The 72,089-nt window shown below is 42.2% G+C and overlaps 1 protein-coding gene across 1 annotated transcript; it reads left to right on the top strand.

The window, feature by feature from the left end:
* The first annotated feature begins 33,033 nt into the window (after positions 1 to 33,033).
* On the top strand, positions 33,034 to 57,562 carry LOC136774304 (zwei Ig domain protein zig-8-like). Its single transcript, XM_066728495.1, has 5 exons — positions 33,034 to 34,498; positions 44,919 to 45,124; positions 48,913 to 49,141; positions 49,646 to 49,945; positions 51,529 to 57,562. The coding sequence occupies exons 1-5, from the start codon at positions 34,438 to 34,440 to the stop codon at positions 51,627 to 51,629; spliced, it is 897 nt and encodes a 298-aa protein (XP_066584592.1). The 5' UTR covers positions 33,034 to 34,437; the 3' UTR covers positions 51,630 to 57,562.
* Positions 57,563 to 72,089: the final 14,527 nt, after the last annotated feature.

The following is a 72,089-nucleotide window of genomic DNA, read 5'->3' as shown; positions in this document are numbered from 1 at the left end:
AGTGAACGCTATATGATGGTGAGATGTAGGTTTTTTTAAACTATACTAATTAGAAGTAGTTCTGTCCTGTTACAAACTGAGGATTATTTGGAGTCACAAAGTTCAAGCATGTCGTTTCGTTTAATGTATAATTTATATCTCACTAAATTTTAACATGCAGCTAGGATGAAAGGTAATTTTCGCTTCTACTGTACGTACACATCTTATCAAAATTATTCTTTTCACACCGAATACCGCGGAACCCTTTGCTACGTATGAATTTTGTAAATTAGCTCAATTTCCCTCGAGTTAAAATATATGAAAAATAGTGGTTGCACGAGCAAAGCTATAATAATGGAGCTAGAGGACCTATCTGCTTTGCACAATTGGAATGCAGAAATTTCATTTGTATTCTTGCAATTTGCTCGAATACTGCTTGTATTTACTTGTGGGCTTACTCCAACTATACATAGTCTATTAATTCTTTTCTCCTTTGTTGCTTAAAGCCTTTAACTATATGGCTACTTGACTTTCATGCCACCCTTCTAATTGTCAGTCATATGTATTTTTTAGAGGAGGCCAAACGCGGTCCAAAGCAAGAGTAAGCTAGCCCAGAGGGCTGTGTAAACGAAGACCGCAGTGGGAGATATTATAAAGCTGCTTTCACGTCGTGCTCTGCCATTGCGCAGAGATTAAAAATTTCTTTCCTCGCGATGACCACCGCTCGTTTTTCGCTATGTATATCTATCTACCTTTCCAACATGGCTAATTGTTTCTGCCAAATTAAATTTCAAAAGATCCAGCTTGACCCATTTTGATAATTCGCGCTAGGGAGCGTAGCAATACAGGCTATTAGACACACCATTCCGCGCTATTTGGTAATAAACGATACAACTGCTTGTTGATAAGGCCAATGGGACGTGAAATGACGTGTAGCACTTTTTCCATCGGTGCAACCTATATGCATTACAAGCTGCAAATAAAAAATTTCATAGTCGTTCGACGAGTTATGGAGACGTATTTTAGAACTTGTTCGTTTATCTTCTTTCCCTCGGAGCAGTGCCTGTGAAATTTTAGTATATTGATTGTGTCGTAATACCAAACAATCTTTGGAAATTTGTGCTTTATCAGTATTTCACCGGGGGAGGGATGGAATACGCGCTATTTAGATTTATAGGACAAAGCACCATTAACACGTGCCCCCTGCGTCACCAAAGCCAGTAGTGACTGAACGACCACGATGTACATTGACTCCAAGTGGGCCGGTAAATGTAATCAGCGTAAATTACCTGTAAGCGTACATAGTTTAAGTGACAAACTTTCTCTTAACTGCTCCATTATGTTATTTCTCTCTCTCCCTCTCTCTCTCTCTCTCTCTCTCTCTCTCTCTCTCTCTCTCTCTCTCTCTCTCTCTCACGGTGAAAATAATTACACGTGAATTTAAATACACTGCAATGTTTTTATTAAATTAACCAGTAACGATTGAGCTCCTAACCGCTCTTAGCTTTCAAGCCAGAATTGTTCGGTATAATTGTGCAATTAAACTTTTCTGCATGCGTTTCGTGTAAACTACGATACCGGAAGTTGTTCCATTAGACTCACAACTAGGTTGATTTAATGGTGAAAAATGCAAGTAATAAAATTAAGATAACGCGAAAGCTTGATAAAATAGTGGAATAAAGTGGGAAGAAATCTCAAACCCTATTTCCTATTAAAACTCGCGGTTGCCGGTGTCATTATCCAAATCCTGAAGCGACGTTTAGTGCAACGGCAGATGTTGCGTTGCCACGAATAATGTTCGCGTTGATTAATCACGAGTGACGAGTGCTTTTCGCGTCCGTTACTGTCGGCCGCAATCGTCCCTAGGAACAAGTGCGTACTCGCGCCACAGCATTAATGTTTTCCTCGAGTATTAGATACCACGTGCACCAGCCGATGATGATGCGTAGGACGAATCTTGCCAGAGTCCAAACCATAAACACGAATAATACTCCCTGGCCAATAACCCTTGGCGAAATCTGGTCCGCGTAAAACCCAATGCGATCGCGATGAGAAAAACCACATGGCTTGTAAGAACGTAACTCCACTGCGTTTATTCTTTCTCATGAATTAATCATCGCCATCCCATCAAACTTGACGATTCCTGCAATGAAATCTGGCAATATACGTAGCCTAAAGCTGCAATAAAAAACATCTTTAAGGCCACGACGTTATTTGCCAAAAGGTAGCTTTTGTAGTCTCCGAAATCAGTACGAGTTTTATCGGGGTTTTATAGAGGAAGTAGTACGCGATAGCCTTAATCAACGTAATTATCACCAAGAATAGAGGCAATAACACGGTTAACGAGATAAGTATTAAGACTGAAACTACCGGCGCCAACAATGTATTTATCAGATGCAGCAGCTCGCATTTTCCATGAATGATCTCCAGAGAGCAGATACGAGTGGAGAGTAATAAAAATACATGTGGGACCAGGAGGTTTTCCAAATTATCCCAAGAAACGTTAGAAACAGCTTAACTTGCTAAGCTCGACGCGAACAATACAGGACTACCCGCTATTATGCGTCGATACTTTGCAGCTGTTACAAACTACGTATCAACTTTATTCCCATCCAAGAAAATAGCCAAGTATCCCAGCGCATCTCCAACTTCCTTTCAACCTCCTACACGTACCTATGTGTGTATAGCGCGAGGTGAGAAAACTATTTTCACCACTTGCCCACTCTAATCCTTAAGCGTATTTTATCCCTCCATTTATTAAATTTTCTTCTCCTAAAGAGGAGACGTATAATAAAGGAGGAAAAAATCTACTGATGTAGTATACACAGTTTCTTCAATTATTCCTTCTCTAAATTAAGTACGGAGTATTAAAAAGAGATTGCGTTTTTATGGCAGAGCCCGAGTATTTTTCTCTTCGGGGCAAAAAAGGGGCTAGATTCGCTATTCTATGGTAGGAGTTGGAGGAGGGGGGGGGGGGGGGAAGGTGTAACGCTGTAAAACTAGATTTTTCACATTGATTATACGAATATACGGATTCATTAGGAAACATATGAATAGAGATTAGACGAGGGGTGTGTGCAGGGTTCCAAAGGGGATAATAAAGAGCGAGTTACGAGACAATAAAGAGCGTACGAAGGTTTCGGTGAATATTCTTGGGAGATATGGGTCGGGTATTTTATTAGTGGATGCGCGTGTCCATCTAGATTGTTTAGAGCGATGGTGGGAAAACGCCGCGTAAACAGAGGCCAATCAAAGGTTATGGGCCATTAAGTAGCAGTGCAAATTACGCTGCGTGTGCATCGTGCGCGCAATAAATGCGCAGCGCGATTTTCCCGACAGGCCGCGTAATCTTTTCGCGTCATTGATCGCCAAGCCGCATAAATCACTGCTTGTCAACAACGCGAGGCTGTAACTTAGCTGGGAATTACACGGATCGTTTCGCGATATCGTGTCCTGCAAAGCGCATCAAAAATGTGTCCTCCTCCCCCAAACCCTCGTATACACTCAACCTCACCAGCCGACCTACCCCAACTATATATACACGGCTCCACGCTCGCCTCTCGCAGCCCCTGGCGAATACCCCGTTCTCGCTCCTATCTTGCTGAACAAACCGTTTCCCGCGCGACCGGAGACTGATGAAGCTTTTTCGAGATCGCTGTACCGACAGAGTCAGCGAAACACGAGTACATTAACCCTTAACTTGACGCGAGAAATAAATTTCTTCCGCAACGAAATTTATTTGGATTTATAAACGCGCCCACCATGCAAAAATTCTCCTTGCATTCTTTTCGCTAAATAAATTTCATTATCCGAACCACCGCTACTATATATATATATTTCCGTACTATAACGAAATAGATTTGAATTGTCCTTTAGCATGGAATATATTCCACAGAGTCGAGACTGATAACGCAGTGCGAAGAAAAATGGAATAAGTGGAAAAAGATTGGACGTTAATAAGTAGTGTTGATTAATCCTCCCTTGTATCGAGGATTGTCCTTTTACCGAATTTCACAGTGCAGCCATTTTCTTCGTATAAATCACAGGCGATATCTCCGAGGAGTAGATTGGGTGTAAGGAAGAAAGGGAGAGAGAGAAAGATAAGCACATAGTATAGCAAAGTGATCAATCCTCGAAACGAGTAGCGCATCCTCACTCGAGTTTTCGACTAGAGCTGGTAATCCTATTCCGTTGGATAAAATCAGGATTTACGGCAGTGTCATTTGAAACCGCGTACGATGAGTTGTTTAGACTAGCGTAAGTTCCGCTACTTCCGTTTGCCTATAGTTCTCTCACCCTCTAATTTAGCTATATATATATATATATATATATAGCTCACGCTGCAGTTGGGCTCGTTGAGAGTCGGCTCGATATAGTCTGATCCTCGCGCAGCAGCCCACCGAGCATCCGAATAAGCGTAAGCACTCGAGCAGCCGAGGAGTCTGCGGAGAAAAGATGAGTGGAGACGAGGAGCAGGAGAGAGAGAGAGAGAGAGAGAGGGATATGCTCGAAACGAAAGAGATTGGTATCCGGCGATAATGAAGTCTCATAAATAAAAATTGCAGAGACCCCTCGACGCCGGAGTCGCGGACAAAAGGATCGTTGCGGAAAAAAATGTCCTTTTTGCCGAGGAAACTTTATCACTTTAGTTTCTTCCTCGTCCGTTCCGTTCTTCTTTCTCGCCTCGAGCTCCATCGTTACCCACACCCTTAAACTCTCCATCCACCATCAAAGTTCCTTCAGCCCGAAACTGGCCCGTTTTCATCCGATGGCGAAGATGTTCGTAGGTTGCCACAGAACCCCACCCACCACCACCCTGTATTCTATACTGCGAAACTTTGCACTTGGCCTGCCACGTCGTTCGAGAACGCTGCTTTTTCTCGATTAATCGACAAACCTCGCACGAATTCTTCGCCTCTCGAATATCATCCAACTCGATAATTTATCGGATATCAATGTGGCTACCTTCATGAATAATCGTTCGTCCCTGGGAAGCAAAATCGTTAAGTATATTCCCCTGCTGTATATACCTAAGGAGGAAAGAGCTGCGTTTCTTATTCCTTATTTTTCTACCGGTTTTAAACAGCTTTCACCAACAGCATTAGCAATATTTGCTACCATCCCGCGAGGATCATTTTTACACGTCGTGGCCGCGTGCAAATAAATGATTAATTAGAATAAATTGTTACGCGAACCAGATAGAGTCGATTAATCAGAACATTGGACTTTCTCTATTTTTCCCTATACAACTGGATAGATAATAATTAATGGTACCCAATTGAATGGAAATAATTTTCTCCACTGTATAAATGGTGGTAGTTTTGTCAAGTTGACGGGCTAAGAGATTATCGGTAGCCAATTAGCGTCAACGGGTGTTTTTATCTTTGAATATAAATAAACTGCAGTGATAAAGATGGGATATAGGAAGGATCTGCGCAGCCATGCACCTTGGACCAATTTCGACCTGGCATCTTATACACCAACGAGAAAATTATATTCACAGGATTTCTGAAACGATCATTAAATAGCCATTAGTCCAATCGATAGGAACTTTCCGCGTTGCAGCGCGCAGCAATAATTCCAAAGCTGCGCTTTGTTAGCCGGCTACACATCGAAAATCCCCCAATCGCGATTATCAAATTACCGCGATCTATGCCAGCGAACCGCACACGATTTCCAGCGTTTCAACCACCATTATCTTTTGGCAGAGCCCTTTACGACCATTGCTAAATATAACGCACAATCACGGACTGTTATCGATAGTCAAGGAAATTCTCTGTTAAAAGCGAAAGGGAATTTGTCGGATTGCACAACTCGGTCTTCTTTTGTTTCGATGCTACCCGTACCCAGTAGGGAGCTTCCGTAGCAGAGCTAAAATTACTTTAAATCCCGAGTGTATCGAGTCGTTGAACAAAAACTATAGCAATCCAGGTGAAAGTATCAAAGCAACACGTGTCTTTACCAAATTATATCGATCTAGGCTCAGAAACAGCGATCCGGAAGTCTTCGGAGTAATCAACAGTTTTGGCTTTACCATCGGACTTTAATAAACGATGCAGTAATCCGAGCAACGTGAATCTTTCGGTAATGAAAATTATATTTCTCTCCGGAAGATTTGATAAATGAGAATGCATAAAGTTCATAATGTTACCCATAAGAAGATCTTAAGGAGAAGAGCTTGAAAAACTCGAGATGGAATGGGGAACGATCCATTATCTCGCTACTTCGCTTCATCAATCCCCTCCTCTTATAGGGGTAGAATAATCCTGATTCCTCAGACCTATACCAGCCACAGCTTTCAATGGATTGATATGAAAACGCGTTAACCTTCGCTCTACCAATTCTGGACGAGTTGAACCATCGATGAAAATTGCGTAGAAACAACAGATCCGTGAGTTTGTTTGCGGGTTCGCTCAACGATATCTCAGATCGGTCGGTGGTTGATCCCAAAAGTGCCATATATAGGTTCCAATCCACGTCGCTTCTTGGCAATGAGTGACGGATTGGGAATGGTCGAAACGTAGATGAGGGGTGCAGGGGAGGGAGCTATCAGGAACTTATTTATACCCGCGAAAGAGATCGATCGTTATGCATTGTCGGTCTCCAGTTGGCTATTAAAGCGAAATTCGCCAGAGGGATATAATCGTAAATAGTTGGTCCATCGATAGTTGCGGCTACGTGAAACCTGGACTAGCCGCGCGTTCCTTGCGCACGTAATGTATTTCGCAGGTAGAGGGTGCTACTGGGCACCAGTGAACGACGAAATTTTCGATAGCCATCCATTACGGAAGAAATTGAACGCACACCGATGCATCCTATAGCGTCTTTCGAGCGCATACAACGCAATGCGTGTCCTGGCTGCCCCAACCCATTTCCCTTATATACACATAGATACGTGCTTTGTACACTGGAGCTACTCGGTTCGTATAACGAACGATACTGTCTGCGCCACGAAAGTGCTACTAACTTGCCGTTGAATTAAAGCAAGATAGGAGAACCTTGTTGGTACTTGGTCCATTCCACTCGAAGGAGAAAATCGTAATATAATTCTCCGCTGAAACTCTGTACTTTGATCGCTTTTAGGCTGGGTATCTTCTTCGTCGCGCGTGTCATCGATGGTATATATATATATATATATATATATATATATATTATTTTTGACAATATTTCTTCAACTCGAGTGATACGCCTGCCGGACTCTCGAATCCTGATTATGGAATCCTCTTATCCCACATATTATACTCATTGAAATGACTGGAATATCAACGAAGCACTCAACGATGTTAAACAATTATTGGGAACTGTGTAGAGTACGCGCAATAAACGGCCACGAATATCAAATCACGTCCTTGATGGGAATATCATCAAATGAATTCACATCGTGATTCGCAAGTATGACCCAATAGCGTTGGATAATTAGTCGAAGACCTTGCAAAACAACAACCCTCGAATCAGCATAAGTAAACTAAGCTGGCAGCTGGTGCTCCCAGAGTTAATCAAATTTCCATGTTAATGAGCAAGCTACCGATGACAACTATTGAATCAAAGCATTGATTTTCATGATATTAATGCTCAGTCGTTTCGGCGTGTGTTCTTCGTCGTAACTTGCATACGGCTTGGGGGATTTCGCATTTTAGAAGGCGAAATTACTCGGTGGTAATGAAACCGTTCGGTCGGTGCAGGTTACATGGTGTGAGGTATAGGTATGTGTGTGTGTGTCTCTATGTAGGAGGAAGGTTTAGGAGAGAAAAGGGGGAGGGACTCGATAACATTGTCGCGCAATGGTTATTACGTGCAACTACGTAATCAGCGAGAGGCTGTAATGAATTAATCGGGTTATCGGTGAAGACGAGCAGCCTACAGAGGACACAGCTACGTATCGCTTGCTGGAATGCAATGGCAATTGCTCCTCTATGAACCCGATTGCTTCAAGGGACTGATGATACACCCCGACTTGATGGACGACATCCTCTCCTGCCACTTCATTGCGTTTCCGCGCCTACGTTCAATCTGTAAATACGTATGTATTATATATGTAATCCTATAGCACACTAACAAACCTCGCGCAAAAGCACACACACTCCACACAATCAATTATACAATACATAAACCAAATCCTACTATCGTTAATTTAAGTGATTTATCTGTACAGCTTCAACGTGCCCCTCAATTTCGCAGCTTTTCCGGATTAAAGGTGAGCAAGGAGCACGCGGTTTGTGCTTTCCAGCAAAGTAGTACCGAGGCACGAAGGTGGGCGAAAGTTCGCACGAGCGTGCAAAGTCCTTGCTTATTTATTCTTGTATAGCCTTGCGTTATTTTTATAAATATTATATATACGACAAACGGTACACCACGCACCACTGGTAAACATGCGACCTTGTCATGTATTAACAATGTTGAGACACGTACCTTATGGGAATCTGCAATGTAAAGAGCCAAAGGTAAAAAGTGCCGAGGTACCATATTCGCATGCGATTCTCTTATACGCAAAGAGCATTTGTTACATCGAATTTAATATACATACATCTGCAGTATTCGCTCTATTTGGCAATGCGGGAAATCATTATAGGTCATTCGAATTGCCAAAAATATTCTTACAAATTTCACCCGGTTGATTTGCGTTGGGTCTAATTAAGGCAACAGACTGTAGAAATGTTTATTGGATAATAATAATAACAATAACAATAACAACAATAATACATCATACTCGAAACTGCACAGAGGAATTTGTGTCGCGCAATTAATGGCCTGGGCAAAGTTAATAACATAAGTTGACTATTCATTACCGTTACATTGATGAGATTACGCGAAACCATCTGAAACAGTGCACAATTCGGTGGTTAGATATTTGAAACAACCATTAGATACAGTTTAGCTTTCGAGCATATTTATTTAACTGCAGTGTTTCGTAATTGGTTTGGCTATGCTTTCACCTGCATACGAGTATCAGGTATTGCGAGATTGAACCGTATCAATCCAATGGATCGACCAAATGGCACTTGCAGAAGTTTGCTTATTCGCTGGCCATGCGTTGGATACGCTGGAAATACGGTGGTAATTCCCTTTCAACAACGTTGACCATTCACCACAGACGAATAAGGGGGTAGAAGGAATTAGCTACTCGAATGCGATAATTACGAATCACTATTATTTATAGCACGGTCTTTTGCTGCGTGCCGCCCCTTGCAAAAGCCCCATTACCAGCAGCATCCAACACGCGAGTCGACTATTAGTTTTCCCAACTCTTCTATAAATCCGCCAGGAGTCCCGCATGCACGCCGAATATTATTTCGCTCTTGCATTATCGTATAATGATCGGTTGTTTGCATAAATACAGTAAAAGTCGCGTAAATAAACGTCGAACTGGCTTTCTGTTTATAAGCGAGTTAACGCTGGTCGAGAGGCAAGCTTATTGAAATAATCGATTTTACGTCCTTTCTAGAGTCTCGCGAGCGAGGAGCCGCAACATGTTTATCGTACGGCTTGGAAAAAGGGAAATTATGTTTGGACTGCATTGGATACAAATAGAGAGGCGAGATAAGAATAATATAGGGCTAGGGAGGGGGAGGGGGGGAGGCCAGATTGAAAGCATTTGCCTAATACACGGGAGGAAGAGAAAATATACGGACAAAGAAAAGCGTGGTGGCGAATGGAAAGGAGGGAATAAGAAGGGTAGGAACGGGTGAGAAGTGGTTGGACGAAAAGAGAAGATGCTTTAAGGCAAATGGTGGGAGAGAGAGAAAGTACTCGGGGGAAAAGCATGAAAAGCTCGCGGAGAGAGCTTCGGCCCGACCGTCAGAGATTTGCAATGCTAACCAGGGACTATATTAAATGGGAATTAATTTCTTGCTAACCGTCTGGAGTAGCTAGATTTGCACTAACTCGCCTAGCATTACTACGGATAATCCTGTAGCATTTACTGCACTCTTGGGGTGACCATCGCTAAAGGATTTGCACGCTTTCTTATTATCAAAGAGTCACCGCCAAAGGAGCTTAAAACGACTCGAGAAGCTGTGTGTATATGTATAGTCGCGCTTACACGTGTATTAACAACCAGCATACTTCTTCCAAATAGCCAGCTCCCTTTGGAAGATCCGTTAGCAGTCCGATCTTCAAAATTTACAGAAGAATCCTTGATTCGTCCTTTCGATCGGACAATTTCCCGAGGCTAAAAATCCCTTGTCGCGTAAATCATCAAATATTCAAGAATCATTTTTAAATCAGCCGCATCCGGACAGGCTGCATTCGTAAAGGCCAGTGTGGATTTTGGCGGATTTTATTTTGCATATTTCGGCCGGAGATTTAGCGAGATAAACGCGAACGAGTTGGCAAAGCGGTAAATTACGCAGCCACTGGGATGAGTTAAGTGATTACTAGTCGTCGTGCGACAGACGCGTTTCGGCATGAGTAATGGAATGACCGTGATGGGACTAACATCATGGACAACGTGGCCAAACATTTTTTACCCCTCTCTTTTTAACCTCCGCGCGCACACATGGAAATCTACATTTATTTTTCCATTCGAAAGATAGTTATCTTTACTGCGAACTGATAAGAATTACTTTCAATTATGAAAAACTTGTCAATGCACGCCACGCAAACTTCCCCCTTTCAAACGAATAATCGAGAATTTTCTAACGAATGTACGATCAAAGTTTAAATGAAATTACGTGATTGATTAATTGGAACCAAGTTTGCCAACACTTCGGACTGAAATGAAAGATCTGGAGAGTGTTTTTTTATATTATAAATTATGGTTTTATATTAACCAGCTGATTTATTGGTTTTGGTATAAGAGAGAAATCAGTTTTAAAGTGGTGCTTTAACGAAAAATACTTTAACGAGTATTGTAAAAAATATAGGCGAGGATTAAGTTGAATAAAATTTTATATACGAGTAGTTAAAGTGGGTTTCGCAGTTGGTCCTCTCTAACCTCAGCGATTACAAAGATTTTCATGGCGTTGTACATAATGCAGGTAAGCGTCGTTTGCAATAATATTTCACAAAATGTATTCATAAATCAAGTGCAACTCGTGCGTCGACGATTGGTCGCTGTTTGAAATTTTCTGAATCGCCATAGCTCGTTACTTCCTAGAATTGTGCGGCCTCGCGTAAATCGAACTTTTAAACCTCGAGGATTCTTAAAAATCAACTCGCTTCTTCGATCCATTAAATTGCAGCTATAGAAATAACATTGTTTTCGACATCCCAAAATCCTAATCTCGCGCAGTAACTTTAAAACATTCCTTTGTATCTCGTAACAATAGGTTGCAAAGAGCCTATATATACTAAGACTTATAAAAATACATCTTGAGCTTCTGCAGAATAAAATAACAAACATTAATTCATTTATAATTTCCTGTTTTTTGCAAGTCAATGCCTCAGAATGGGATAAAAATCATGTAAGTAAATCAAACTGTTAGAAATAGCAAACGTGCAAATAAAGGCGTTTCCGCTTCTCATATTTCCGGCAACTCCAGCCGATAGCCGCAGAAGCCAAAAGTAAACGGATACTAAATTCGCCACCATCGGTCGTGGTCGAAGAATGATGCTAATCGAAATAAGTAAAATCCCTTTGAATGCTGAAAAGAATCGTGCAAGTTGACGCGAGGAAATGGTGCCACACTTTAAAGCATCGATTTTATCGTAAAGTACTCTCCCTGCCTAGCTAAACGATAAATAAGCTTGAGCGAACAATCGTGAATGATATAGCAAGAGCAATAAATTAGACGAATAAGCAAAAGCTGAATCAGAGATGTTAAAATGATTCGAGCTGATACACGACAAATTATGACTCGTTACAGGGGGGGGGGGGGTAAATTGGATCGTTGAGGTGAACTCGATCTGAGATCTTTGAGTCGCTCCGGATTACGTGTGTCGTTTTCTAGGTGGAGTTTGGATAAGCCACCGTGGTCGATACCTTGGCTTCACTGACAGCGCGCGCCAATAGGTCGGTTTACGAAATCCCGGTAGTACAATCCACCTAGGAAGTATTTCAGCTTCCGACCGAGCGGATCCCATGAAACAACCAAGCGGTTTGATAATGACCGTAATTAATACCGTAAACTATAGTCCGTAGAGCGACTGATCCCTCCAAATCTGGTTTCCCGTTTACACCACGACAAATCTAGGTCAGAATGTTACGGGACACTCCCAAATCCAATATTGATGGACTGCAATCGCAAATCCACTGTCTTCGCCTAAGTAAATGTATTCTTCTCCACATTCAATAGTCAGACTCTTGTGCAAATCCCATTTGGGTTTCATCTCTCGTAGGCTAGCTGCTCAAAGATTCGACCTTAATTCAAACATCAGTCTCATCCATCTTTTACCTATATATTTGTTATTATATAAATATAGTAGCATTGTTTTGTGGATGCTGCCCATTGGAAGAGAAGCTCTAAAATAATTTATCTTATCGGATCATGCATGGATATGGAAACATCGGAAACCGGTGGCTCCGAGGCTGCAACTTGCCAATATTAATAGTCGACGTCCAGCATCGTATTATCACTGACACCGTGGCACCTGGCGCAAGTGTGCCTTGTCAATTCTAATAACCGACGAATAATCCCCGAGTCAGCCGAGTCGCGGGATTTGTCAATATTACCCACTGGCAAAAGTACCAATTGACTATTATCGTTCTTCTTTGGCCGGTCGATCCGATAAAACCGCTAAATCACACCTTGAAGGGATTCCTCGTTGTTTCTGATTATGTTGGAAACGTCGTCTGAAAAGCTGAAATATATATACTGTATAATTCAATATAGATATGATATATATATATATATATATATATATAGAGTATAGAAAAGGGAGAGAAGATTATATGTCGACCTCGACTCTTGCGGTTTCTACAAAATTATGGTCCAGTTCGCTCGAGGGACACTCGAAGAATCTACTTTCATAGATTTTCCACTTTGCGAGTCAATAAAAGTCCCTGCGCTACCTCTTCCGCTCGGACCCTTCGCTCCCCGGTGTTTCTTCACTTCCATCTCTGTTCTCTTCTCTTTTAGCAAAAGCTGCAGCCCCCACTTTTGTGTTTCCTCTTGACTACTCGCTCCTCTCTTATCTCCAGCCACGGCCTCGCTCGGGTGTTGAATCTACGGTCTAGTTGTCGCCATGGTAAAGTGAATCTCGTGGTAAACGGAGCTGGAACGGTTGTGGATCGAAGCTTCGCGATTGGAAATCGATCGGTAGGTAGCGCGCACGCCGAATAATTCGTAAGGACGCCTTACCATTTGACAAGGACGAATACCCATACTTCCATTGTCTCCCTTATCTGACTGTTGAGAGCAACCCAATAGGAAAATTTCACTCCTTAGGACAGGATCCTCGTGGATTTGCCTTATTCCCCGAAGGAAGCCCACCACTCACCAGAGACGTGTGTAGACAGCCACTGCGTTATATCTGCCTAAAGGACGTTTATTGTACCCTCGACTACTGTCCTACGGCCTGCTGACTATTGAATCCTCCGATTAAGATCTATGCAAATTTGTCAGGAAAATTGAAACGGGCCAACCTCAATCTACTTAACTCGAGACCGCAACTCCCCATTGTATCAATTACCGAACCTCAACAAATTACCCTACATTTACTTGGAAATTATTTAAATATACACTGCATTTACTCCATTTACATATACATACGCACACCATGTTAAAGTACGAGAATATTGAATTTTAATCAAACACGATCGTCCATCAAGTATATATAATTATAATTTTACTAATCAGTGCTGTTACCACTAATATCGCGTTTGCACATCGGTAATTTTTATTAAAAAGAAATAACGTTTTATAATTTTCCCAGCGAAAAAACATTAACGTTAAAATTGAGAGGTTAAAAATGGTACACATAATAATGGTATCAGATGCCGGGCCAATTAAGCGAGAGATAAGCCAGCACAATCCCAGGCAGTCATAGTTGGCGATACCAAGGTAGGAATTCCAGCAGCAAATAATTAACGAGACATAATAGTTGAGATAACATTTGCGAAGGTTCGTTTACAGAGTTGGAAGGGATAGAGATGCCATAAAGGATGGGCCAATAAAGACGGATGAACGGTAAAAGACTGTGGTAACGGTGAGTGTTGAATCCTCGGAGAGAGGTGAGAGAATGGATAAGAGCAGAGAGAGAGAGAGAGAGAGAGAGAGGGAGTGAGAGAGTTGCAGGATACCTGTGAGAGGGTTGATGGAATCGTCGAAAGGCAGCAGTGCTGGAGCTAAGAATGGTTTGGTTTAACGAGCGACGAGCCCTTTGTCTAGCTTATCTAACTGGCAAACGACAGAACGACAGGCTGTCACGCGACGTTAGTGACTTCCTGCGAAGAGCAAATGCTCCTACGAGTTGCGACACGGACGCCCTCAACCCTGGACCCTACGCGTCCTTCCAATGTTCCACGATATATATTCCTACACAACCATGTACGCATGCACACGAATTTAGGACTTCTCAGGCGGGCTGTACTTTCCAGAGCAGAACTAAACAACGCAATATCCGCGGATATCTCTTCCTGCAATGCGAATTCCCATGAAGGTAACGCGCGAAGACAGGGCTCATTTTATGGACGTGGAGACGCCGATAATGCGAGACTGAAAATTTGGACGAACGAGGAGGAAAATAGAAGTGTTCTCGATCTCCGGGTGATCTCTATAAACACGAATATATCGCGACACTATATCGCTTTGGAAACCGTCGACCGTCAAAAGGAGGAAATTTCATAGAAACCTCTTGTTCTAGGATCTTTACCTCTTCCCTTCCACCTTTCTCTCTCTTTCTCTCTCATACACACACACGCACACACACTCCTTTCCTCTTTTGTTCTTTTCTTCAGTATCTCCTTGTAATGTTTCTCTTTTTATTACCTTTTCTCTCTGTTACATCACGTATATTGCGAGCCATCGACGTAAAGCATGTGAGCAGATCCGAGAAAACTTAATTTTACATCTAACGAGATCAGAAATTTCATTCCGCTACAAAGAGATCAAATACCACGTACACCATAATGGCAAATCATTTCTATTGCGCAAAAAACGCCTAAAAAGGAACCTGTTTTGGTCAGAAGCCTTTAGTGGCTGACTTTTTCAATTTTGTACTACTACCGCCACCACCACTACTACTACCACTACCATCGTATTATTACTTCACCAATAAAAGCGTTAGACTAACTTGCAAGAGATTTCTTTTATTCGTTGCGAGCAAAACCAGAAATTGACGAGAGGCTTTTAGCAAAATTTTCAAGCGAGCTTCCATAGTAGAATTCTAAATATATATATATATATATATATACACTGTATATCAAAACGGTTAATGGAGTTATTAAATAAGAATAATATTACCCCTATAAACAAATATATTTTCGAGGAACGAGGAGTAAAACGAGACGATAATCGATGAAAGAAAATAAGAAGGAATACAATTACGTACGGCAAATGGAATTTAACCGGAAATACTTTAATTGTTGGCTGGTTGTTTGGCGAACAGCAATCTTTCGTCGGATAAGCGAGGAACGACAGCGGTGACGGGTTGTTGGGAGAAAGAAAAAGAATGGAGGATAAGTGGCGCCGCGGGGACGCGCTTAGCTCGTAATTTCGATGCAGAAAAGAAAAGAGAGGAAAGTACATTTTCCGTTGGTTTTCATCGCGAGGCTGACAGCTAATCAGCAGTTTCCACTGATTTCGTAATGCCGCGAGGATCTAGACTGGAGGTTTTTTACGACACACCTGTCTACCATGTATAGAAAGAAGCTCGGAGCAGCAGCAGAAACGGCTAAAGTAGCAGAACCAGTGGAATCGTTGGCTGAAGCATAAACATGATCCATGAACATGAGGCAAGAATCCTATACCGACAATGCCGTCGTCCCACGAACTTTGGCAATTTCAGCAGTGCACGCTATTTTCAAGTGGATCGAGCAACTTGCCGCTGCACTCTCGTCCAGTTCCGCGCTCACTCATCCTCGTCCGTGATCCACTAAACCTCGCAAGAAACTCTCTTCGCGTGAAACCACGGTGCATTTCTTCCACACAAGCAGACTGAGCTACTGACCCGCAGCACCCTGCTGTGGCGGACGTAGTGTGTGGCGCAGCTTAGGAACATTCGCTGGAAAACAGTGGCAGGTTTCTTCGTGTATACCAGTCGATCGGTGAGGATCGTAAGTTGCACGGTGTGCACGAGTGCACTGCTATATATATATATAGATACATTATATCGCACTCTCGCTCAACGCTTTTATATTTTTATTAAGAATAGTTAGCGGTGAAACGTTTTCCTTGTTATTCCGTAACGAGCGCCTGGCGTGGTAGACTTATCCGAGTAACCTTGTTATTTCTTTATTACACAAATGAACCTCGGAATCTCTCGGGGTAAACGTAATTACTCGTCCATGAGAGGTAAGCAGGTAGATGGGACGGTTGGTGGGGGTAAGATCGGTAATTGATGAGGTAACGAATTAAACTGTAGCGGAGTTGGACGCGGGCCCTAGCGTGTCTGTTTTGATAAAAAAAAATAATTGTTGGAGGAGAGAGGCTTTAGGGAAAAAAGTTGCGAATGCCCTGGCTGCGCGGAGATGGACGATAGAATAGATTAGGATGGAACGGGATGGGATACAATAGAGGGGGGGGGGGTGGGGGGGCAACCGGGATGAAATTGCAAGTGTCGAGTAAATTACCGTTCGCTTGTACTTGGGATATATTTCTCGGTTTAACGGCTAGCCTCAACCACTCCTCTTCAACGTACTCTTCGCAAACCTTTTAAAGCTCGCTTGCCAATCCCTTCTGTACCCTGATGGCAACGCGGCAACCATCTAAAACGTATCGTCAAGCTGCTGGCACCGTTCTGATAAATATGCTGCAACCTTATATCCCCTCTTCTCCACGCGATAACGTTCTCTCTATCTAAATTCCTCTCGCAGCTCTAAATTTCAAGATTCCTATCATCCACTCTCTCTCTCCATCTAATATAGCTCCGCTATTTCACTTCTTACTCCGAGCACCTATCTTCAGCACCGACAGCGATGCCATTAGAGTTTAACGCCGATGACTACCGTTTGGCTGAAACTTTCGGAAATAAGATATTCCTTCATGCGTGCTTTGATTACCTCATTATTTACAAGCTTTTCATCCCACTGGCTTTTCATGCCAATTTCTTTTTGGTTAAGCTTGCCGAAAAGGGATGATTTTTATAGCCTTCTATTTTCTAGGCGATAAGGAAGGCCACGCTCGGACGATCTATCATTTTAGCACGTCAAAGCGACGAGTTCTCTGGAGCTAGATGTGGGAGAGGAAAGCAAAGTAGAGTAGAGTGGAGTGGAGTAGAGTAGAGGAGAGTAGAGACCGCAAGAAGCGCGATTTACAAGGTACGATTGCCCCTGGCAGACGGTAGTCGGGGCTGTAATTTGGATAAGTGGCCGCCGGGGGAGGCAATAATGGATACGTCCGGGTGAAAACACTCTGTCGGAGGCGGGCACACACATCGCTGCCTCCTGGATGACGTTAGGCACACGCTCATTTATAATAGTCGCGATCCGAGCTTCGCTCAACGCAAGCACATAAATTCCCGGCTTGACGAACATTAACGAGGACGACGAGGACGACGATGCTGCTGCGCATCGCTCCAAATACCTTCCAACATCGATGCTAACCAATTACGCAAGCCCAGATACACAGATCGAAAGTTCCACTTTGCCAAACGAGTTCCAAGATAGGTTTTCGATGTACCCGGAACTTTCAATACCATCAACTAAGTAGCCAAACTAACCCATCGCCAACTCGCTCGACAAAACTCGGCGAAGAGCGGAGTAAAAAAGTCCGCGAAAAAAGGGCGAGAAAAAAAATTACACACAACGGGGAAAAGATTGATTTCCGAGCGGGATCCCATTGGCCCGTTACCCGTTACCAGCACCGAATCTCGATACTCGTCAAATGTGTTGATTGATTTTGCACAATTGTTTGTAGCCCGCCTGACAAATTCAATACTGCCAGAGCAAACGTATTCCAAAGGTTCTATTCTATTTCCTCCATAGATTTCGACGCCGCGAGCTTTTGCTACCTCATTTTTTTATTATGCTTTCTCAATAAACGTCCAAAACTACTTTCCTGCAATTTGCCCAATTTTTTTCATTGCTTTTCTCCTTTAATATCCTTTTTATCAAATTTCACGCTACATTTCAGTCGATTGAAACGTAAAAAGGGTGCTGCTCCCTTCATGCCTCCCCCCCCACCTACTGAGATTGGATACTTGATATCTGTATCACAAGGTGTCGGGATATCGGGCTTGTTATGTTTAAAGGGTGCCAAATGAAGGGGAAGAGATCGCGCTTATTCCGTATAGCCTGCTTTTGTGTATAACGAGATAGGGTCGTATCGAATACCAGCTCTACGTATAATTCTTATTAAAAATACTCCTATAGACTTTCTTCGATACGGACATATATAAATGACAGGGCTCGATGTTACGAGGGAAATTTGCAGTATAACGAAGAAAAAACGGGAAGGGAAGCGAGGTTAGGGTAGACGACAGGAAAATGGAAAAGACACACACACATGGATCGATGGATGGACGGGGTAGTAACGAGATTAAAAGATGATAACGTTTTTACGAGGGCTCGATCGAAGCGATACGAGTGCCATCGTCCAAGTCGCTAGAGAGGACTGTAAAGCGTTATACGACACGACTTAAACTCATCCCCCAAGCGAAAGGGGGTGGTGAGAGCGAAAGAGAGAGAGAGAGAGAGAGAGAGACCGTAACGCGTAGTGCGCGCGAGGGTCTCTGCCTGAAGTTACGAGTAAATTGATAGAGTCGGCATTATCGGTATCCATTTACTACTGGCAACGTTCAACCGAACCACCACCCCATTCCACCGAGCGACCCCGTTCCTTCTCCTATCATCTGACCCGGATATGACTCGTCAGTCGTGGTCTCAAAAATACCACAAGCCCCCCCCCCTCCCCCCTCCTTTCCCTTTTCCCATATCTTCCCTTTTTTCTCCATTTACCCTTGCACACAAGCCAACCCCACCTACCTATACCTTACCCTATACACATATATATATAGTTCATAGGTGGTACAACCTCGACTCACCAACTAGACGGACACACGTAGCCTCCGGGGATATCTTTCAACAGTTTTCACAGGTCCGTGTGCCGCATCAAAAAGTTATAGTCGAACATTCCGCGTCGCTGACGCAAATGGAAATTCTGATTCACGGCGCCGAATCCACGCTGTTTCGAATTCAATCTCAATTACGCCTCACTTTTTTCCGCAAGGATATCCGGCGTCGAGATGCTGCTCGGCATACGCGACGAATAAACAGCATGGCGATGCACAAGCCCCTCACTTTTATTCATTTTACACATTTCAGGAATAAAGCTTTGTGGCCCGTGCTCGTATAAAGTACTTGATAAAAATACATTTGTGCGTTAAGTGTCTTTTGAAATACTGCGACTCTTTGCTTGTTTACTCAACGCGCATTATAACGTTTATATGCTGCGCTGCATTGTAGTTACACGTGCATATATATGCATATACGTATAATACTGCGAAGAGTTCATCGAGGTCCTTTTTTAATCCCATACTTTTCATTTCCATTCTCTACCCTCCCCATCTCTCCTTCCGCAGGTACACTGTTTTATTTCGTTACTTCCCCCTTGTATATGACGTCACGCTTCGCCCGGGGAACAAAGAAATCCTTCGAACGAGACCGAGCGTCATTGATTAGCCGCTTTATTATTCGTCTCGAAACGACATTATCAGCTCGATAAACATTAAATAATTATATATATGTTAGCACGAGTCGTATCCACTTGTGTAGTATTTTACAAATAAAACGTTATAGCCCCCTGTTTGCAGCGAACCTTTAACTTCGAGTTGTAAAACCGTTTATGCGAATTTATATGGAGTTTTGTATTCAACTACCGGCGCTTCGTCTCACGTGGCAAGAAATATGAATACGCATTTTATGTAGCAGCTTTAAACGGTCCAGGAAAATACCTGTCCGTTGTTACCAGTATAGCGGCTATCTATACCAATCGTCTATTTACATCGTTGCACTGGCCGTTAGTTTTTCTACTACGTCCGCGCGCTCCGGGATACAGAAATATACGCGAATAACAAAGATATCCCCGAGAAATTGGTTAAATTTCATATCAATAGCTGTTGAAAATTAGATCCACCTTATCCCTCTTCTTTGCCTATCGCTCACTCTGCTATATAAGATTCCAATAAAGCTCTAGGTCGAATTCCATCGGAATATAAATGACGAGGCCATCAAGAGTGATTTTCATGCGAGAGCACTCGGCGCTCGAATACTATGAATACTTAGGTTTACCGAGTCATTCAAAAGGCTTGACTCAAATGGGATTTGAAAAACTCGCAATATTTTTACTATTCGGAGTACAGGGATGCTTAAAACCTGAAATAGAAATTAAAGATTTCCTGAGAGTCAAGGAGCGGGAGGGGGGGGGGGGATAGAGAGGGATAGTGTGGTAGTAGCAGAGAGCAGCGGCGGCTGCGGAGAGGGAGAGGAGAATAAGGGGAGAATGAGAGAAAAGTCGGAGGGAGATGTAAGGCAGAATGAGCATTAACTTCCAACTGCAGCTAACCTGACCCCACTCGGTCAACGAGATTTATATGTTTACGCGCTTCCATGGTAACTTTCTATTTTCTCCGGCTCGCAAAGCCCTTTATTTTATTTTGTTGGAGCCCCCTTGGCAACCCCCAGACGCCACTGACTGCACCGGCGGCACCACGCTTTTGCACCGTTTCCATCCTCGTTTACCAGGGTTCGTGTGATCGTGCCCGTGCACGCTGCCCTCCAGCAGCAAACCACCAGCTTCGTTTGGCGAACCGCCAAGGCGTCACGCCGAAACTGTTTTCGACAGTGGCACCTAACAATATTTTTCCCCGCTCGAAGCTCGCGATCGTTTCTCGACTCCACCCCCTCTTACAACCCTTTTACAGTCTTTCACCGTGATTCGCGATATCTGCCACTGCCACACCTATTACCCTGTCTGCATCCTCACCCCGAACAAATCCTGCTTCGATTTTCCTCGATTGCATTTGATTTTTTTCTCCTTACACAATCCCCCCCCCCTTTGAAATACATACACTGCACCTTAACCATTGTTGCCTCTTGGCAGTGATTTTCATGATTCTCGTATGCCAACGATCAGCATTGAAGAAAATTCGCGTTGTTATGCAGGTTTTTACAGCAACGTACTCGAGAACCTTTATACCGTCGTCAGGATATTTTCCCACTCGATTTTGCCCAACAAATGCATACAACGCTGTAACTCGATAGCATTGAAGTTTGCGGAGAGTTTGACTTATTTTCGTGGGGAGGGGGTGGGGGGTGTATGGCGTTGCTTGCGTTATTCGCAGTCGATCCCAAAGTTAGCAGGGTTAGTCGGACCTTGGCTTTCCGACAGTGTATCCTTTGGCACAACTGGCGGTTTCCTACAAGTTGATCCGCTCTCCAGTCCCCAGGATCCAATGTGCCTCCCTGTAACTTGCGTGAGCGAGCTACCACAGTGCACCGTTTAGCTTGCTATATATATATATATATATATATATATATATATATATAGATGTACCACTGCAGCATGGTGTCGGAAACGACGAGCGCGACGCCGAGTTAATTAATCCCCGTAAGACTCGAGAATACAATTCCACCGTAGAATCTCCTTATTTTCGATTCTTTGAGATTCGCTCCGAAGCTTGCTTAAATTAACGCGACTAGGATCGTTTGTTCATGACGGCGAAACTGGCACAAACAACCCTATAAAACTCAGTCCCGCTGCTGGAGCGCGAGGCAAACTTCAAACTCGTTTATTTCCACGTCGATCCAGCCTCGAAAGGAAGTCATTTAATACCGAGCGTGGTACGTGAAAACAATTCGGAACTGATCATGTTTTTATTAGTTGTCTATATATAGATATAGAGGGAATACTGCACGTGCAAGCTGCGCACCAAAAGCACGAGTATAATAATTGACGTACAAGGAATATGGTTTTAATCGTAGTAGCTGAGGGGAGAAAGAAGAGGTTGATGAGGAAGAGAAGGAAATTTGGAGCAAGAACAAACAGTTTGTACTTGGAGGGCGGATAGTTGGGTGGAACCTCTTGAGAGTCAATTTCCTAGACTGAGATTACTTACCGCATAAGGAGGGTCGCGATTAAATCTAGAAGCAACGCAGACGTTTACAGTACCTGCGTTGCATTGACTCAAAGTTCACCGGTTGGTTTAGAGAGGAGTCTGAGCGATCGAGGTTTAATTCTACCAGAGACCAGCGGCGTAACTTGGCCGAAAGTACAGCTCGAGAACGTCCATCCCGATTGGCCGCGAGTTCGGATTAGTTAAGCAATCGATAGTTGGCTGCAGTGGACAGTCTCGATTTACAGAATTTCGCGGTATCTTCGAATTCAGTACGGCGAACGATAGCTTTATTGGATTTACCTCGGAAGATCAAATAAGGCTAAAGGACGGTCAATCCAACCAAAAATCCATAAAGCTTCCATCCAGACCCGTCTCGTCTCGTCGCATCGCGCAAATCCTATAACCGTAGGTACTCTGTGTGCGTCCGGGTGTATGTAGGTGAAGTGACAAAGCGCGACGCACCGTTGCGAAAACAAAGCAAGAAATCACGATGCTGATAGGGCAAAAGCGTGTTTGAAAAATTCACCTAGGAATAATCCAAAATAACTGGAAATCTCGCTATGAAGTGTGTATGTCTGCAATGCCAGCCATCTCCAGTCGAGGCAAATCCATTTTAGCCTTGTAATTGGAAATATGGATGGAAATATAAATGGATTGGAAATGGAATGTAACGCTAGGAGATGAAAACAATTGAAGATCGACATAGGTCAGAGGACGGTAATTAGCAATGTACAGTCAGAGCTTTTCTCTGGTATTTCGGGAAAAAATGTTTTATCGAAACCATCGAATGACAGCTTCGCTATTAAAGAAAAATATCAAACTGCCAGCCTGACCAACCGATTGTGTATATATACCCACCCTTTATCCTTCCTACAGAATTGTCCGTGAATTTACAAGAGTTTTATGTCATCACTCTGCTCTCTTCCGTGTAATGAAACGAGAAGCAGAAGTCTTTCGACTCTCATTGTGTCGCAGTATCCCTAAATAGCATAACGAGATTCTGGCACGAGGATTTTACGTGAATTTTACATGGAGATAATACAAGATTTTTTGCTGGAAAACGACGACAAAAAATATCGCAGAAGAAATAAAGTAAAGTTGTTTCGAGAGAGCGAGTCGTAACACGATTGTAATATTCCATGTGGTGGAACAAGCACGAATAGGCCGTGAAACTTAAAAGTGCGAATCAGCCATGCGAACGTATCAGTTAGTAAATTAGCGAGGGATTGGCGAAAGAAGAATGAAATTGTCTCCGTATGAGAAATTCCCATTACATGCTGCACCGATGTGACTTTTAGTTTTCTATCCTTCAAGGATTGATTGCAATCTCGCGTTCTACCCTCGTCGCAATATATATAGGTGCCTTATACGCTGAATAAAAACTATAAAATGAAAACGATAAATGGAGCAAAGCATATGCAAATGTCAGTTTGAGTATGACAGATAAGAGCAATACGATGAATTATTTTCAAAACCATGCTGGGCAAGTAGAATAAACTTGGAATTGTCTGGGATGATCGTAATGCTCAGTAGTGCATTTCGAATATTCTTTCAAGCATTCTTGCCAGTTAATAAAGAAAAGGAAAAGAAGATCCATACTGAGAATCCCCAGTTAATAAATCTAGCCCAAAGAACTTTCATACACATGCATATTTCATGATACGAGAAAAAAACTTCGCCCAGTCATAGATATATTTCTCGCCTGTGTCTATATTTAAAAGAATATTCAAGCATATATGTATAACGCGTTTCCACGTTCAAAAATAGAAAATATATATTTGCAGTTTGACGTCGAAACAATCAATATTGATCTTTAATTATGCGACGAGTAGCTTTCTCCATTGGTTAATATTGAGAGAGCGTTTCGCATAAAAGTATGGATAGATATAATTTGTAGTAGCATACAGTAAACAGTTCGATGACGCTCTCCGTAATTAACAATAACAATGCGTCTAACGATTGACGATGCACAGCAAACAGCTTGGGCAGGCTAATTGACCGGAAGTTAGTAGAGACACTAGTTAATGCAGACTTACTTCGTGTGCGAGAGAATCTTAACAAATTTGCTATGCAATGCATGTTAAGCTTACGCTGAAAATGCAGATTGACTATATTCTCATATCCCAAACTATGTACATACTTCCCCGATGCTTACGTTCCGTATCTTGTCATGCAATAAACTTGAAATGCAAAGTTCCCGCGAGTAAATCGTAGCCACAATATCCGACTGGATGGGGTAACAAGTCGAGCTATAGTTGAGCAGGCTTGATCACGTTATGCGAAGAGCTAATGCTGGCGTTATTTCGAGAAGTTGCAGCAAGTACTGTAGATCAAGAAAATTGGAGAAAAATAACTAGGGGAGGGGGGGGGGGGGGTGAAAGAGACTATTCACCGAGATACATTATCGGAGAAAGAGTGTATAGTGGCGAGAAATTCGTTTTGCAGCAAATCAGTTCCATTGTCGTAGCTAAACGTATCGATCGGTCCAGCCAAGGTGCTGACAACGTTGACCTCGGATAAAAATACCGAACAAATCGGGTGGATTCACCCTACTATAGTAGTATACATGTATATATATATATATATATATATATACAGTCATAGGTTAAGGTAAGGGACAGCGTGAATTTTTCCAAGTGCCACGACGAGCCCCCTCGTAGCTAGACGGTCTCGAGGCAACGAGCATTTGCTACTATACGCGTATATAGGCTGGATTCATCAGTCTATCCTCTATCTCGCTCTTATAATTCTAGTATTAAGTAATGGCGTTGAGTGCCGTCTCCAGACCAGACGGCGTATTAATTCAATTTTGCTTACGTCGAGTGTGCGCTCCAGACCTGCCGGAGGAACTAATTGCAATTTTTAATTAGGGCACTGATTCAATTACGTCCCTTTATCCGCTCTAATTATTAATACACGCCAGGAGGGGGTGGAGGGTGCTGTTCCAATGGCACCTGATGAATTGTTCGGAATTTTAGCCATGCCTCGCTCTCCTCGCTTTTCCCCCTGCACTGTTGCCTCGTCTTACCACCTTGCCAGAGAAGGATCATTCGAAATGCCGGCAACGAAATAACGCTAACGCTGGTCTAATTCGTTATACCGTTCGCTCTTTCTAATTTAAACCTTCCACTCGAGTAACTGTGGAACAATCGACTGTCCCAGGTACAAAAATATTCCATTGCAGCTTCGTTATTGGGAGATACGTTGGACTAATATCGAAACCTTATCGATTCCTCTCAGAAACGTATTAGTTGTGCGAAGGAAGCAAGACTAATTCTATTCCCTCGTATAGGTTTTCTTTCAACGGAAATTCTTTATATTATACTCTAATTAAGGTTCGCGCGTTTGTCTTCGTAAAGATTTTTCGTTGAGCAACCCTTGATGTACACGGCCCCGCCGAAGACTAAAAATTTAAGAAGAAGAAGAAGAAGAGGAAGAAGAAACTTCAGTTCTGAAACTCCAGGCATCGATCTCCAGCTGCGCGCACGTCAAATCAAATCACGCTAATTCTAAAATAAATACGCTGCACGGAAAAGTCAAGCGAAATACGCTATAAATCAATCGCTAGAATTTAACACTATATATATATATCAATGTACGTATGGTAGTTATATTAGCGAAGAGAATCAGACAGATACAAGAATATTTGATCACGCGTTGAAAAATAAATTTCAGGATCAATGGAATGTGTTAACGACCCGAGAATGGGCTTTTAATAAGGAAATATTAAATTTAGATATCCCAGTGAGTGTAATTAAACTTAAATCTTGAAGCAGAGATACAAAAGTTAAATCGAAAAATTTAACAGGCAATTTTAAAAAGAAATTTCAATGTAAAAGTTAGCTCGCTTGGGTAGCATCAAATCTATTGCCTGATAAGGCAAAAAAAAGGTGGAAAAGGGAGGAGAGAAGAGGAGAAACACGAGGAAACAAAAGAGACTTGGCGAGAGTCTGAGATGGAAGCTCGAGCGAGTAAACAACATGCTCGAGTAGGGATACAAAGCTACGGAGGGGCTTTCATCGGATAAAATCGCAATAAATAGCTCTTAACACAACGGACATGAACAAGTGGAAGCTCAAGTGCGTCCAGCAGCGAGGGGGAAGCACCTTGTCGACGACCAAGCCTGCGAAAAAAAGATGTTAAGAGGAATTAAGAGTTTTTGGCCACATTGCTCGTCAATTGATCTTCCTATAAACTTCCGCACGACTTGCCCTTACAACGACCGGTATATCTCTTCAGGAACTGCCAGTAAAACCATTAAGAAGAGAAGCACAGGCCTTATCAATAATACATTAACGTTGCAATCTGGAGGAGTCTGTCGCGAATGTATAACAACCTTGAGTGGAAACGCTCAATAGTGATTTTCCGCAGAGCTAGAGACACTCGAAATCAGTTGAATATCGAGGAGAGAAGATGGACAATGGGGACGATTATCCAGAAAGAATTCTGCCTGGCCGATAGTTGACATTGTCTCTTGCTGGGAGTGGGAAAGTGGGGACTTTAATATTGTAATGGTATATATATCTGTGACCAATCGAGCAAATGGCAAAGGGGAGTGGGAGGGGGGGGGGCTTAAATAGAGCGAAATTGTAATTATAAGAATCGAACGCTGAGTAAAAGTGGACACGCGCGGAAGCACGTGGCTTGGTGGAGCGAATAAGCAGCAAAGGGGTGGGAGAGGCTGCAGAAAAAAAGGGGAGAGAAAGAGAAAAAGTTGATGGTGTCACGAGGGAGCAGAAGAGGAGGAAGAATAAGAGGGTAGTGAAGCTGCTATTCAAGGAACATTAGCACGTCGTTAAGACTTTCAAGGACGCTTCCTATTTTCATTTATGCAATTCGCGCATGGGGAAAGTTAAACGGTAAAAGTTGCGTCGTCCCGACGTTAAAGGCGAGATTCAATGGTACTGGCTGACGATAAGCAAGTGGCATGGGAGGTATTCGTCGTGAGAAAATCACTCGCAAGGATCCGAATCCTATGGCTAGTGACGTATAACGCCGAAGGTTAGTTCCTCGACGCGACTATCCCTGCACTGGCTCGGAGTCTCAACGCGAGTTCTTCAGTAATATTGGACAGCAGCTGCGCCCTTCCCAGTGAAAATGGAGGTGGATCACTCCCAGCACGCATTACATTTTAAATAAGATAAGCGCGATCTTAATTAGTTGGAAACTCATCGCATTCCGCCTTTACACAAAGAAAACTTCATTCTTCCATGACATAAACGAAATTGTCCCTAAGAACTCGGGCATAACTTTGACAGAGAATCACGGTAATTGCTTTTACGGCTGAAACTAATGTGTCTTACTAGATAAGTTAGTGCGCTACATTTAGAAGATATAAAGTAGGAGATATAAAGCGCTAGTTTCCTAATAATATCCTGGCAGTGCTTCGAAAGTGTTCCATTAACAAGCCTCGTTCGGCAGCAAAATTGCCAGCTAAAACTTATGGCTTTTTTATTCCTGCCTTTAATGACGAGTGCACACTTACTCGAATTTCGTGCCCGAAACAGGCTGTAATGGACGTAACGATGCACATCGGCTAAGCTGCCAGCTATTCTATTTCTAGTCGGTAGGCGGACGTAACTCTAGGAATTACGAACCCGCATGGGACTCGCCATCGTTCCGCTTCCTCAATCGTTTCCGACCTGGCACGAAATTAATGTGGACAAACCAATATTTGACCCTCTTCCGCTTACCGTCTTATCCTCTTTCCAGCCTTCCTGCTTAAATTAATTCCACACGGACGAACCAGTCACAATATTCCTTCTAATTGTGTGCAGCTTCTCGACCATCCCCTTTTCTTATAGATAAATCCCCCCCCCCCCTCTTTCTTCTATTATACACTATCAACACAGTTTAAAATTAGAGTGTTATATATATATATATATATATATTCTTATTGAATATAACCTCGTCGAAATTTATTAATAGTCCCAGCTATCCTTTTAATCAATCTTAAATCAAGATAAATTTAATCCTAACGGAATCGCTGTTGCGTAAAATAGCGCTTAAAAAAGTATTCATTAAGCAAGCTTTATCGTCAAGCTTCTTGAATGGGAGAGAATGCATTCGCGTTAAAGCGTGAATTAAAAAAAGATGAGCTGCGACTCGAAAATGAGGAAGGAAGGAGAAGAGAAGGAATGTTGGAGGAAAGCGACACGAAGGGAATGAACATTTTTGACGGAATCCCTTTCGCAAGCTCCACTTATATCGTCCTCGATTACTTTCATCCAAAAACTATTATTTGTTCATTTTCATACGATAACGTGGTCACTTTTTGCTCCTCGCTGCACGACCTTTATCCTCCCACATCCTTTAAACTGCAATAGCATTTTTTCTCACAGTCGAACGTTAATATATATACATATACGTCTCACATATACTGATAAAACATGAACCGTAGAACAATATTTATAACACATCATAAAGCTCATTTATCTAGGCCATCAATTTTATTCTTACGCTGAAAGATTGCACGCTATGCATTCTAGGGGCAAACTTTTAATAATAATAAATTATAAACAAGAAATAAACGTTAACGAAGGAAAATGCAAATAGCGGGAGGTCGCATGGGAAATTCGAGGTATCCACGAATAGGAAAGCTCCATAAAGGAATGGTAGAGTATTGTAGGACGTAAGAGTCGAGGAAGCTATTCTAAATAAAATTGCTGGTGAATTCGTTTGAGTAGGAGTACGTCATTGAGTGGTTCAAAATGGGTCGAGCTAATCCCTCTTTATTTCTAGGAAAATCTGGGAAGTGTATAACGCTGGTAGGGAGAGTAAGGGGTGAATTTTTTGTCAAGTATAATAATTTTCTTGGGTTTAAGCTTAAGTGGCGGTAACCCAGAGAAGCAAATTAAGGGAGTAGGGAAGGACGGGTATACGGGTGAGTTATTACGCGACGACGTTTGAATTACGCGACGGTAGTGGCGCGGTTCGCAGATAAGCTTCCGTTTTGAATTCTACTTCGTAATTGGATGCCAGAAACGCCGAGGCAGCTTGCGCGTTTCAGCATCGTCCGCAGCTTAAATTCTCGAAGGTTTTAAGGTTTCTGCTGGCACGTTAATTTTCAACTACCTGCGGCTTGTAAGGCCAGCCACTACAAGGAGGTGACCCGCCCTTGTTAACCGCTGTGCCATCGCCCTACGTTGCATAATTGCCTATGAAATATTCCGATGCTATCACTGCTACTTTTTCCAATATGCTGAAGCTCGCGATTAATTTTAATTCGAGCAGCCAACTTTTATTCATACGACCAGTCCTCTACCATTTGTTATATTTTAAAATTATTATTATTCCTAGCAAAACAATTTTATGACAAATATATGTCTTCGCTGTGCCATAATTTTGTCTGCGCGTCACGAGCTCTCCCACTCCTGTATATACATTGTGAAACTAATGGTAACTTACACTATAATGCACTTAAGTTTCATTACTTTGGATTACCAAAATTTGAAATCCCATAGCTATGGAATCTCGGACCAAACCCAAGACGATCCGCAAGCCACGAGTAACTTAAACCTCGTACGCTATGGATACAGTTTAACAAAGTTACTCGGATGATCTATGTATAATTTCACACGAGGATCCCAAACGTTGCGTTTAAATATAGTTTTGCGAAAAGCAGAGAGTTGGTGGACCAGCTGTGTGTGCTTCGTAAAAATCCATACTCGTGATCTTTAACTCCGAATCGTTGAAAGCAACGGATAAAAGTAATCATATTGCTATATTCATAGTTCGCGTAATACCTGCATAAAGCCCAACAAGGGATTCTAATCGCCATGAAACATGTTCTTTCCCCGAAGGTTAAGAGTTTTTTGTCTTGTACTTTCAGTTATCAACGTGTAAAGCTAGTTGCGGAACGTTAGCCAAGGCTTGTAGTTGGAAAATATAATAGGGGTGTTTAACTAAGGTTGCGAATATCAGAGGTTCAATCCTGTCGTGATTATGTCACGTTGGTGGAGAAAAAGGAGGTCGACGTGTAGTAGACAAGCGTTTAAATTGTTTCAGTGGCGTAGATTCGTGGGTAGGGTGATGGTAGGGGGGAAGGGCTACGGGTAACTATCGCAAAGGACCTAACGCCACGTGCACACCTGTGGTTTATCCGCATGTACGTGCACATACCAACGTGATTATCGTTGAGTTTATCATACAGAGGTGTAAAGTTTATACGTAAAATTTTATATTCATTGCAATTTTGTTTAAGGGACCTAATCGTCACCCAATTACAACATTATCGTTTTAAATTAACTTCACCCCCCCCCCCCACTCTCTCCTCTCTCCTCTTTTTAACTTGGTAGAAATTAATGTAAAATTTAAAAATAAACAATTAAATTCTTTTTTTCCGATTAAAACCGATAAATCAATATTCCACTTTTTATCGTTGCTATAAATATAAATGAGTTTACAGATTGGCGCGCGTGTGTTTGTGTGTGTATGTGTATGTGTGGGTTTTGCTTTTTGTTATCGGGGAGAGAAGGTTCTTGTTAGCGCTAAATCGGATACAGGCAGTTTGAGCGTGTTACGGGTAGAGCAGGTGGACAGGTATGTACGGTTATAAGTGCAGGGTGGAGACACACACACACACACACACACATAGTATAGGCATATGCAGCGTAGCACGTAAGAGCGCGAACGGCTGCTTATTCGAAGAATTTTCTCGGCCGAATGACGGGACTTCAGTCGCGGGGTGATAAATAATGTTTCGCGTGACGTTCATGCCTTTGCAAGTGGGACCATTCATCAGTGGTGCCTCGCACGTAACGTCCGATAACGACGAACGTGCCGTTCAACGAAGTCGATCATTTACTCGAAAACTATGCTCCGAAGGTCTTTCAATCTATCTCCTAGCTTGCTTCGCCTCACCCCCCTTGCTCTTCAATAATCTCAACCACCGCCAACCATCTTTTGCTCCGACCAATGGATCTCTAAATCGATCTTAATCCAAATCAATCCTTTCAGCGGTTAACTCATTTCGCTACATATATATATATATATATATATGACTGTACACATTCGTTGCCATATGCACCGACAATCTTCCTCCAATTTTAGAGGATCGATCAATCTCGCGTCTGTTCCGTCAAACCATTCGCGACGCTTCGTAGAAAATTCTAAAGAGCCATACTAATACGTGGTTTATTAGAAATAAGTTTATAGAAAATATGTATATATGGATAATAAAAGTCTGTTACTATATATATATGTATATACATTATTGCTAAACCATACATGTGAAAGGTAGAATAAAAGTGCAGGAAGAAAAAGGAATTGTCAATGCGCAACATCTATATTACAATTTTAAAGAAAGGAATATTTTTCCATAAATACTTCGATTGGCACGAAATATTGTATAATAAAATCTTTTGAAAAATTACAATATAGAGCGCGTGGATTTGCTTGAGAAAATTTCTCTGCTTTATTATATGTGGAGTTTGTGTGGTAGTAAAAGCATAATATTTTTATTGTTATACTTTTCTACCGGAGTTTCTTTGAAAATATTTTCACGCCCTTCGTGTTCAGCGTTAGTGCTATAAACTCGTGTTTAACGTTCAGTGATGGAGTTTCGTGTTTTGCAGTGAGCAACGGGCAGCCATGCATTTTTCCACACGCATAATCCAACGGCGAACAAGCATTGCTCGTATCTATCATAGACTTATGTTAGCAGGGATTAAAGGGTTGACAAATATTGACTATAGTTTAACGATAAACTGCATTGCACGTGCACTTCTGTGCAAATAACTGTAAATTTATCGCGAATGTTCTATATTTTCTGTGTCATTTACCGCGATAATGACACGCTTGTAATTTTGTAGAGGGAGACAATGAAACTGCCTAGGCACTCCAATGAGAACATTTCACCGGTCTTTTAATATTAAACCGTGTACAGTGGACCTATTGATTTTTTGGAAACTCGCCAGAGGCCTAAACTGATCGTTCCGGCCGTATATGTAGAGGAGTCGAGGCACTTTTATGGAAATTTATCCGCGATGGACGAAGATTCGTAATAATATCCAAATGAAACCGCGATGCTCGTGATTGTGGATATAGGAGGATAAAAACTAATCAGTCTTTTGTTTCGCAGGTAGAGAAAGTTGAAAAGTGAAGATGAAGATGGAAGTAGGGAACCCTTTGTACAAGAGTAATATAACGGATTACGTTAAACTGTGCCATTCTTGCATGCCCTTTTAAGGATAACCTGCAAAGTCAGGACTCGCTAATGCATATTACAATCACACAATTGCAATAGCTAGGCTGCGATGCGATCGCAATAACTGTAATGAGCAATAACGCTAATACGTTAAGAGTGACCAACGACGAAATCAACGATTTTATTTACAAAATTACAATCTACTTTAAAACTATCAAAGAAATGAAAGATGGAGCAAAACTTGTACAATCCACGAGTATAATTCATTCTCCGAACCAATAAAGATCAGGGGTTATAAAAATATTAAATATCGCAGAATTCATGAATAAATGAATAAAAGCTGTGGTTTATCAAAAAAAATCAAAAGCTTATGCGAAGGCATATTGAGCTATCCAAGATCAAGCACAAGCATCGTTATATTAATATGTACTTTCTAGTATGAAAAAATGAACACGTAACAGTATACAAGCATATATTCTGATTTACATAGATACCTATTTTGAGTTATTACGAAAAATATATTGCTTAATGGCGAATGTTTACTTTCGCAGGCCACGAAACTTGGCGAGATTTGCCAAAGATGTGTTGGTGTGTTCGGGAACGGGGGCGCAACTCTCGACGCGTCATTGGTGTGCGACTGTTTTACGCGTAGAGTTGGTGTGAGTGTATAGCCAGCAGGTTCGCAGGGGGTGGTTCGGAAGCGCGCATGCTCTCACAGCCGAGAATCTCCCCAGTCAGAGTAAATCTGTCGCCGAATGAAGACGTGGTGCGTGTAGCGTAGCATTCGCCATGTCGGAAAGACGGCTGATCAGTGCGAAGGCGTCCTAAAATCCGCGGAAGCCGGTCTCGCGTGATTTCAGCCAATCACCTCGTTGAACCGAAAACCACCCCGTCGTTAAGCACATTCCACTAGGATGTAGACCGCGCGCGATTCGTGCACGTCATCATCGTTCTTCAGATTTTTCCCAAAACTCTGGAGAACGCACCTGTTGGCTATCAATTTATAAACCAACGACTATATACATATATATATATATACATATATCCCTTAATTCCCCCTCGGCAACCCAAAGTGCATTCAAGGATTAACGACAAGGACAACACGACTACCACCCCTATTCGCCAAGATCAGAGTGATTCCACGATCCATCAGTGCTAAACCCTGGTAGAGACTGGAATTGCGAGGATTACGTGGCTGAGGATAAAGCAGAGTGTTTCGAGTTTCGTTGGTAAAATGAATATTTACCGAGTACGTCGAAGGATAAAATTGAAATGTTCTAGAATCGTATGAGCCGGATGTTTCGCAGGGATAAAGTTGTCCTTGTTACGGTGGCTATTTGCATAACGATGATAATAATCGTAGAGGGCAGAGTGCAATCGAAGAATCCGCAGCGAGGCGGATAAATTGAAGAGGGTGTACACGTAGGAGCGAGGAGACAAGTGGGATATAGAGGTGAGGGTATAAGGAGGTCGTATCGCAGGGGGTGAATCGGTGAAAAGTGGTGTGTGCGACCGTTACCGCGGGCAAGTTTGGCCCATAACAGTTTAGAGGACCTTGCGTTACCATGTACGCGGTAGTCATACGGTGCAGACTGCGGAGGATTCTTAGAACTTGTTGACTGGTGGTTGTGCGCGGTTCTCCATGGTCCTTGCGAGCTCGAATGCGAGTGTCTAGTTGGGCGTTCGACACACACGCGCCCGAGCTGGGCGTGCACCGTCTTATGGAAAGTTCCTTAGTCGGAGGATTCACGGGGTGCAGAGCGAAAATTGATTTGGCAAGGAGCACCGGATTGGCTCCTACGTGAAAATTGCTCCCGAGGTCGTTGCATCCAGACGCGTGGCAGCATTACCAGCAGCACCACCCCCGCGCGACCATTAACACCGTAACGATGTCGTCTCGGTAAAATTGGCGAGTGTCTCTCGTCCTCTCCATTTTTTTTTCTCCCCCCACCCCTACCCTCCCCCTCGGCTCCACCCAAAGGACCACCTCCCAAAGGATGCTTCTGTGCTTTCTCTCAGTGTGGCTGTGTGAGTTTCTATGTGTGTGCACGCGTGTGTGGGTGCGTGTGTACCAGAGAGTGCACCGAGTGCGACGCGCGACTAGGATGTGAATCTTTCGAGCAATCAAAGTGTGTCAACGGCCCAAAACATTCTTGGAAATGGCTCTGAGATGGCAGGCGAGGCTCTCCATTGCTGCCATACTCTTCATGTGCACCGAAGGTAATTTCACCTCGCGCAACTTGGTTAGAAACGACTCTCTACATGCCACGCACTCGCACTAATCATCTCGACGACGAGAAAAGCTTTGAGAGGCAATCTTCCGAGTCTCTGGTAGCTCCAAAGCTCGGGCGTGTCAGTTTCCACGAGCGGAGACTTCGGTGCGAGCGTCTTCGATCAATTTTTTCGAGTGGAGAACGTAGACCTTGCAAAGAGGTCGTATATATATAGAGTACAGTCCCTTGAAATTCCTGCAGCTATATATAGGTATATATCGCGAATCGAGTGGACCATTTTCCGGTGCAACGGAGAGAGAATCCGGATCTTGAAAATTCACGGCAGGAATGGAAGCAGCGGTGGCAAAACGGCTTATAGACGAGCGTAACCGCAACCGCAACCGCAGTCGTCGAGACGCAAATTCGTAATTGTCCTCTCTCTGTTATAGCTCGCACCCTTCCGTTTCGCACCTCGTTTCCGCCATTGTCGTTCTGGACGAACAACTTTCGCAATTCCATTGGACGTTGCGCGCAAGCCGAAAGGTGACTTTGCCCGCGGGCGCGTAACTTGGCGCGAGTAAATTAAAGCGCTTGTCTCGCAGCTCGAGAATTTCGTGACGTTCGAGTGCACAGCGCCTCTGCATTCTGCAATTCGGTCCAAACCTTGCTTCACCTCCCCCCCCCCCCCCCCTCCTCCATTCCTTCTCTCCCCATCAGTTTTCCCCGCTTCCAGCCGAGCGAGCCGCCAGCGCGCTGAGATATGCGAGGAAAAACGACCAGTATCTACGAATTACACGAATTGTTCGCTGGTCACCCCGAAACCTATCGCCCTACTCTCCGCGATGGCAAAAACCACGGCGCGCGATAAATATTTTATCCCACAAAAGCTTCTCGGCAAAAAGCTTGGACGAAAAAAACTTAACGCTTTGTCAAGCTTATAAACACCGGTAAAGCTGATAAGAATAATGGACCTGGCATATATCTATATATATATATATATATATATATATATGTACAAGTAAGATTATATTCGGATAAGATAGCGAGTCGAAAGGATATTTTATTATATATAGAAAACCGCGTGGCTCGTTTGATATTTCAGCGAGTCAAAGATTATTACGAGCGCTTTTTCAATCAGAGGAATAATCTTTGCAAAATATTGTTGCGATAATCCGCACGAGCGAAGAAAAGGGATTTTCAAGAGGCGGAAGTGTAGCGCGCGAAAATATATATTGATCCTTGCCAATCTGGCGAGAGACAATTTTATTAAGCTCCGTCACGTTCATGGTGTGTTGGCTAAGCCAAACTGGGCCGTTGCGTTGGCTCTTCGTCACTTTTCATTCTCGCCCCGCTCTCCATGGCGAAAATAAAATATTTATTTTAGCCAATCGTTGGCCGCATCTTTTCAGTCTGTTGACAGATAGACTCGGGTAATTAATAGAACCGATAATTTTCAAGCCACTGATATCTCTAATTGAGCCCGAGACGAGATACACGAATTTGATAAGCGAAGCGCTATTACATTTGCGTTAAAAAGCACCGTCTCCCCCCCCCCCCTCTCCTCTCCCTTCGCCCCAATATCACCCCCACATCATCCATTACGAATAACGGTTCGAGCACCGAGCCCCAATCGAGACCTCCGACCGCGTACATCTAATCAGACTATGTCGGCTCTAGAATTCATCAGTAGCCACGAAAAAGCTAAAAAACACGGACCCTATCGTCGAGCACGACCCGAAGAAAACGTCCTCGATAAGTGTAAAAAGCGAAAGCAGGAAGAATGCTGAGATAGAGCGAATCGAACAGCCTACATTTTTTCATCAACTTAATTAACCATTTATCAAGCGACCTCATAAGTTGCTAACGGATAGGCGAATCAATCGATCCATTTCTTATTAAGCAGCTGTGATAAAAGGGATTTTCTAAGCTGACGTGAAAGGTCGACTCTCAAAGTTGAATTTTCTGCTGACTTTTTCGGCGATTAGTCAATCAAGCCGGTTTACTTGCTGACTCGAACCACTGTAAAACATTAAAGTTCACAAGCCACACCCGTTAAAATTACCCTCTCTCGTTCGATATTTACTTTGCGAGTACCGTTATTTTCCACGACGAAAAACTTTTGCAGCATTCTTCCCCCCCCCCCCCCCCCCCCCCCCCCCAAAGCGTTGAACACAAATGGAACTAGCGAAGATAAACAAAATGAACCGGTTTAATCGCGAGGATAAGTTAATTGTTCGGAATAATTAGTCGTGGAGTATTTATGAATATTTTTACACTTTTATAAAGTTGGTTAATCGTTATCCGGAAAATATGAAAAACTCTCCAATGGTGTAAAAAAGAGCAACGTAGCAATTTTCCAAACGTGACACGACGATAAAAGACTAATTGAAAACTTGAGAATTTAAATAATTGCGTACAAACTTGATAATCGCTAAATACTTGCGCTGTCGCCCATAAGTTTTTATCGTTTCGAAAAATAAAAGGAGTTTTAAGCTGGAATGGAGGGAAATTTCAGTCGCAGTTTTTGAAGATTTTTTATGCCTGCGCTTAACAGATGAAAAGGGATTTACTTGAATTGTTGGAAGAAGAGGTGGGGGGGGGGGGGGGGGGGGTAGGAGAAATAGACGAATGGTGAAAAGAAAGTTATGGGTCTTAATGAAGAGAACTGTTGCAGGTTGGAGAATAAAGGTGGATCGTTAGGTAGAAAGACTCTGTCCTGGGGAGATGTTGAAGTTTCATTTATAAGTCCGGGGAAAGGTCTGGCGCAAAGCAAAACACGACACGTGCAGCAGCTTATTGGTAATGTAAGAACTTGCAAAGGTGGAGGTAGGAAAATTTAATGGTCGTTACGCACCAAGAGTAGAAATACATCAGGAGACAAAGAAAGAGAAAGAGAAAGAGAGAGAGAGAAGGAGAAAAAGTTGGTAGAAAATTATGCGAAGTACCTTCCCTCGGTGGATAGAGCTTCCTGCAACGATTTCCTAGGGAGGAAGTGCGCAGTCGCCCGGTTACATAGCCATTGGCCCCGTTGCAAACGATTATTATTGTCTCCGCGTGGCGTACTTTCCAGCAAAACGTTACTCCCGGCAGTCCAGCTCGATGTCTGCCAAGAACTAAACACTGGAGAGAACCTCACGAATTTCCTCTCATTACTGGCTCGCTCTGAAAAACCTGCAGCCAAGCAAACTTCTACAAAATTCTCTATTACCGATACGTTCGCTTGATATACTGCGTCCACCTTTGAGCCAAGTCAATTTTATCCCTGTTGAAATTGATCATCCATAGAGGAGCATCAGCCTCGCGACATCAACCATGCAAATACTAATTTGCAGTATCCTTCAGACTTTGAACGCTCCTGCCAGAGTTTCCTTGATATGGATAATCGAGAGGCACATTGGAGTTATGATTCAGAGTTCAAGAGAGTCAAGTTTTGCCTTTTCTATCCGCATATGGCGTTGACTCGCAGTCTCAACTGTCTGCCAAACACGGAAGTTTGGCCAGGAATCTCATTTTATTATTCAGCTTGTCGCCGTTGAGCTTCTGCTATCCCCCGATGGGGGAAGCTCGATGGATGAAACTTCTCATCCCACTGTCTGAACGATAAATCGGACTCGCTCTTCTCTTTTAAAATATCCCCTAGACCGCAAAACCTACGATTCTAGGTCGTTTCAATGTTAATAAGCATGCCAGTTGATTCTGTATCCACTGATAGCATAAAAATGACTGAATCAACGAAAACCCAGCCTTTCAATTATTCATGATCCTAACGAATTTCAAGTATGATCGAATCTAAATAAGTTTTTCAAATAACTTACTCCTTCGCCTTCAAATCTAATTGGCCCAATTTCGGTATCAAATTGATGTAGATTTAGAACTCGGGACTATCTGCAGTGTGATATTCGGCTGGAAAGAATGACTTGGACAAAATTATTGGACGAAGCGTTGAGTCATCGTTCGAAAGAGGATCGCGACGCGTGGACCAACAGTAGCTTCGTCGATATCCGAATAGTGTCTCGTGAAACTTTCATCGGACTTTGTTTCATCTCTATATAAAATCTGAAAAGTATGACGAGCCTTGAAATAACTTTGAACCATAATAGACGCTTCGTCTCCTTGGGGAATTCTACTAGTTCAACAGTGGCAAATAGATATAGGAAACTGGTCCTCGTGGCTGGTTGGTGGCTGCTTCGGCCACGTTTACTCATCCCCGGTTATCCGCGAGGCGAATTTAAGGCTTTTCTTTCTGTGCGATCCGACGAGACGAAGGTAATAAGCTGGCTCGAAATATGTGCATGGTTAACCCTGTTTGAAATAAGTCGCAGGCCTTCGACAAGAGATTACCACTTGTTACCACGAGTTTCTTCGAGAAATATATAGAACCTGCAGAGATTCCTGCTATATAACATACATCATACATATACATAATACCAGGCGAAGCATGCAAGGAAGCTTAATCTTTGCGATAAACCATAGCTCTCCCTCCAACGAAACAACGAGACTAACAAATGGATCGAATACCCTATGTATATATATATATATATACACACACAGGATCATCCTTATCAGAGTTTAGCGAGGTGGAAAGTTTCGAAACAAAAGATAAATACTTTTCATTAGCACAGCTTAGAACGTTCGAGCGTAAAAAGAGCAAGGGATCTTGATGTAAAATATTTCAGCCTATTAACGAAAAGTCAAAAGTTTTTCCACGTAACAGAGGGAGCAAGGGAAAGCACAGTAGGATAGACTCGCGTGTAAATAGACTTTAGTCCAAGTATACTGCAGTTGCAATGGTTGGGAAGGTGTTGGTCGTGGTTGGTTTGACGTTGCTGGTGATTCTTGTTCTTGTCGAGATCTTTCGGGCATGAAGGAGGTTGGTAGAATTACATATGTCGTACACAAGACAAAGTAACACAGGCTTATGTGTGTTAGTGCTATGGAGGGAGAGGGGGGGGGGGGTTGTATAAGGAAAGGGTAGAAACACGTAGAGATTAGCCAGTAAGGCACGTATACTGTACGGACCAAGTACACGTAAAGCCTCGTTACCTACGAGCCTTCTCCTAGGAAACATTAAGTTCCGCCATGTTTTAATTACGAGAGCCTTAAGCGCGAGTACTCTCGACCCGCTTTAACGTCGTCGACGGGCGAGCGGCGATCTGCAGTTGCCGCTCGCTGGATTTCCGTGTCACGTGACGAGTGACGATAAACCCTCGAAATCATGGATGTCCCATTATTTCGCGACGTGCCTCCGGCACCATATAATGGATACAGAAGCGGAGGCGAGACAGTATGCAAGTGTGAGAGTGAGAGAGAGAGAGAGAGGACGGGTACCTACGCTTTCACACGAACAGGGAGATCGACCTTTGTGCGCTAGATTTACGAGAGTCGACCTTAATTAATTGCTTCAACCCCGCATTTTACCCCGTCCAGCCACAGTCGCTGCTCATCCACCGTAACGTTCTTTTTCCAGCGTCCGGGCAAACCGGAAGATGCTACCGGCCGCTTTCCGAGAATAAAGCTGCGAAAACTGACACGAGATCGTTAACGGCCTAATAGGGGCGATTCTTGAGAGCTTACACGTCGATAAATTGCAAGGAACGCTATATCATTAGTACTGTGCCACCCTCGAACAATAAAGCAATTTCCGATCCTCGAGACAGTTCGGTGAACGCGTTATATGCTTTTCCGGTCGCGCTCTGTGTTGTCCTCGCAGGCTTAGCTGCTGTATTATACGCGCTAACGCGTCTCGGATATCGTTACGGGACGACAGTCAAGTGCTAATTTGTCCAATACAATCGACGAATCATTCCTATTTGCTCGTTACTATACCCTTATCGTCATCCTCAATCTTAACAAGTTCTTCTGTGACAGGACTATATTTCTATGGACACTCGAGAGAAGGAACGTGAAATTTCATTGATTATACACGTAACTCTCCAAATTACACCTAATTCTTTTCTAAGAAGCTTTTGAGTCATGATGGAAAAGAATTTGGAAAAAATTCTAAGCATAAAATTGACACATATTTTATAGTTTATAACGAGATAATATATTTTCTTACGTCTATATAGCTTCTATCCACCGGGGCGTATCAAGTCTTTCACCCTGTATATGCTTTCGAGATTAACGACAGTGGTGGTAGTGGTACACACTGCTGCTGTTGTTCTCGTTGGCAAGTGACAGTAGAAGGGTCGGTCGGTGGAATGAAAAAACAACGCGGCTCACATGCTCGTATTTTGCGACATGCGAAACAGAGCTGGGAAAGACAAATCTGTGATGTAACGTCACGCGAGGTCGAGCGTGATTGAATTATATTAGCTATTTAAAAGATAAGGAGGCCTTGCATTATCTAACTTATTTATCGAAGCTTTATGATCCTCCCGACGCCTGCTTCGCCTCCCTTGAAACCTTCCTCAGCTCCTATACATATATATATATACGTGTTGGGATTTCGCAGCTAGCTCAATTTTACTCCATCTTCTCGCTTCGAGCATCAAAAATGTTTCAACGACCGTCGCGAATTTCGCGAAAATTTGCATATGTTAAACGGAGAGTAAAAGCATTCGCACTAGCGATATAGTTATTTGTTTCCTCTCCATGCCAAAATGCTCCGTCCGTTTCTTTCGGTCTTTGGGGGAAAATGAGTCTGAAGGTTTTTGCGAATACCGTTGGTTGTTCCGGGGTAGCTACTGGTAGCTTTATAACGCGCACTCCATTTATACGTATGCGAGACAAGAGTAACCGGATACCACACACTTGCACTCTTATCGTTGGAAAAGGGCATGAAATTTCCATGAAACAATTGCGAAGGCAGGACACGGAACGCGCGAGATACAAATTGCAATGGCCGGGAAATAGGAATCGCATACTAGCTTTTGCCTGAAGATTTCCTCGTCCTCGGTGTGGAAAACGACGTCTCCGTAAGGTCATTCGGTCTGCTCTCGGTACTATCTAAATATTCAGATCACTGCGACGAGAGACGGGAGCACCGAGGGTGAGAGAGGGAGAAAGAGAGAGAGAGAGAGAGAGAGAGAGCTAGAGCTAGAAATCTGCCCACAACACATCTCTCTCCTCGGACTGGAAATTTCAGGAAAATTCAGCGGCGTGAGAAAGCAAGCGGGCTAACACCTCGAGACCAAAACCGGTCCTTAAATACCTTAATCCTAAAACCGCAAAGTGATTCGCGTGCAAACGACTCGAAAGTAAATTCAACTTGCAACGTGTCTGTCCCGACATCGCCTAGAGTGCCCGGTTCACGTGGATTATTATCCCAGTGAAAATTGATTCGCTTCCGACGCCTTAGGAAATTAATTCCCGAACAATTTTTATCTATACTTTGTACAGCTTTTATAATATTTCTTCTTTTTTCCTCCTCACTTTATCCCTTATCATTCTCAGATTTTCTTCACGTACTCGCTCCAAGAGTCTGTTAATCGCGTTTAAATTTATTTATGTCGAAATATCAATCAAAATTTGTGGGTCGGTATACAAAAAGGAGTGCTCGTGCATAAACTATTATAAATTGATCGACGCAATATAGTCAACGTAAAATTGAGTAGGGGGGATTCTGACTAGAGAATAAATATTATCACTGTTTAAAAGCTGTCAACGTTTTAAAGTGTACAGTGATTAATAATAGTTTCATATTCACCTCATTCAATAAAGGAGAAAACACCATCCCGTCATCCAGCGCAAAGCAAGCAATCTTTCTTCCCGCACACTGCAGCAATGTAGAAAGAGCACACGCTGGAATTGGAAGTTTTTTGTCTAATTAAAGCTAAAGTGCTTTACTTACTGTAACCTTTGGTAAACTTTAGAGGACGACATCGTCGTGCAATACAGGTGCACTATATATCTTGTTCCCATGCTTTACGAGAGTCATAAAGAAGAAGCTGTAATTACTCGACTACACTTGTCGTAAGCTCCGATAAAAGTCTCGCAGTAGTATCCTAACGTACGCAATCCTTTAGCGAACGAGTGGCATCGCTCCGACAAAGGAAGCAATTACCGGAATTCTTGAGCGGAAAGATTAGATTTCCGGCAACATTCGCGTGTTTCCCAACGGGGTGAAAACGGACGACCCTCGATTTATACTAGAAAAGCTCCAGGTCCATAATGTTCCAAAGCTCGCCCATTGTTTATATATATCCAGGATTATGCTAGATAATAAAATATTTTTAAAGCGTTCCTCCTTATAATCCACCATTTCCACCACTATATTATCGTACGCACGAAACCGCTGCTTCTTCGCCCGAAATCACGTAGCAATTTTCCAAATCCTCCGGATAAACAAGATGTAATCCTTCGCGACACGAGCTAAACACGGAACGGTGTATAATCGCGAAAGAAATTGCCAATCTCTGCAAGTTTCGAAGAGTCGAAGGACCCGTCTTTATCCCTCTTTCACCCCCGTGCACCGTCTTTAAAACTCTCGCAGGGTGCGCGGGTAATCTTCGTTTAATAATCTCCGGCGTACCTCGTTGGGATAACAAGCACGTGTATCATATTATAATAAATAGCGCGTATCGACGATTCCCCTGTAGCTGTATTACACAATGGTGGACTATAGATCATATATGGCTGATCATAACCTGTGTTTCCGTACCAGCGCATCGGTGTATATAATGCTATAATAGATGTTGAGTTCTGGGATAGCTAAAGAGGAGCTTCCCCGAAGCGCACGGAAAAGCTCGTTATAAGCTCTTCGGGCTTAGTTGCCGCCACAAAATTAATTAAAGCAGCCGACACTGAAGCGTATGAGATATCAAGGAATGTCCCTCCGCGCCGAAAGCCAGACGGAATTCTCTACGATCTCCGATAAGATCGCACTAATTTCGATTTCCCTCTCTCCTTCACATTTTTCCTCTATCCTGAATCAACAGAGATCTCGTATATCCGCCACATCAATCTTGTCATATTTCTTATCGTACGCGCAATATTTCCCTCAAAACTAAATTCTACATCCGCCTATGAAATTCAACTCGGATTCTTTCAGCTACGAATTTTGTTCGTTTATTGCAACAAGATTGCTGCATGCACGGGACGAATTAATTTGAGAAATGTTTTCCCACGAAGAAATTAGGTTAGACGAGGGATACACGTACGTATAGATTGTAGTTATGTGTACGTGTGTGTGCGAATATACGAAGTTTATTAGTCCTCGTGCAATTCGGTGCGCAACAATGTGATTTTAGGAAAACAATCTTGCTAAAGGACAATTTAATCATTGTATCCCAGCGAAATAGCGATGTTGTGCGGGAGGCCGAGGCCTAGGCGATGGACAATGTCGCAATTGGGGAGTGGGGGGGGGGGGGGCGGGGGCAAAGGCAACATCGACAACGAAATGGAGCAAAGCACCCGCAGCCAGCCAACTCTCCGCTAGTAGAAAATATTTCAGTCGAAATATCCAAGTAATTCCCCACTCCACGTTATTTATGGGACCGATGACCGTGCATGAAAACTCGTAACCCCTCGGATATATGCGAGGCGAAAAAAAAACTTTCATGAATGCACGCTTTTACTTTGTACAACAAATGCATTAAAACGTAGCTGGCGAATAGTTTATTCCGATTCATCGCTTCTGCGGCAATTTCTCTTCATACGGGAAATAATTATTTTAGCCCCTCGCACCAACAAAACACTGCCGCATTACAAATTACTTTTTAAAGTTGCAAGCGTTCCATTTTTATGATTTTTTTTTCATGGAATTTTTTACGAGGGTCAAAGAGAACTTATAATCAATCGGTAAATGTCAAACAGACCCCGTAAATGCATTTGTATTACGTATCGATATTTGTGAGGCTGACTTTTTCTGCAAAGTTCTGATATAATTAAAAGTTTAGATATAATATGATAGATCGGTGGAAGAGAAGAGAGGATGTACAGTGTGCGTTGAAACAGTAATATAATAAACGTACACTATATCAAATATTCGTCATAGCTCGTTTAAAGATTCGAAAGTCGCATAGAAAATACAATGAAATAGATTTTCAAATATATATATATAGAAAATAGGGATAAAATATCTTATCGCAGTTTTATATGGGTCGAAGGCTTAGATAGGAAAAAACATAATTTATCGGCTGATTTCAAGCTCGCCTAGGCTCTGTCGAGATAAAATCGATGGGTAAACATAAAACCGGACAAAGTAAACAAGCAAGTTGTGTCGCTACATCACCGGATATCTCTGAGCAAGCGCAAAACTGACAGTGTCTCTTCTTGCAATATTTACACTGCCTGAAACTTTTCACGAATGTCAAAACGCGTTTCATTGTTTAACGAATATAAACAACGAAATGGCAAGAATTAATAAAACAATTGAATAGCAACTCGTCGCAGGGCTAATTAGTGCAGCTTCGTTTAAACTAATCAATGGCACCTATTTATCATTGGTTCGTGAAAAAATAACAAAAATGCTATTTTTTTTGCAGATACACTCAGTATGGGAGATCGTGCAATGGACCCGGAGAGACACGGGAGCCAAATCAGGCCACGACAGCAGATGTTGGATCAATCAACCGGTTTCAAAACGACACCGGAACCAACGTTCGATTTCTCACAGAGTACGAACGTCACAGCCTTGATAGGCAAAACCGCCTATCTCACTTGCAGAGTGCGGAATCTTGGTAACAAAACTGTGAGTTGGACCAAAGATACCAAGATTTTAAAATATCTGTTGTAGAAAATAAAAACTTGGGATGACTATAATGTAGCGCGAGGTTTCGAGTGATCGTTGTTTTTCAGCTTCAATTTCTGTATATATTAGGTTTCAACACAGATTTGTTTCGCAATGGGTATAATTATGTCAAAGGGCGTCGTCCTCCCTTTCACCGGGCATTTGGAAAATCTAGTCTTCGTCGTCGTCGTCGTCGTCGCGTAGTCGTAAAGACCTTAGGAAAAGCGATTTGTAGGAAATAATCGAATTGGCCGAGCTCGATTGGACGTTAATCGACCTTCGAAGCAGCTGGAAACTCAATTTTCTAGCAGTCGCGGCATCGTCTGTGCTATCAGCGTTTGCTCGATTGAAAATTATGCAGAAAGGGAGCATGAATTACGTCCCTCTGCCTGATGATCTCATAATTCACATTACCAACGGCCAATATCAATTAACGCACTCCGCAATCGTGCTCTGGGAATCGATGGCCAAACCGACTGGCTCCTCCAATAAGGAAGCGAGAGTATCAAACGGCGGCGTGACTCAGAATTGCATTCGAGACTTTCCGAAAGAAAAGTTTGCCCCTTTTTGGAGAAATCAATTCTTTCGACTGCATGTGCACCATATACGTGCATTACCTCAACTATATAAATTCGTAGAATATTCCACGTTATACGATTGGATCCAATCGTAGAATTTATTCGATACTATATGGTGTATAATTTAATTATATGCACTATATATGCGGATATGGAATATCGATGAAAGATTTAATTAAATTTCTATTAAATGTGACTTTTTTGACCAAATGCAGCGAATGATCAATTCGACGATAGAAGTTGAGCGGCGTAAAGGGAGATGAAAATAGAGAGAAGGTTGAGTCCGATCAGTTAAAAGGACTGGTAGTAGATACGTGCCATAAAACTAAATTATACGATTGGATGGCGAATAATTAATTAATCATAAAAGAAATAATCTTTATTTAATGAGAATAGGTCAGCCAAAGAATAAGGGTGAAAAATGTATAATGAAGAATCTCACGAACTTCCGCAATTTCATTGATCGTGTGCGATCGTCTGCGAAATTCCATTTATTTATCACTAGAATTCTCAGCGTTCTGCGGATCATTCAACTTCACTGCAGTGCTACATTACATGCATTAAATACCTGCATGGTGAACTGCTAATTTCATTAATAGATCGATCGACCGATTGTCATAACTATATAAATCTGGCAGACCCGTTAAAATGCTTACGAAAATTGCAAGAATAAACAAAACGCAAAGTTCATTCATATATATATATATATATATATATATATGCATAAACTCTCAATCAATAAAATCTAACTAAAAGTAAGAATAGATTGCCCTCGATTCGTAGAGTGAAATCACTAAAAGGAGTAATTTCCTGTCAATTGGTCAAAAAGGACCATGACGTAAATGCAGACGTAGAAATTTTTCTATACACATAAAAATAGAACGTTCAACGCAACGTGTATATACCGTACGTAGCTTTGGCCAGTTGGCGTTAAATTCAGCGACTCTTACGAGTTCAATTTATAATTTAGCTACGTCACTATACACACGAATAGCAACTATAGCATATACAATATATATGGTTAAAAATACGCGAGCAATTTTAGCGAAAGCTTATCACACGAAGGGATTTCCCTCAATTCTTCATAAAACAATTCCTGATCTCGTTATAAATTATGTTTCGATGGCAGAGAGCTGTTTTGCATCATCAGCATTGGGACAGATAATTATTAAAAAGGAAAGAGCTTAATATCGAGGAAATTCGCGAGCAACTTTAATCTCACTTGTCAATCAGGATCGGTGTCTTGTAGACAATTTGAATAACCATTTGCCATTGTGTTATGGCTGTAACAGCTTTGCTTAACGTTTCGACATTCATCATTCCTGACAGGTTGGGAGGGGTCGTAGTTTAACTGGAATATTGCAAGACGCTCCGATGGATAAGTTGAGAAGTGCTCGTGTAACCTCTGTTCCTAAGACTGGGAAACAAGCTGATCGCCCGACGTTGTACGATGCAAACTTCTCTTGAGTAAATGCTCTAAGTAGTGCCAACAGAGCGTGCATGTGTACGCTATAGTATATGGCGCATGAAAAGCTGCTTCTGCTTCTGCTTCTGCCTCTACTTATACTAGCTGCATGCTCCGACTGTTGCTGCTTCCTTGCTTCTTGGCTGCTACGGACGAATTATACGCTTATATAGATTCCCTCTGTCAGACAACCGCACAGAATATATTGAAATTCTCACCATTTTCAGGCAATCCCTCAATTCTCCTCCGGAGAATAATATCCCTTCGCTAAATCTACCAGTAACGAGAAAAAACTCTTAAATACAGCACTCTTCGTGGTATTTGACAAAATATCAAATATTGAAATAAAAATTACGTCGCCGGGGCACGGGCAATGCTCGGTAATAGCGTTGAGCGAATAAAATCCAATTATTCGTCAACTTACAAACAAGTATTCCCAGCGGTATAATCGGAGAGACAATAATAAAGTCGAAGCATCGATGAGTCTAATTGTTCGATTGTCTAGTCTCCTCTGTCCTCGATAAATTTTATTGAAAAGTTTTCATCCCGTAAACTTACCTCCATATTCATTGTGCGATGCAATTATATCTGAAAAATAAGAGGAAACGAGAGTTTTAATTCCAGACGACAGTTTCTCTCTAATGAATCGTTCATTGGTATATACTATAGTCTTGCGTGTCTTTGTACTAGGTAATGGAATAAACGAGAAATCCGAAGAGAGCGGAACATGAACGAGGCAATTTATTTTCGCAGTAATAATAGCGCAGTGTACTGATAGTCGATTGGAATATCTAATCATTCGGCACATAATACAACGCTTTGAATTCACTATTAAAATATGATTGAAGTTGCTTTGCCGTTTATATGCACAGTCCACGCTGTTATAGTGCTGTGTCCTTGCAAATTTGGAAAGCAGAGTCACGTAATTTCTACGTTCGTAATGTTTGCGAGTTCTGGACCGAGATAAACGTGATAATTATGTACCTGTGCATATATATATATATAGTATATATATATAAGGCAAAAGGTTGTCCCGTCAATCCTTTGAAGAGCGACCAGAGTCGGAATATCCCGCAGGAGAATTTTTAGCGTCGAACCCCCATCAATTCTCGTGGGATCTGATCGATATAGCCAGTGGTCTCGATGGAAATAGCAGCCACGGTAGAAAGAGTGGCAAAAGTCACGGAAAACTTTCTGTATTCCGCGGGATCAAGTTTTCCTACTGGCTTTTCCATGGATCGGTGGTGGCTTTGGCCTTTCGCGAACGAACAAGCACGGAGAAAATGACGAGAGTCCGCAGCTCTGTTCGCTCGTACCGTTTCGGGCCACCATATAAACGTATGTGTACTCGGTGCATAGATATACTGCATATACATATATATATCCTGCTTTATAAAACTAAATTCTCGCCGAGTTTCAGTGGATTACTTTGCCCGAATCGATGTAGTCAAAAATTGACGGAAATAATAATACAGTCGGATATAGAAACGGACCGGTGCTGTCTGATGAAAACCAAAGATATTTCCTAGACTAGTTTAACCTTCTAACAATTTGCCAATTCCTTCCTTTCGATCTGGAGGAAAATCTATTGTCTTCCTCGATTATGTACAATGGTTATATATATTTATTTATATATATAAGAGAAGTGTAACGTTGCATTCTCAACAAAAGGAATACGCGGAGTGATTAGAAAAATTGTGTTTCAGGTATCGTGGGTGAGGCACCGAGACATCCACATTTTAACAGCAGGTGCATACACGTATACGAGCGACCAACGGTTTCAAGCCCTCCACAGGCAAAACTCTGGACAGAACAACGAATGGTCCGAGTGGACTCTCTGCATCAAATGGGCGCAGGAAAGAGACCAGGGTATCTACGAGTGTCAAATATCGACCATTCCTGTGAAATCCCATCACTTTCGGTTAAACGTCGTTGGTGAGTAGTTCTATATATATATATATATATATATACTACGGCAAATACAATACGCGCTCAATTTCGTGAGTTTCCACTGTAAAATAAATGAGCGGAAAATTGGCCGCGGCAAAGAAAGTCGTAAAACAGCGGAGATGTATCCCTGCGATAAATCAGTAATATGATATATATATACATGTAGAATAAAATAAGAGACGCTGAAAATTTTGAGAAGAAGTTTGAAGCATGAAAATTTTTCCCTTCCGCGCATCGGTGAGTAAAAATTCGCAGTTGGTTAATTGTTCGGAGAGGAGAACTAAGAGTTTATACGAGAGTGGTAGTAGTACAGTGGCTCTGGGCTACTTTCCAGGAGAATATCTCGCGAAAAGCGATTTCGCTCAGTGGAGAGGGATATATTTTGCTCGGAGGGTGAGAGAGAGAGAGAGAGAGAGAGAGAGAGAGAGAGAGAGCGAGGTCAGGCGGAAGAATGGAAAATGAGAGAAAGAAAATGCTTGTTTATCGTAGTGCCAACAGCGACGATACTGGGTGGGCCAGAAATGTACGTTGGGGCGGGCAGCACGATAAACCTGACGTGTGCCATACACTTCAGCTCGGAACCGCCAGCCTACATCTTCTGGTATTACAACGACAACGTCGTGAGCTACGACAGTCCCAGAGGCGGAGTTTCGGTGATAACCGAAAAGGGAAATGACGTCACCACATCATGGCTTCTCATCCAAGCGGCACAACCATCGGACTCGGGGGAGTACAGTTGCAAACCCAGCAATGCTAATACGGCATCCGTCAGGGTTCACGTTCTAAACGGTAAACACTGTGTGCTTTTTCTCCATTTCTCCCCCTATTCTCTTACTCTTTTTTCACAAACATCACGCAACCCTCCGAAGGAGCGTTCCTTCTTACATTTATCGGAGTAAAGCGAGCGTAGCGCAATTTCCCCTTCCCCCTCTCCCTTTAATTTCGCTTATCAAATATACGGCAGTTTAAAATGACGAATGGCAAACAGAACGTAACGAAACTTTCAACGTAAATTAGTAAACTTTGGCGCTGAGTATTTTCGCCTAAGGTGTACGCGGGAGTTTCAACCGTTATACGCTACAAACTTGGATAAATTTATTATCGAACGTGACGCGCGCGATATTTTGTCTCAATAATTGAAAAACTACTTTCCTCTGCCAGTCTTTTCGCGCCGCGGGACGGAAATTAGACGAATTATTTATCGTCGTTGCTATTATATGATAATTAATTTAACGAACGATTGTTCGAGCACGAGAGAGAGAGAGAGAGAGAGAGAGAGATTGTTGGTTATTTGAAAAGTTTTTAACTGCTGTGTAGTATATACGTATTAGGTATGATTGGGCTGGAAATGTGGACTAATGCTTACTGGAAATAAGGTAAGGGAGTTTCGGGAGCCAAGCGTGCCTTAAGTAATCGAATATAATCGTTACTTTTTATCGTTAGTAGATTTCGATGCGGGAAGGAAATTCCCCGGTAGTTCGAACGATCCTAATTTCGCAAGGAGAAACTCGGGGCCGCCGGTATATATACATATATGCATGCATGTATATATAGTGTCGACTCTCGGAATTGTTCTCTCGTGTGCTCGTCGTCCTTTCCATGCCGGAAGCAGTCTCCTCGCGGAAATTTCCTGCGCGACCCGATAAGAGTCGCTAGGCACAACTCTCGAGGCAAGAGCCAACTGTCGGAGAAGCTTGGCGTAGGGCGTATAGGTCGTAGCAAGACTCCGAGCTGTGCGGCGGCGAGCCTCACTCTCCCAAGGACATTCCTCTTGGATTTACGACCTCCCGCAGCTTCCATCGGCCGATTTTCACAGCTAACGGTGCACCCCTCCTCCCTACTCCGCGCGGGAAACACGCCGGAAATTACGTTTCAATCTCTTCCCTCAACTATGCGCGCGAACGCCATGAGAAATATATTTGACGAAAGGTCAAGTGGGCCATTGTTGCTTTTACGCGACTCGCAACTTTTGCCAACTTTTGCCAACTTTGCTCCAAAAACGCCGCCAAGGTGCAAAGTTCCTCTTCGGAGTGCATATTGTGTATGCAACTGCCGGCTAAACTGTTCTAACTGTAAAAACGACGAAACTTTGCCTCCTTTTATATTATTAGTCCTTTTAGCCTCGCGGTACGATTACTCTCGAGTCTCGCGGTAATTTCGCGAGAAAACTGTTATAGGGTTCACGGAAAAAAATTTTGCGGATGTACCATATACGTATATATAGTAGTAGCTTATTCGATATTAATGTTGCGTCGAGTAATTTTTACGCGATTGTGTATAAAGGGGGAAATCTGATTTATTTTGAAATCTCTATTAGATTGAAAACTGATAGAAAGGGTAGGAGATTATTTTTGTTTGGTTTTTCGTTTCAGGTGAACGACCGGAGGCTATGCAAACTGGCACGGCTGGACCGATTCTATCCTCGAGCTGTCTATTGGTGTCCCTCATCATTTTGTACATATCCTCGGTGTAAACATTTCGTGAATTAACGAGCAACGCGGGACGATACCGCCCGACCTTTCCACCAATCTCAATAACTTTGCATCACGTGTGTGGGTATATATATATATATATATATGCGAGTGTGCGAAGGTGTGCTGTAAAATGAAAGTGACAATTGGAGAATAAGGAGCCTTTCTCCAACAAGATTCCCATTGCAGAACGAAACATTCCATTCGTATAGGATAAATCACCCATTTAGTGGTATCTGCCAAGTCCACCGGATGTGTTATCATAAGAAAACTTTTCACCCTCTGTATCAACGACAATTCGTTTCTTTCCGAGGATCGTTTCGCCAGCGTTTAAATCTTGTATTTTTTATGGACACGCAATAAAGTTTACGAGAATACATTGAAGAGGGAACCAACTATTTGGGTCATTTACCCTGTGAGCGAGGGTGAGGGGCGTGTTGCTTGTGCGGTGTGATTAGGGGTTGTGGATTGTGCGATCGAGGAGGTGGGGGGAGATTCTCTTTGAAAAATAGTAGAATCCCACAATGGCCGTAGTGCATTCGGTGATACAAGATTCACGAAATCTGGTCAGCTTGCTCTTTTCTGTCTCGGTAAGCCAGATAATCCGTATCGAGAGGAGGCGATTTATGCGAGACGTAAAGGCAAGAAACGACTGGCAATATAGAGTCTTAGTGGTTGCGCTTCACCAATACCTATAAATATACACCTATCCTGGGCTCACGCCACGTCCGAGCCAATGAGAGAGGAGAGAGGAAAAACCGAGCGTGACTCGAGTGCTCGATTAAAACCCCGAACCAAATATAATTACCAAGCTTATTAGAGGACCCTCGATAAATTCATATCGTCTGATTCCCATTACGTGGCACAAATCAATGATACACACTTTCCTCATCAAATCCAACCAAGCCTCCAAAGAATTTTTCCATAATTCGATCTACGCGATTGTTTTATATATATATATATGTGTGTGTGTGTGTGTGTGTGTGTAGGCTATATACTCGATTTCCCTCATTTTGGTTGTTGGAGTTTTTGCAGAATTTAATTATAGCGATTAATTCTCCGAGCTTTGAGGCGCATTACGTGGAAAAATTTTACGCGTGATGAAACGATTGACGACCGACGGATATCCATTTTACACATTCGTGATCAAAGTACCTCCTACACTTCCATGAAAATACTGATAGCCTATCGACGTCTAAATCTCGGGCAATTAATTACATCGAAAATTTCGCATGTTCGTAAACGCAATATCCACAGAATTCTGTGTACAATTTTATACAAGTGCCACGAGTGACGAGCTTCATTTTCAAAAATATTTTCTTTCTGAATGAATGCGCATAGGAAACGTAATATCGATGGGATAATTATAGTAGTTTTAAATCCGTTGTACCAAGTTATAAACACGAGTTTATTCTTATTCGTATATCCGAGTGTAAGCGACATATTCCCAGGTCAAAGGACAAAGTAACTAACTTATAAGTTAAGCAAAAACTCTGGTCAGAAAACTGGCAAGGCTCTGCAAACTCGTGCGTTTGTACAATATTCCATATACAATACAGATACAAAGCTAACGTCACAGAATGCTTTATGTCTCTTTGAACTTTTAATAATTTTTTATATGAAAAGTATAAGCGAACAAAAAGATTCATCGGAGTGTTTACCGTGGTAAAACAAAGCCTTGTACTGTGCAGGGCCATTGTTGTTTACAATTTGAACAATAATCACGAGTAATGCAATGAAAGGATTGCCAAAAACGAAGTTAACAATTTTGGCTTCTGATCGGAAATGATTCAATATGTGCTGTATATAGGATAGAGTTTTGATCCCCGTCGAAACAGGGGTTTAAAATTTACGTACCCCGGAGCTAAAAATAATTATCAATTATCCCGTCGTTTCAAACGAATCATTAATTAAGTCAACGTAATTCAGTTTATTTACCCGTGCTGAAATAAAAACCGATGGGGAAGCAATTTTCATGCCGAATTACGGTCAAATAACCAATATGGACAGACATTTTATCGGGAACATTTGCCCCATTTAATATGACAGCTGGGCGCAAATTCTCCACCATAATTCTTTCATGGTCGAATTAAGCTCTCACGGTTGATCCAAGTTTACTAATACGCGATAAAAAGGGGGTATCTATTTTTTACTTTGAACCTTTTCGAAAGTACAATTTACGAGAGAGTCGATCGATCGATCCACGATTGATGACATCGATTCGGAGTGCCGATTGCCAGCGCGAGCTCTTTCAAATTTCTCTACCGTCTTCTCCCTCCGATGATATTCCGATGATTGCGCCGTGTTTAATTAGATGATCGAAGCGAATGCTCATTGCGGTAAGCGCGTGCTCCACTCCTCAACGTCAAAGAATGATTTATACGGCCGCAGCCGGAATAGCTAATTCAGAAAATAGCGCTGCCTTATCGATTCGATCAAATACACCGGTGCCGTTTATTCGTCGTAAAATCAAATCATTCATCTATGGCATTTGCCAAATAGTAAACATTGTTTTACGAGGAATAAAAGAACTCGCCGAAACGAAGTATGCTCTTTCGAGGACCACGGGCTCTGAAAAAAATAAAACTCCACCACTTCATCGATCGAGCACTCGAGCTTTCGTTCGAGTCGCTAAACGCTCCTTACGTGCATAGTGTGTGTGTGTGTGTGTGTGTGTGTGTGTGTGTGCGAAGCGAGAATCTCTGGTTTCGTGAGAAACGTGCATTTAGCGATGCCTCCGACTAACCAAACTCATCCAACTAATTTATCTCCCCAGCTGCATCCACGTCAAAGTCCAGTCGCACGAATCTCGTTTCACCGAACAATTAAAACGGATTCTGTCGTAAAACCAAACAAGCCTATCGCACCCCGATCGAAAACGTTATGACTATCAGCGATTTTTCGTCGAATCTGCTATACATACACACACACACATATATATATATATATAACCAGGGAAGTTTGCCTTTGACACGAGAATCTCCCCGTTTCGGTTTCTCCCGCTCGCACAGCGTGAATTACAATCTACCGTACGCGGCTTTAACACTGATACGGTAGGAAAGCATTCTCGCCAGAATCGCAGCTATATCGAATTCTAACGAGAGTCTGCGGGAGAGAAGAACGCGCGTAATGCAAAATAGAGGGGTGCGGAAAGCGTCGATATTTTTTGCAGATGTAAATATATATAATAAACTATATATAAGGGAGAAAGTGGGTGCGAGGCGCCACTCCACGCTCGTTCTAAGCGTTAAGTGTTAATTGGTTGAAGCGTTTCGCTGCCGAGGACCTCGCAAACATATATATGTGTATATGTATACAGCGAACACGCGTACATGCATGGACACTTGGAAGGAAGCAGCAGCATAGTGCTGTTCGGCCTAATATCCCAGCCATTAGCGAAATCTGCCAAACGTTCCGCCTGGAATCATCGTGTTCGCGCTCTAACGAGCCCTTGAGTAGACCTGCCAGATGCTGTCTTTGTATACCACACACCGACGCACCGTGATCAGCATCGATCGATTCTCCCACACTGCCAAATTCACACCTGGACTTTCGCTCAAAATAATCCACTCATCTTTTTCTGCAATTCGAACGATTACGTAATATTTGTACAGAGAGTCGTGTCAAAATGAGAATTTAGCGGGTAGAACGGTTTGCTGCGGAATAACAACGCTTGTGCCGGGGGTGCGGACTAAAAATGGAGTATCTGGCGATTTTGCTCCGGGTATCGGTGGAATATTAACGCGCGAGGTCGGCAGCGTAAACGCGAATCTGTACATAGTCCCTGTATCATAAATTGTGGCCGTTCGAGCGTTTCACCAATGACACCCCCACGCGCCACTTTGCCGAATTTTTCCAGAGTGACCTCACTGGGTCATCGAGCCCCAGTCACGTAACTCTACTCCGGCGCAATTCGCAGAACTTGCGGCGCTGGAATAAATCCTGACGATGCATGTGCATTGACAGCTGGGAAGACAGGGCGCTCCTGTATTTTTAAAGCGACAAACTTTTCCTGTAAATAACAACGAGAGCGCAATAATTCTGCACGGGAGTAACCACATTGGGGAATAACTAACGTTAATAAACTTTCAAACGCGCCACACGGTACACTCGTTTCGTTGATAAATATGCGAGACGTCGAGTTATCGGGACGAGCGCGTTTCAATCCCGAATGCGAGTCCTTTGTAATTTGCAGTGATGTAAGTGTTAACACCCCCACCACACCCATCCTCCTCCTCCCCCACACAACGACCAATGGAAACCCTCCGTGGAACGTCGAACCGTGCGATAGCAAACATTGGCCATTAAGTACAGTTTTGTAATAACGACAAAAGTTCCGCAAAGTTATTTAACGCGAAGCAAAATGTAATTCTGCAAAATAATGTTGATCGACCGTATTTGTGGAATAATACGTGAGTTTTGCGAGTATCCAGCTGTTCCCTCGCTAGCTCTCGCGAAGCTTCATTGAAAAGGCTATACTGCGTTTCTAAAATGAAACTTATTCCCGTTCCGTGTGTTTGGTCAGACCGAGGCGCGTTAAGTCGATATTGCCGTGAAAGTTCAACAAGGAAAAGAGTTGAGACCACAAGTACGCGTCGTTAAGGAAGAAAATGCGGATTTTACAGCGAGAGAACGTTGGAGGAGAATAAACGCTGGGTCGAAAGGGGCTCGCTATAGTGTACGCGCTTGGACCAAAGACTTGCTGATATTTCACGCCCCTTTCACCGACGTTCGCTTGTTTCCCGGGAAACCGGTAATTCGTGCGAGATTAGTACAGCATTACGCGCGCCCCACCTGACGAGAATTGTCACACCTTCCTGCGAAATGGCACTATATATATATATATATATATATATACTCTGTGCAGAAGCACGATGAGGCTTCCTCGAAACAATCGTTTCCCTGCACTTTCACCTCTTCGACCATCAGGAGTTTACTCATCGCGCTCATCGAGCTTCAGGGTAGTTTTCGCGAATTTTCTCGTCGAAACGTGGATCAGCCAGATTTTCCGGTGGGATATAACGGGTTATAAAGACACGACGGCGTGTTCGCGGTAGCTCCGAAGCCGAGAGAGAGAGAGAGAGAGAGAGATAAAAAGAAAATAGAAGAAGAGACAAAGGAGGAATGAAACAAATTCGAATTCGTTTGTCTCGCGTGGCCGGACCAGTGCGAATTGAATTCCAGGCGCGAATGTAATTCAATTGGAAGTAATGCTTATGGCCACGAAATGCCCTTCCCGGTAACTTCGTAAAGAACTTTGAGCCTCACCGATTTCGTGGCTTCGCCATTTCTGCATTGCGCGTTCTATTCTCGCTTTCGGGCTTCAATGGCTCTGATCAGAAAGCTTATCTCGCTGAAATGGACATTGCATTATCTTTTTTCACTCCTCGGTTTTTCTCCCGAGGGAAAATAAGAAAAAGTCGAGAACTGAGCCAAGCGTAAAGAATTTCTGATCAGAGCCACCCCCTCCCCCCCCCCCTCCCTCCTCCCTCACTCCCTACCCCTCACAGAGGAAGACACAAAGGGGTTGGGAGCTCCGTGGAGTCTGTCCTCGTTACGAAATTTTACTGGATAAAGTTGTTCGTGCGTTGGTGAGAAAAATGCGAAGATTGAATTAGCTTGACGAACGGACCACAATGCGTATATTGCGCTAAACGAAACGTTGTTTCTTCTTGCTGTGTTATCGCCCAGGCCACACGGGTTAGCGGAGACAAAAAATACATATTTGCCATTAGAGCATTAGCGAGAGAATTATAACCCAACACACGTGGCGGTGCGCGTCAAATGAGAAAAGACGAACTCTTGCGAAATTGTATAGACTCTAAAGGACAGCGGCGCAACCATAAAAGAATCCGTAATCCCAGTGATATCGTTAGAATAGATAGGTATATATATATTATTGTACATACTATATGATATTGCGATGTTTACTAAATAAAAACGTTGAAAAAAAATCACTGTTATATTTCTCACAGAATTTCTCTCACTTTTTCATGCTCCCATATACTCATGTGCCCATACGTATATATATATATATCACCCCATGCACTCGTCGGATATATAGAACAGATTGGCCAAGTGAGAAATTCTGAGCTCGAAGAGCGCTGAGACAAAATTGCTGGTGCCCCAGGATTCTCGTTCTTGCGGAGCTTATAAATGTCGCTTGATGGACGTGTGAACGTCGAAGGACTTTCCGCTACGTTTTTGCCACGTCTCTTTTGCCAGGTACAGCGCGCGCCAACTCGTATATATTTTTGCAACGATTATTATAGTCCAACACTCTCGAAACGCCCTTAATAAATGAGCATAATTTTATTTGCTAAGCCAATGTAAATTCGGATAAATTGTCTCTGTAATCTGATGATACATTTTAATCCAACGAGTACGGTAAACATGTAATATATACTTGGCCGTTATATGCACAGCGTAATTATATGAAATTACATTCGAATTTCAACGGATTCGTTAAACGTGCATTTATTTCCAGTAATTAGCAAGTGCAAATAGTCTGTGCCAAAGTTTCGAGCGAATAGAATCAAAATTAAACAGATCATTAAAAAGGGGGATTAATCGCATGGGTCTATAGCTGCCGCAGAGCACGGGACTCTTTTCTTCTCCAGTGGTAAGTATAGAGCCTCCTTCCGGTACAGCCTTAAAAAATTGATATAATTAATGCGAGTAGCGTGCGGGACGGAGAAGGTAAAGATTGAAAATTTAGCTCCTGGACCGTATCCCATCTACGTTTAAAAGCTGTACACTGGCTTTCTTCCAAATTAAGGCTAACTAACCGCCGATGGGAGTTCTTGCCCAAGTTTCCGTAGCAGTGAAAAAAGTTGGAGGAGCTTCCTGAGCACCTACGGGGGAACTCCGCGGGTCTTTCAGCGAAGGAAAATAAAGCAGCAGAGGCCGCAAATCCACTGGTATTGCGCTTACCGTGCGATTCTCGCCGAAAAAGGAAATAGAAAAGCAACTGCAATGCAAATAATGAATGTTTCAGAGCAGTTTCACATGGCGGGGAAGCTGCAAGAGACTTTTGGAGCTTCATGAGACTTTTCTAGAAGTACGTATGATAAATCTAAAGGAGGGAAGATCCTATCTCTGCCGGGGACAACGACGAATGCTCCTGGAACTTGCCGAACAAGAGTAAGTGATACAGAAATTTTTATTACGAGCCCTATAGTACATATAGTATACTTTAGAAGTGTTCTTTATCATGGATATAGTACCACCGAATCTAGGTTAAAAGTTTTGCAAGGATTAGTGAGCTGTGGAAATGCTATAAGTCTACGCGCTGTAGATATATATATATATATATATACATTTCAGTGAATGGGGATCGATTAAAGTACCGACGGAACGACTCCTATACACAAACTCTTATGGCGCTGCTTGTCTCGAGTCCTCGATAATAATGGACGCGAAGAAGTTGATGTAACTATTATAACATATATATATATATAGATATTAGCTGGAGAATTTCAAGTAATTAAAATCTGATCTCACTCTAAATAGCGAGCACCCAACGACCACACGATCCGAGAGGCTAGGATGTACTCTCCCCCCCCCAAAGAGCTCGGTTATTTCGCTAATGAGGTTAGCCTTGTAAGAGAGACGCGGAGGAATATAAAATCGGGTCAACATTGGGGAGATGCGAGAGAGGATAAAAATAGCGAGTCGTAAAGAAAGGGAGGATCTTGCTTGTTTTGGCAAAGTGGGAGCTAGGGTGTAGAGGAGATCGAAGGTCAGGGGGAAAAGAATACAGTGGATGGTAATTTTCGTGGGGAGATTGTCGCCTATCTGGACAGAAATACGAAGGGCAAATCCACGACTCTGACAGAATGCACAAGTTCCCACTAACACGGCTTGCGAGTTTTTCTCTCGGGCAAACTTTATCGCTCGATGCTACTGTGCACTCTGTGTACCGTTGAGCAGCAAGAACGTGATCCAGTTTTGGGCTTAACTACAAATTCCAAAGTAGCGACAGGAAGAGGCATGCCGCAAGAATTGCAGGCTAGACAAGCCGAATATCTCTCGCTATTTGCGCCTCGGACTTTACGAGAGAGAGAGAGAGAGAGAGAGAGAGAGCGCTAAGATCTACAAAACACACACGTACGAAACAAGGACGAGTGGAAAGATGGATGTCCGTTTATACGGAAGATCTCCAAGAGGAAAGGGAGAGAAAACGGTGCTTGAATGCTGAGACGGTGATGGGGGTGAAGAGGGAGGAGAAAGCGAGAAAGGGAACACAGTGAAACGGCACGTTTGCACTAGATGCGCTGCGCGCGGAGGGGGGGGGGGGCGAGGGATGAAAAAGCAAGGGGTTAACGGTTCGGGTGGAAAGGGGGGGGGGATAGGCGAGGAACGTTTTATGGGCCAAGCTAGATGGTCCGGAACGCGGGGTGAAATAAAAAGGATACTCGAGATCTCGTGGGAAGGGCGGAAGGGGGAGGGGATTGGCGCGTTACAGATACGCTTTTTCCATTAACTCCTTCTTGACACCGACGAACGCAATGTTCTCCGGGAAGGATATGTACGGACAGCCATCGATTTACAAGAAGCGACGACGCCCTATAAGAGTCTCGAATCAGTCTTTCCCCGTCTTCTTCCTCGTGAAACCTTACCGACGTCCCGACACTCGGGAAATCTAGTAATACAATGTTTTAAGTATCCGTCCTAACTCGAAATAGCATCCCTAACGTAAATCACGCACATAAACTTTGTATCTCCTACCTCATAAAGATACGCAGGCCGTTCTCGATCAAACGAATCTTTTACGAGTCATCGACGTTGTGCGTAACTCTTCTTATTGGTTCATTACAAAAGTTTCTCTTTATCTATATATATGTATATATATATACTTGCGACTGTATTATAATGAGAAATAAAGAAGGAGATAAGGTACAATCGCGCGTTGTGCATCAGGATCGATCCGAGGCTCGACGCGCGATCGAGAGAAAAGCAATTAGCCAGCTACGAATCTTGGAGGATCCGGTGTAATCGATGATAAAGTGCTCACGTCGCGTTACAAATGACGAATAGCCGATTACCGAAGAGATACATTGTCCGTTTTCACGTACGCGTAATCTCGATAAATCATCGTTCGGAGATAGATCGCCGGCTCGGAGGACGTCCATAATTATCCTGAAGAGCTTTCGGTGACGCATGAGACGTACAACGAAGACTCCGGCAACTAGGATCGAGGTAAGTTGCTGCGACGAAACTTGCTTTTGACATGCCGCCTAAACCCTTTAAGCCGATACCTAACGAGTCTCGCAAGTGGGGTCATCAGGAGGATCTAATAACCTCTTCGTCTGCTCCCAAATGGGATCTGGTCTCGTTTACGGTTCATCCTTAAATATACGCTATATCTATATTATCATGTAAATAGAGGAATAAATACTGTGTTGTCTGAGATAAACCAATCCCTGTTCGTATATATATATATATATATACCTCTCCCTCGACCCACGCCCTTTGACATCATCCGAGGACTTTTCTCCGGAGCTGTACATTATGCGAAAACTTGAAAATCAGTTTTGAAATATCCCTTGCGAGAAGGGTGAAAGTGACGGGGAGGCATAATGGCGTGACTGTGGGAAACGAGGCATTCGTCGGAATTGGTAAAGTATATAATAGTGGCACTCGGATATCTCGAAAGGATAAATGTACGTATCCACGTCACACAATGATATCTTCGTACTGGATTCAGCAAGGTGATAATTATTCGAGTGCTAATTAGCCGACAATATCACCGAAGGGTACAATGAAGCCTTCAATGTAATTTGAAGCAATTAAATTGTACGCCCGACCACCCAAGCGTGTTTCAGCTAACCGATATTGCACGTGAGTGGAATTTTTATAAAAATAATACAGAAATTGCTCGCTCTATTTCCCTAGCCTTCAGTCTCATAGAATTCCACTTCTAATAGCCTCTCTCCTCCTCGAACCTCCAATCTCACTTTCCGCAATTTAATTTTCAAAATAATTTCCGGTCATTTTCAAACTCGTTAATAAGGCATCGTCAATTTTACTTTAGCCGTGCTATATAAGCCCCAATGATTCAGCTATTCTTTATTATTTTCGGTTGCATAATGGACTGGATGATAATCAGTTGTGGCAGCATTGGCGGTCAGATTTACCGATACAAGTATCCTATCGCATTACGGTATAACAATTAAGCGATGTAAACTCAATAGGATTAAGTTATATACGAAGAGCGAGAGAGAGAGAGAGAGAGAGAGAGAGAGTTAGAATGAGGGGTAGGAGGGCTGGGGGGGGGGGGGGGGGGAACACTGCACATTCAGATCGTCCATCCGTACCACGTAGCCTAGCAACGATAAGCGTTTCCAATTAAAGATTCAAATCAAGCGTGAGCAATTGGCTCGAGTGACGTTCCCGTTTCATTGTATCGACTCACGACACCGGAAAGAAAAAGACAAAGAAAAGGTAAGAGAAGAATATTCTCTATATAGAACGTAGCATAGCGAAAGCAAGCATATAGTACTACACACTCGAAAACCACACTTCATTTCCTTCGACTATTTGTCCCTCAATTTTCATTTCCCAAGTTAAGGCAGCCGCCTCTGTCTGCGCCCGTCTCTAACATATCGCCGTACACGGCAAAATCAATAACACTGCTCAGATCCAATATAAAATTACTTTCTCGCACTCGAGCTTCTTCTCCATGGAGCAACATAAATCCCAGATACTTCAATATCGCGCAAACAGCAATACGTAAAAACGTATTTTAACATTTTCATCCGAACAATTTCATTTCGCATTTCATACGAATCGGTCGAAATATTTCCGATTAAATCCTCTCTGTTGCTATAATCGCCGAGCAAATATAAATTATATTTTATAAAGTGTATGACACTGGAAACGCAACCAACCAGTGAGTTACTTTATGACGATATTTCGTTATATACTGAATTGCCATTATCGCGACGTTGCTAGCTTCTGACAAAATGCCTATCCCACCCCCTCCCCTCTCTCTCTCTCTCTCTCTCTCTCTTTCGTACATTTATCAATGATAAATGTTTCAAGTTTCGTATGAATAATATAATTATCAATTGCAATAATACGCGAATCACTTGAAAATTATAACTTGGTAAAAAAATATCGTTATTGGACATTCTCTAGATATCATTGGGTCGACGATGCAGGATTTAATCATTCGATATAAAATCACTGATTATATAATGATAATTACGTTTGATGCGCTTTTATGTCGCGGTATAATTAAAATTTTAGAGTGGCGGTTCGCTAGATAAGGGATTAAAGTTTTAGTGGTGTTTTCGAGGGAGAGACACGCAATCGTATTGCACCATCAACTTTCAAACTGGAGGTATATTTGGGATTGTGGAAGTTGCGGAAGAGAGGACGCCCATAAAGACTATAAACTGGCCCTGCAAAGCTGAGAGAGCGTCTTTCTCGGGGAGTTAACTCGCGTTTATCTCCCTTGGCGCGTATTGGACATGGCATCCGCAACGAGGACTGTATATCCCGAATCGACCGATAAATCGTCATAAGCGTATCACGCACTAACCCTCCGAGCTAGCACTTTCCAGCAGTTAGGACAAGCCACCGTGCGGAATACGTAAGCGAGTTTCCCGCCACTTAGTCCTTTCCAGTAAGCAGTTCCACTCTCGCCCACAGGGGACATGGAGAAAGAAAACTCGGTGACATCGCGACTATAAGAGCTAGCGAACTCTCTGGGAATCTCTCACCGAAAGCAGCAGGAAGAAACGGATAAGGCGAGACAGCCAACGCTGCTCTGCTCGCGAAGAAATACGAGGCTCTTATTAAGTAAACTCGGATATTATACCATCACCGATATTATTTCAACGACCGAGGGTTAAAAGGGGGATTGTTGATATTGCCAAGGGAGAGGAGTGTGCAATTATAGCTATTTTATTCAGTCTCGTGGTGCATCTTCGAGATAAAGACCGGATCGAGCGAACGAGTTGAAACCAAGCGAGATGTGCAACCGATCCACCGAAAATGGAATAGACCCGGAGCACGGATCGGATCAACCAGATGGAAGGGAAAATAGAGGAAGCCGAAAACGGGGGACTATAAAATAAGAAAGTGGAAAATGAAATGGGATATGTTATTTTTATAAGAATATCGAGACTGCGTGTGTATAGGAGTGAGTCGACTGCTAGAATTCTAGAGACGAGTGGATAAAGTCGAGGATAAGTCAGACGAGAGAATTTTCGGGAAGTTTATATATATAATAGGAGTAGGAAAATAAGAGAGAAGAGTGTTAATGCGAGGGTCTGGTACAATCAGGTGGAAGATTTGTCGAGGTGGAGTGAGAGTCTGAGAGTGCTCTGATATTAGAGAGGCGAGAGAGAGAGAGAGAGAAAGAGACTGTGCAAAGGGGTTGGCAGGGGTAAGAAGTAGTTGGTGCGGGCTCTCTTAAATGGCGCGCGTATAACGGCGTGAGAAATGGCATTGTTTTGACAGTCGGCCGTTCTGCGCAATTCGCAACTGGAATCTACTGCAGTCCCGTCGTAATCTACAACGCCGCATACACGTGCAGTTAACGGGCAAACTGGCGCGCAGCAGTGGTAGAACACACGAATGCGAACGGAGGCGAATGGCACTAACGCCGCGGCGGCACAAATGCACCTTGCGCTGTTGCACACGCCGATTCTAAGTGCTCCATGCACCCCTAATATCCATTCAATGGCCGCTGCCAATCGATGAAAAATCACCCTCTGGGCTCCCTAGCCGCTCTACACCGGCCACAACCATCCACGAAGACGAATCCGATCTTTCGTAGTACCACCATTAAATCCTTACATTTTTTCTCCTCCAATCGAAATATACAATTTCCCGAACGACAGATATATTATTGATCGTATTATTAAACGCAGCTGCACCACGTTTCTCTGCGTTTACAACGCACTACCTTCCCTCTTCCACCTCTTGCGCTATACCAAGATTATTATACAAACACTGCAGCGTTTGTAAGCCGTGTAGAATTAACTGAAAATTATTATTTCTTTTTCCGGTGCTTTTAAAAGTTATTTCTAAAAGCTGCACGATTTGCCATAAATAAGCAATTTTTCTTCGATGCGAGCATTTGCTTAATAGGGCATTTGATATTCAAATGGGAATAATGTAAATTCGAGGGGAACTTCCACTTGGCTCGATGATATACTTTCTCGAGAGGAAGAATTATATTTGGAGTACAAGAGGATATAATTTGGTCAATTCGAGAGGAAAAATGAAAAAGCTGAAGGGAGTAGAGTATATGCAGTGCAAGTAATTCAGGATGGACAGGTCACGCACGAAGGAACTAAGTGCTTTGCACACTCGTAAAGACTCGAAGCACTCGTCGAACGGCTTGCCTGAAACGAATAGAATTCTGATGAAACAGATCGAGTGCAAGCAATGAAAATACTGCCCGCCCTAGTAGAAGTTTCTCCCTTTCTCTATACTTTCCTCTCCATCCTCATCCCATACCATTTCACCCTACAAAAATATTCATTTCGACCAAATCAATCAAATTTACCCCCTAGTGGTTCACGCGAGTAAAAAGTTTCTCTTGTTTATTATTAGCTTGCTTCTGTCAGTTTCAAATTGGATAAAACAAAGTTTAAACCGATAAGAGCCAAAAATATTTGAATAATAATATATAGCTTATATTCTGATAGAGACTATTTTTATGAAATTAAAAGCAGTATTCTACAAGAACAAAAATGGAATTCTATCATTTGCTGCAATACTGAAACGTCTGTCAATTAAAGTACTGAAGTATAGCTTTGAAATAAAATATTTATAAAAATATGTGTTATTTAATCCGACTGTATTTAAACTGATTTAAATACATGCATTACGAGTAATGGGGATGTTTAAAAATTTATAAAATTTTACCAAACATATACTATATATATAAGACGAAACTGAAATTATTATGAGGAAAAGAACCAGAATCGGCATGATGAAATTTCAGCTTGAGTTCTTATTGGAAGATGTTTTTTTTTTTAAGAGCGAGAGAGAGAGAGAGAGAGAGAAGAGGGTGAAACGGTAAATGGCCTGGGTCGGTTGCCAATGAAAATCCGAAAATACTTCACGCATTGGAAGCCGCGCCATGAATCAGACATATTGAGCATAAAGCTCACTGACACGGCAGAACCGTAATTGCATCGAATACTCGTAAAAGCCTCGCGTGTACATCGACATGTATGCCGTAAACACTGACCGAACGTCAATGCTTGTCAACGAATTCTGTCCTGACTTTTCTATCAAGAGTTCCCATGTATTTTTCTTCCCAATATTTGACTTATGAATTCCTATAGCATAATCGTTCTCTTTAAAATTAAATCTTACTGTCATTTCAGTAGTAAACGCTAAAATTCATCATACCAAATGGAAATAAAATTAAATTATGAAATTACTAGCTAAAATTGATTGCATGACTGACTGGTAAATAAATTTAAGCTACTAATTTATCCCTTTTTTATCGAACAAGTAATAGAGCTGTTGATATATCCATCAAAAATTAATAATATTGTACAAGAAGGGAGAGAGAGGCAACGCTATAGAGACTAGGGATAAGATCTTTTCACTAAACGTGTGACCCATTTCAATTAGTATCAAGTTGTATGGTAGCTCCGACTGAACTAACTTCCACGTGTACTGCAAATGTTGCATGTACCTACAACTTGAATGTAATGTAAATTATACATGTACGATACAACGTACAGTATAGAACTCGAATGAAATTATACATTGCAGTCCTCCCGTAGATCGGCATTATGCAAAAGTCATAGTTCTGGAAATAACCAAGGATAGTGGCTTAATCAGTGTTGGAAGAGTTGGAATGGTCCCCGGCGTTATATATAATGCTGATCACCTTAAGAAATTCAGCCAACATAAATTCACCAGAAATTCGTAAGCTACCTCTTGGACACTTTAATCGTTTATCACTGTAAATTCCAATTCACCATTCGAAATAGTTGCAGCAGACCAAGTTTTTCGCTAAAAGAAAAATTCATTTCTCGACGGTCAGCGTAATTGATGTATTATAAATATAAAGGGTATAACCAAAAAACCACGTTTCCTGCAGAAAAGGGGGAATGGTCCTTGAGATTTTCTCTTGATAACCATTCAAGTCCCATCGAAATTTATATGCTGTACTGGTTGCAATGTTACATTCTTGTAAAAACGAGGATTTCTATGCAAGTACCGTAGCAAAGACTCGATCATAGCTATATAGTTATCTAACAGGCTCTCTTTTCGTCTATTACCGATGGTTTGTTATCATTATTACATGCATTTTTTAATGCTACACGTCTTTAGATTTTAAATACACTTGTAGTATCTTGCAATAATAAATAAATGAAACCGAGGAAAGAAAAGAATTTTTGATCAATTATAAAAATGTGCTAGGAAAAAAGAGTTACGGGAAATTTGGTAAAAGTTGTATTTAACTACTGGTAGAAGACAATAGTAGGTTACAATTATTAAATTGTATAAATGAAAACTTGCTGGGCCATTTACGCCTCACTAAACTTGCTAAACTCGATAATTAATCGCCTTGCCTCTTTGTGATAAATCTATAAGAAACGCGAGGCAAAAAGTTATATAGTATACATACGTATGAATACGAATGGGTAAATTATATATGATAAATGTTTAGAATATTAGTCAAAAAATGAGTTTAATGAAATTTTGTAAATTTTTCAATAAAACAGCTCTCATTCTGCTCAGTGTTCCTAATGTTTCTAGTATTTATCATGAGGAAAAATGACAATTAATACCTTTTGTTTCGTGATAAATTGTGAGCTATCGAAACAAGCCAGGAACCAGTGGCAAGTAGTGAAAAGAGTAGGGCAGCTGAGCTGCAGATATTATGTCATATTGATATTTTTCCCTTTTACAGGAAGAACCCTTGAAAATATTGCGGGGGGTATTGAGCCTTTAATCCGCAGGGACGAATAAAAAGTTGACAGTACAAAGCTGGTAGGTGATCAAAATAGAGTTTTAAAAATAAAATTGATTGGATTATTTCGTTTATATTTATACAGGTACGATATTTTTCGTAGTTTCTGCTAAAAATTCGTAAATGGTAATTCCTTGTTGGCATCTGTAAAAATAAATAATTCGTTGGAGCAATAATTGATTTTCTTCTTTAATCGCTATAAAAATGGTAAATGTTTTCTTCTGCCGCACTAAAAGATCATAGAAAATTTACAGCTTTCAAACGATAGGTAATTTCGATAGCCAAATAGCCCATCGTAATTCGAGAAACGCCAGCAAGTTGGAATTATATTTCTTTTTTTACAAACAGCGGAGCACGTTTTAGCATCTTGTAATATTTTCAGGGGAGATACGGACTGCCCGTTTTTTCTCCAAGTGTATAATCGAGGTGTCTATCTCTTCCACTCGGGATGAATTGTGAAAACAATACCACAGCCCTGTTTCTCCCTCGGAGAGAAAAATAAATAACGAGATAACTTGTCTGCGTTTATAAGATTTTAAGTATGTCCTTCGTAAGAGCCACGCCAAGAATAATTGGAAAAGAAATTCTTTTCTGTATAATTTACATTTATCTCGCACCAAGACAAAGACATTTTCATTTGCGCGTGAAAAAGTTTTTATCGTGTAAACTATACATAGTTATACGTGGGCTTTAACAATCTTAGACAATTTGATGCACGATCGAAGCTGCTGGTCCCTCCATATAAACGAATAATGAGCAAGTATCCTTAAAATTTTTAAACGGTTTGCACTTAGTTAGCAAAAAGTATAAGAACCGAGTTAACTACCGCAAGGGAGTTTTTAGAAGACGCCACGGATTCTGCTGTGTATATTTCACAAAGTGGCATGCTGTTGTTCCAAATCCATAAATTACTTTGGGAAAGTCGATATATATAAAAGCTTCAGTAATAATTTCTAAAGGAAGCGCTAGAGAAAAATATCCTTGTTCTCCGAAAGCGTGTCGTGCTAACGCGGTTGAGAGGTCGGTTTGAAAGTTTGAGCCGGGAAAGTGGGTCATAACGTGAAACTTTTAGAATTCTATTCTGTTACACACGTTTCACTCTCTTTACTGCAAGTTGTCCTGTATTGTTACGACCGATATGACTACAAAGTTGCGGTTTTGTTGTTCGATTATGCAAAAAAAATCAACATCTTTTAGCAATAAAGTCTGCACGTGTCCTGGATGAAGTTCGCAAGTCATATCACTTATGATTTAGCTTGAAAAATTCTCGCAAGAAGAAAGAAATATTAAACTGGGTCTCTCCTGCTAGGATCCAGTAAATATCTCATCTTGCTTGGCAATATTTGTTAAGAAAAACTGCCGAATTAATAAAAAAGAAAAATTGAAAAGTAGTCGATATCCTCTAAGCTTGTTAGAACCAATAGAGAAGAGAGGGGATGTAATTCTTATTGAAGAGAATGGAAGGAAGCACACTGAAAATCTGGGAGAACAACGCTGCAAACTGGCGCCAGTAACATATATACGAGCTCAAAAACTTTGCGAAATGTTATCCGTTCACTCATTTTCTTATTTTCGCTCGATTTCACTGTGTATTCACCCCCTAGCCTTTTGCCTCTTCATCCACGAGACCAGTCGACTACCAACGGAGGCTAATAATTTATGAATTTAATATTCCAGCTTCCCAGTGACTTTTCTAATGGCAAGCAGCGCTTTAGCATTCTCCACTGACTTTGCGTATTTTAATATCTCTCTCTCTCTCTGTCTCTCTCTCTCTCTCCCCCTTTCTCTCCCAATTATACCTTATAGTACCACGTTTTATTCACTCTTTAATATCCCATCCCAGCGAGGAAACAAAAAAGAAAACACACGTCCATGCTTGGCGACCTTTTTGTTCGAGCATGTGCTTCCAGAGAGAGGAAAAAGGGGAAAAAAATGATTTGGACCCATGTAACGTCAACCGAACACGATCCGTTCGGTTAATATTAAATCGAAATTGGATCTCCACTAACGTATCGATATTTCGAATTGGACGAACTGTTATGTTATTACACCACTTTGCTCCGCTATTTCTCTTCTTTTAATTCGGCCAAATTACCTTTTTTCAGCCAGTAACGACCTTGCGCGCGAAGGAATGTTATTCGAGAGTATGTGTAGGGAGGTTAGCGGGATAAAAACAATTGAGAGTGAAAGAAACGAGTCGCAAGGGAGAAGCTCACTGATCCTTTATTGCCCCAGATACCTCGTTGGATGTATCTAACGCGAACCGCCAAAGAGGTAGGTAATCGTCCCTTGGAAAAACATTCTTTGCCGAAATCATTTTATGCTCTATACGTGATTATATAGCTTAACGTTCGTTCTTAACGTCAATGTTTCTTTTCCAGAAAATCTCAAACATGTACTATTATAAAGACTGTCTTATAGGAAGAATGCTCGAATCTTGTTCAACCTGCTCCCATCTGACCACAGCAGTTCCAAGCTTCCTCTTGTACAAATAACAAAAACTTAACAATCTCAAACACACATATATGAGTATTGGTAGATGTTAAAAATCTATAATATAAGAAAAGGGAACGAACACTCGATAGCAACAAGAAACAATGCTGCAGATTTTTGACGAATCTTACGTGGATTTCCATAGATATAGAGGTGTTATTTGCAGTGGTAGGAGAAGTTTCTAGGCGAAATCTGGTTGGGATAGTTTATAGGTCCGAAGAGGCTTCGAAACGATGGCACCCCGGAGAATGGCTAGGGATGCTTGACGTTAGTGGTGGTTGTGAATGCGTGTGCTTCAGCAGGATCCCTCTTGTTATTGGCATGGTCTTTTCGAGACGAAAGATGCCAGCGACCCCCTTGAGGCGAAGCTAAGTCCCTAAGCCAGAGTCAGCACGTCACGGAAGATTAAGCTTTTTAAAGCACCGAGACTTCATGGAGTGGAAGGAAAGCAATCGATTCTGCTGAATGTAATAATTCGCTATCTCTTTCTCGCAATGGTCAAACTCCAAATAAGCAAAAAACCATCGACTGTTTGACCTTTAATTTTGGAGAAGCCTCTCGAGGTAGCGCAAGGAGCATTTCATTTCTCAAATCATCACACCTCTTACCCTCAACCGCATTATTGTAAAAAAACAATAGCATCCTTGGTAATAAACTATATTTCCAAACTGCTTCCTAATTTCATAATAATCGCACCCATATACCTATACCATTATAATGATAAATTGATTTTTAATTCACAGTCGAAAATAAAAGGTGAGTGCTATCAAGTTCAAAGTGTATCACCATTCTTTTAGAGAAGAATTACCATATGTAGGCATTCTCTGCTCATCCGACGTTTAACGAAATGTCAGGTAGTAAGTGTGTCAGTTAGATTGGAAGCTTTGAAAAGGGTCCCGAGCTTTTAACAAGAGTTTTTTTTTCTTCCGATCGGTAAGGTAAAAAGGGAAAGGCCAGGATAGAGGATCAGTGGGGGTGGAAATGTAGAGAACGTAGTAACGCAACGGCACGACGACAATCGTCGACAAGGGACGGGAAATCCAATTTCATCCTTAAACCCGCATACAGGTAACGCTGGCTGGCATCGAGCTTAATAAAACTAGCGGGGACACACGGGCCACGTTTTCAACGCTACTGTGCTCCACTGTGTTGTGCATCTCAGTCAGCCCATAGCTATTGCAAATGCATTCTTGAATTTCTACGACGCTCCAGGTGGCTTGCCGAGGCAAATTCGCGACCACGATCTACCAATCCAACAATAATTTAGTTTCTGCATAGTAGCGCGCAAAGTTAGCGTGCAAAGTGAAATTTTCAATGCGCAAAAAGAATGCTTTTTATCACGCTGTGCGCAAACTATTCTTTGCACATAGAAAATTCACTTTCCCACTAGCTTTGCTCACTATACCGACCAGAAAATACCGCATGCGACGCGTGCGCAATTTTTTTCACTCTTGGGAAAAGCTAGACTTGCCTTCGGCTCGTGTGCTATGGCATTTCGTACGTGTGACGAAAAGAATACCTTGCACGCTAGTGGTATATTATATATATATATATATGTGCCAAGTGTAACGAATGCTTATACCTAGTTCAACAGTGTCCAGTTTTCTCGCGATACCCGAAAATACATGGTAAATCTGATTTTATTCGACGTTTCGGATGAAGAGTTGAAATTGCAAGGCAAACTTCAACGATATTAAAATATTACCTTTGTGATACGATTGAACGAGTGTTTGGTGTAATTAATTTAGAAAATCCTGTCGCAAGTTTATGCAAGAACATTTATCGGACATATGTATATATAATAGAGGTTGCACCGAATTAATGAATTTTATTGGAACGAAAACAGCATCAGGCTCGAGTTGAGATACAGAGGTCTAAAACGTACTTTGTGACACATCGTAAATAGTTACTTGACTTTGGCAAAAGGAACAAAACTTGCGAAACTCCCTCCTTATACCTGTCATGAATTCTAGAAAGGCTATAGCAGAGTAAGTCCCTTTTAACAACCAGC

This window comes from Prorops nasuta, unplaced genomic scaffold (genome assembly GCF_024137725.1).
Source record: "Prorops nasuta isolate Cenicafe-Biocafe unplaced genomic scaffold, Cenicafe_Pnas_1.2 PNAS00006, whole genome shotgun sequence".
In the NCBI taxonomy this organism is placed as follows: Eukaryota; Metazoa; Arthropoda; class Insecta; order Hymenoptera; family Bethylidae; genus Prorops; species Prorops nasuta.
Note: the sequence above shows the minus strand (reverse complement) of the source record. Positions and strands in the feature narration are given on the sequence as shown.

Excerpts from the sequence above, each read along its gene's own strand:
- LOC136774304 (XM_066728495.1), top strand. The coding sequence starts at position 34,438 with ATGGCTCTGAGATGGCAGGCGAGGCTCTCCATTGCTGCCATACTCTTC. Across the intron at positions 34,499-44,918 it reads ACTCTTCATGTGCACCGAAG|ATACACTCAGTATGGGAGAT; the intron begins GTAATTTCACCT and ends TTTTTTTTGCAG. Across the intron at positions 49,946-51,528 it reads CAGGGTTCACGTTCTAAACG|GTGAACGACCGGAGGCTATG; the intron begins GTAAACACTGTG and ends TTTTCGTTTCAG.